This window comes from Clavelina lepadiformis, chromosome 8 (assembly GCF_947623445.1).
Source record: "Clavelina lepadiformis chromosome 8, kaClaLepa1.1, whole genome shotgun sequence".
In the NCBI taxonomy this organism is placed as follows: domain Eukaryota; kingdom Metazoa; phylum Chordata; class Ascidiacea; order Aplousobranchia; family Clavelinidae; genus Clavelina; species Clavelina lepadiformis.
The window spans coordinates 5,876,139-5,938,861 of record NC_135247.1 but is presented as its reverse complement, the minus strand read 5'-3'; the positions used below and the strand labels follow the sequence as shown (position 1 = coordinate 5,938,861).

The 62,723-nt window shown below is 36.3% G+C and overlaps 3 protein-coding genes across 4 annotated transcripts; all 3 read left to right on the top strand.

The window, feature by feature from the left end:
* The first annotated feature begins 8,232 nt into the window (after nucleotides 1–8,232).
* On the top strand, nucleotides 8,233–31,672 carry LOC143469169 (uncharacterized). 2 transcript variants are annotated; one of them, XM_076966759.1, is made up of 6 exons: nucleotides 8,233–9,071; nucleotides 9,225–9,733; nucleotides 11,342–11,536; nucleotides 11,691–11,761; nucleotides 30,556–30,719; nucleotides 31,144–31,672. In XM_076966759.1, the coding sequence occupies exons 1-6, from the start codon at nucleotides 8,964–8,966 to the stop codon at nucleotides 31,474–31,476; spliced, it is 1,380 nt and encodes a 459-aa protein (XP_076822874.1). In that variant the 5' UTR covers nucleotides 8,233–8,963; the 3' UTR covers nucleotides 31,477–31,672. The 2 variants fall into 2 exon arrangements, with proteins under 2 accessions (XP_076822874.1, XP_076822873.1); XM_076966758.1 differs by lacking the exons at nucleotides 30,556–30,719; nucleotides 31,144–31,672 and adding exons at nucleotides 12,006–12,169; nucleotides 12,660–13,200 and having other exon boundaries at nucleotides 8,832–9,071.
* LOC143468586 (uncharacterized) lies at nucleotides 27,533–28,372 on the top strand. The gene is made up of 2 exons (XM_076965901.1): nucleotides 27,533–27,652; nucleotides 27,806–28,372. Exons 1-2 carry the CDS (start codon nucleotides 27,545–27,547, stop codon nucleotides 28,370–28,372), a joined length of 675 nt encoding a protein of 224 aa, XP_076822016.1. The 5' UTR covers nucleotides 27,533–27,544.
* A 21,117-nt stretch (nucleotides 31,673–52,789) lies between the features above and the next one.
* On the top strand, nucleotides 52,790–54,744 carry LOC143469168 (regulator of G-protein signaling 21-like). Its single transcript, XM_076966756.1, has 4 exons — nucleotides 52,790–53,106; nucleotides 53,259–53,329; nucleotides 53,574–53,737; nucleotides 54,227–54,744. The coding sequence occupies exons 1-4, from the start codon at nucleotides 52,958–52,960 to the stop codon at nucleotides 54,557–54,559; spliced, it is 717 nt and encodes a 238-aa protein (XP_076822871.1). The 5' UTR covers nucleotides 52,790–52,957; the 3' UTR covers nucleotides 54,560–54,744.
* Nucleotides 54,745–62,723: the final 7,979 nt, after the last annotated feature.

Sequence of the window (62,723 nt, the reverse complement as noted above, 5' to 3'; positions counted from 1 at the left end):
GCGTCGACTTTGATAAATCTATCAACAATTTCTTGAGCGTTTTTCTTTTGTTTTTTTGCTTGTTTAAGATATTTTTTGCAAATTGTTTCCTAAAATTCTAAAATCCAGGTTAAATTATATTTAGAGTAGAACCAGACTTTGCACACATCATAACCGTGATAAAGAATCGTTAATTTGATTCTTCAAGAGTTCGCTTAGTTTTTTCTGTCCACCGACCCACGAATTCTTGAGAATATAACCACATCAAAACAGCGAAGTAAGTTATACTAAAAAAGCAATTTACGTAACAATTTATAACGAAGTTTAAAACAGTAAATTTTTGCTATACTTCAACACAACACCATTTCTAATCTTTGTGTGCGAAAGATTTCTTACGAGACAGTAAGATATTCGGTATGGGAAGTTTTAGCGTTGAACTGGCCGATAAAATTCTTTCCACAATTTATACTCGGCGATGTTTACGGTTTGAACCCCGATTTCCGAGCTGGTCTGCCGCGTGCAATATCTGTTGGATCTACCTTATAGTTCTTTTATCGGTTTTCCTGTAGTTTGGATAAAATTTTGAAATGTTCGTGAGAAAGATTGAAGAAAAATAGCATCTTCAATGCCTTGCCTAGTAGGTGCGTGTAACTGTAGCGTGGATCGTTGTGGTGTGCAAAATTACCAGACCGATGCTCCAGCTGTTTCACTAATTTGCTCATATTATCGACAATTTTGCTGACATAATAGGAAATTAAATTAGCTAAAATAAGCACTCCTCTTTGTTACGGCGCATTATTAATCATTTGTACCATGCAGATGATTCTATTACTTGGTGCTATATATAGACAGTCAAATCTCATCATCAACTTTGACCGATATATTTCCCTTTGTGTTCACCTCAAAGTCGAACTTGCCTTGTTGATCTTTTTGATAATTTCCTCGCATGAAATGTTATGTAAGAAATTGTGCTTCCGCGGTTGTACGGAGAACTTCGGCGCCGAGCACTCAAAGACATGCTGGAAGAGTCTTCCTCTTTGCCAACGATAAAATGAAATTATGGTTAACGATAAACTGATCAGTATAGTTGCGGCTTCCAGTACAGTACAGTACAAAGAGAAGAAAATAATGCGGCTAGTGCACATGGACAGGAATCAATCCTTCAACTGCTCGTTGTTTAAATTTAAGCTGTGAAGCCAACTCAGTAGCGCAATTTCATTCTCCTGTAATAAAGAGACTCCTATTTGCCTCCTTTCTAAATGCTGTGTACATTACAATAAGAGTGGTCGAAAAATCTCTGAAATGTTCTCGATTCTTTTATACTGTAATCGGGATTTCTTGCCAAACCTTGCAAAATCTGTAGGCGCAACCGGCAACCGGCCATCTAGCGAAGCATTTATATAGACCAAGTACATGACATTTTACGCTTCAGTAATAGAAAAATTTATCTCGAAACACATGTTATTTCGGGAGGTCTATTGCATTAACGTAAATACTTTGTTTTAATTGGAGTTCCATCAAGCCCGGCGCATTTGAATTATGAGGAAACCGATCGAATATTGACTGTACATGCACAATGTGTACTGCACATATACTTGCATGACCCAAGCACAATTCCTATATTAAATGTACTACACTGCAACATATGTTCAAGTATTCATTGTTTTATTTTAATTATATACAGTAGAAAGCAAGCAGCGGGAATTCAATGCGGCAAAAAACCCTTACAATCAAAGCCTTGAATCAGCATCAGTTTCATTGTAAAGCAGTAGAAGTCAGTTAAGAGTGCTAGTTTTAGTGATTGTCTTTGAAACGTTCGGAAATGATGTCATTTTGTTTTCACAAAAAATCTCAGTAAATCCTGATTATTGGAAACTCCATTTGCAGCCGCAGATATAAGAACTTGAACAAACAACGTACGTCACAATAAAATTACAACCCAACTAACTTTCATAGGCAGTTTTCTCTTGTAGCAACCTTTCAAAACGTTCCTCTACTTGGCAATTAGCTTAGCCACGTTGAAAACAATGCCCTTATGACGCAAATGTTTTCTATTTGCGTAACAGGTCTTTAATCTCAGATCATTTATGACACAGAGTATTAATCAAGTCCACATGGTGTAAGCTGACAGCCAACAAAATAAGTACGCTCCTCGTGCAAGGATAACTCCTTACTAAGGAATCTGATTGACTTCAAAATTGTATAAGATAATATTGTTTTAATTAATTAATAAAGTGGTGAAAAACATTCGAGTTATGTACGGATGTTTATAACGTTATCGTTATCTCTTCGTAAAAATTTGGCCTATACGTGTTCGAAGAAGAATTTTGTTAAGATATCTTCTAAAGCTATACTTAGAAAAAAATATAATCAGGTTTCTTAGAAATGGCGAAACAGAAAATATTTTTCAATCTAATAGTTTTAAAATGATTAATTCCACACATTAATTTCTTCATCATTCTCATCATCATTCATCAAAATTTCTCATAACTTTAACTTTTGATTTAATTTGCAGCCTTTATAAATTTCCATATAATTGAACTCATTTCAAATTGGTGGTTTTTAAAAAACAAAACATGTTTTGGTCACTTACTTTGATTCAATTGACGTAACGAAACGCAGTGTTATGCATTTTATTACTTACAGACGCTCCTATGCCAGCTGGATTGTAATAAGTCTTCTATTAAAAGATGTTATAATCTAATTAAATGTCATGTTTTCCTTATATGAAAACAAATAGCTTATACTGACGAATGTAAGATTCATGTGCTGACAATTTTTTTTTGCGGTGGAATGTTTTTATAAAGCAAGTTTAAGATAAGATCTCACACAGAAAAGTATAGGATAGAACTAGCTCCGATAAATATAATCGCAATCTATCAAACAAATGCTGATGTGTTTTGCCACTTTCGAGCGCTAGAACTCAACTTTTCGAAAAAATGGGATCATATTGTTCAGTGTTGTCGTCTGCAAACTATTCAGAGCAAAAATATTTAACAACAAAATCTTTAAACAGAAACGAACGTTTTTTTTGTCCGTGCGGAAATAGTTTTAAGGTGAATAGTTTCTAGCACGCTATTTCAGTTTTAACTAAGATACCATCTGCTGAAGTTTTCTTCGACAAGAAAAAGAATCAATTTGGTAACAAAAAAAATCTTGTAACTTTCCATTCAAATAAGCTCACCCTGTGTGCCTTAAACATGCTTCCATTTTAAAATAGCGGTTTCTTTTTTAATAAGAAATTATTTTTAATTTCTAAGAATACATTTCCTTTTAAAACTTACATAACACTTATATAGAACTGTCACTTCTGTATCTTATGTAACGTTAAAAAAATAGATAAATATCATTCTAAATATCCTTTCTCTAAAAGGGCTGCTCAAGGATTTCGAGTTTTTAAATCAACAACAAGTCATATAGGAGCTTTATTTTCAGGGGATGACGCGAAACATTAACTTTCAGTAATTTAGTGAAAGGTTGAAAAGGTTTTTAGAAAAGAAATCTTAAACGAAGAAATGCCGTTCGATGTAACTTGAGAAACGTGAAACAATTTTTATAAAACTTTGTCTCGCCAAATATGTCGTAAACGGCTGCTTTGTGCCCCAACATCACGCAAGTACGCACGCTGCGTTAAACGTAAAACAATTACTAATCTAGCTTATAAATGGCGTGATTGTTTGTAAGCAAATTATGTGAAGAATGAATTCTTTCTTAAAGTGGCCAAAACAAAATTCTTTCAATTAACATGCCTTCACACTATAGGAAGCAGATGCATCGTTAAAGAAAAATTTGCTTTCGTGCAATTAGTGCCGTGAGATGATTTTTGGAAGTGCATATATGGTTGTCGTTGTCCTTTAGCTGTTGCATGCTGGTTCAAATGCCTGAATTTGTTCGAGCGACTCAGAATTATCGTGATAGCACGTAAGCGCCACATTTTTACCGTGACTTTATTATTTCCTAAATCACGATTGACGCTTTTACTTCTGTTTGACAAAATTGTTCAAATGACAAACTGATTTTAACGTGACACTTGTCGTTACAAGTACGCTACAGGCCATAGGGAAAATTTATTTCACATACCGTTTTGCATTTTATGCATGCCATATGTGAAAATGTGATAAAATGTCATAAGTCGTAAAGATAATATCGCTCGCGTGGCTGCCAACCATGTATCTCATTTCGGGATGATACAAAATCATGATGTCGGCCGCATATCTCTACTTGAATGTTTTCGAATTGATCTCTGCCCAGATGACTGCTTTATTTCTTAAACATGCACAAGGTGCAGAAGAGATAAGATAAAATGTCTGGCAACCTGTGTAACTGAGGAAACATTAACCAGAATTTAAAGACTTGTGGAAGCTGTAGAAGGGAGATATTTGCTGAGATCGGAACCTTGAACTTGTATCGGATGCACAATTATTGCGATAACGGTCAACTTCAACGTCAGTCAGGAAAACGTGTGTGTGCATGAAGATGAACAGGTGATGAAGGGAAAGGCATTATCAAAACGTCAAGGAATTATATATAGACTCGACATGAATATGATAAAATACTCAACATAAGCATCGTCATTGTGGTCAAAATATCAAAGTTGCAGGTTGTCTAATGCAACGAGATAATCACCGTACAAATATTATAGCATCGGAATTTTCTTCATAAAGTAATAATCGTAACTTTTAAGTTTTAGTGGAATGTTTTAATTCTTGTAATTTTGTTTTTTTTAATTGGTATAATTAGGATGTATAGGGAGACGTTTTACTACACTGCTGGACTTTTTATTTTCAAGTTTTGTAACCAAGACTTTCTTGTCGAGTCAATTAGCCCCTTATGGTTTTCTAGCTTTTATTAGCATTCTTTCAATAAAAACAACCGTCTTCCTCCTATTAGATCAAAACGTAGAATGAATCAACTCCAGCCAAATACGTTGCAGTCGAGTGCAACACCAAAAAACACAGATTCCATCGTTGTCACGCACTGAGAAAATAAGTGCGGGACGCTAATTACCAATTAGGTCCAAGGGGTAGCGATGTAAGACCTCACAAGAGATATCCAAAAATATATGTACATATGAATAGGTAAAGAAATACGCCAGCACGTGAACAAACATAAGAAAACCTGACGAGCATGCACACAAATGAGACAATGCACAGTGTGAATAAAAACTGAAGTCGACACACACATTGGACTAAATTAACCTACAAGAGTGGTGCGAACAAACAGTGTACAATGTGAACAATTGACTCTCTAATTGGGTAATTTAAATGCAGTCTATCTATAGAACAGGTAATAACTCACACCTTAAACAAGTGACTAACAAATTTGGTTACGCAATATTAAAATGTGTTAGTTCTAAAACGGGTGCGTAAAAATATTCCCGTGACAATATAGCCTACATACTTTTACAAACGAACCTAAATATCTAATTGAATATGATAGAAATAGTGTAATAAATGGAGTAGCATGCATGCCTTAAGCGAAGATTCGGAAGTTTTATTTTAACATACCACAATTACGATGCGTCATATCTAAAAGATTACTAACTCGACAGCAAAATGTAAAACTTGTGCACGAGAGGCTCAGAAGAAAACGAAAAAATAGCTTACCAGAAAATGTGACCGTAAAGAGTGAAAAACCCCTCGTTTCCTAAACTATGCAAATCAAGTGATCGCGTGTGAGTAGTGGAAATGAGAAAATACAAGTCTTCAATACTCGGAGAGGTCAAAATAAACTGATGAAAACCGCCTGGTAAATGAATCTATTGTGAAGTAGAGGAAGTGAGGAAACAGGTATGACTGTCTTCCTATAAAAACCAAGATTGTGTCTTATGTTTACATAAATCGAAGTTTCTCATAACTGCATCCAGAAAACAACAGCTTTTTAGCCGGGCAGTTATAATACTCACCAGCTGCTATGCTTTTTTAAAGCAACAGATAGGGATTTTGAACATTCCTTTATACAACGTACAAGGACAAACTTAAGGCCCCGTTTTCACAAAATGATCTGCCGTCAAGATTGTTCGCAAAAAATAGATTTACATTTAAATAGATTACATTTTGATTAAGCACCCATATACGATGAACAGAACTCAAACAACCATTGAAATTGAGAAGAAGAAATAATCTATCAATTAAACTGATAAAAATCCAATCACGTTCGGTTTCCGAGCCTTTTGTGATGTAAACCAACACAACAATGAAATGGAATGTATAAAGGAGCATTTTCCCAAAAGAAGATGACAAATGCTATGATTTTATTTGCTATCTTTTTCGCTGCTGTCTTAGTCAGTTCTATAACGAGAACAGAAAAATGTTTTTAAGCAAAATTGACACCTCAACAAAAGTTTTCATCGCCTACAGCACATTAATGTAAAAAATAGATTTTAACAGGTGTTTAGTCAATTATATTAAACCCACTAAAAACCACAAAAGCACACAGCAGACTAGATAACTAATTTACTTGTGATGACAAATAAGGTGACATTCAATTGATGGAAAAAGAAATACAAAAAAGCGATTTTTACCCAAAGATGTTTATAATAACAGAAAATATTGCACAGGTTCTCGAGGCCTCCCCAATACAATGAATCATCGTTTTCTTTATTCATGATAATTGGTGATACGTGTGAGACAAAGCAGGTTAGAGCATGAGAAATTGTTTAGATCAACGGCTCGATACCGGGACTTTTTGCTTGCACGTTTGAACAACACTAGATGTAAACGTTAGAACTTCTGTCTACCTTTACCCTTTTTTGTACACAAATCTGACATTTGTGGTCTTGATGTTTGTTGTTTGTTCATTATCTTAACATAAGGTATCAGGTAACGGGTATGCCCTTGCGTGCGAGGCAAGTGGAAAAGTTGCGTGATAGCAGATTATTTGTTCTCACAAATTTCGTAAAAAACATTTCAATACTATATTGGGAAAAAAATAAGCTTAGTTATTATTGGCTATTTAAATAAAAGTTAAATTCTGTTTCCCCATTTTAAAACAGCAACGTCATTTAACAACCCAAGATAATATAGATGACACAAAGAACGATAAAACATAAAACCTAAAGCAAATACGATCTCACGTCCACATGACGACGAAAACATTGTGTAATTAGATGCTGTGATAGAATTATCTATGGCCTCACACTTATTGTTTTCTTCAGGTTTGTTTTTGTCTGAATTTTCCTTGTGTTGTAGCTTTATCACTATGCTCGTTTTTCTTATCTTACCAAGCCTTCTTACGCCTAACCTGTAGCCCGTTAACCTACACAAGCCTTGTTCATGTTAAATATTGAAGAGAATTTGTTGTTTACTGTAGGAATTAAAAGGTTTTGTCCAAAATTTTGTCTCTACCTAATATGTTCAGTGGGGCGATTCACCGTTAATAAAGAAACGGCCTGGTAAGAACGGGCGCATTCAAGATACTGCATGGGAGCAACACTGAAAAATCACTGAGATAATAGTGTACATTTCCCGGTACAATGCTAAAATAAATTATGTTTTCTGGGTTTTTCTTATTGTATGCAAATATAAAACGAATTTTTTTTTTTCAAAATTTGTTTAGCCTTTACTGTAGTTATATATAAAGATAAAGCTTAAATCTCAACATCAAATACTGAGTGTTTTGCGGTAATTAAAGAAATGCAATGCAATGCTATACCTGGTAATTTTAAGTGCTACACACATCAATGAGAACTAATGCAAGCACGAAACTATGATAATTTGTCAAAGAAATTTATTTTTGCAGCAGATTAACCGCAGCATTTCAAACAAATTTACGACTCGACCGCACGCAATGGTCATCGCCTTCTTTTCACACTCAGCTAACTGCAACGCAACAACATTGTTAGATGATCAACCGTAAGATACCAATGTTAGATAAATTAAGTGATAAATATCTGCAACAAACCATCCACGATATTATGATCGTTCACATACGTGAGCAACAGTAACAATACAATAACAGAATCTCAGTAACAATATTGTCTTGCTATTTCAAGAAATCAACTGTAAACTACTGACCAAAGATACATGTTGAACAAATGAAAATTTGCAAACTCTTATAACTGTACCAGTTCACAACCATGCCGTGTATTGGCGCCAAGTGGTCTGCTATAAACGAACTTATTATCATCAGTTGAAATGCAGGCTTATACAGCCAGCCTGCTGTCGGCATTTAAATGCACTGTGATCTATCCCTTTCTAAATATGCGGTTAGGGCTTGTTCATGACGTTTGTGTCTGAAATAAACTGTTAAACTGTTCTAAATTAGATTAATGTCGTGGCGTCGTATACAACCAAATACGGAAAGTATGGCGGTCAAACCTTCAGTTCAGAGTTCGCTAAGTTGTTTAGTTCATTCTAAGAAAATCGAAGGATTAAAAGACGAATATAAAGTATTTCAATGTGAACCAACTCATGGATACTAATCTACGACAAGTTATTGGCAGTTGGGAATGTGCAAGAGTTTTCTGTTGTCGCAAAATCCTTATTGTTTTGAAGACTATTTCCGGATAAAAAATATTTCGCAAATAATTAAATATGTATCTAGCAGTCGTGTACAGCATAAAGCGTAACACATATGGCTGCCTTTCAATTATTCTTAAAGAAACAGAAACTCTTTGATGGAATGAATCAAACGAGCAAATTTGTTTTCCACAAATGAGGATCAAGTTAAAACGTTTGTGTTTAAACGATAACAATACAGCTGCTGCATATCACCGATTTATTCCAGATAAGCTCATAGCATTCTAAATGGTGTTAAAATCAATGTTTACGGTGTAGTGTTGCGCAAATGAACGTGTGGTATCGTGATTTAGATAATTACTTAACCCGAACCCGGTGATAAGAAACAAATAAAAAAAGTTTTGCTTTCCTATAAATAAGCTTAGCATTCAAACCAAGGTACTTGGTATTCCATGCTGAGGTAACTGGTCAAATTTTTAAAGTTCATTCGAAAAGCTTTCCTGTGGTCAGCAACAGTGCAAACAGATGGATTCATTGTGGCAGAAACGCCAGAAAAATGACGGCCAGTGCAAGAGAAAACGCGGACTGTCGTTTGACCCTTTCTTTGCAAGAAACAAAAAGGACGACACCAAGGTATGAATCTTATCAAACATGTTAGTTTGTATTATGTAGGTTTGTGGTCAAACTATTTGTAAAATCTAAGATTATAGAGGTGCATGTGAGTTTTAATAATTATGATGATGTATTTCTCTAACTGATCTTTAACGTTATAGCTTAAATTTCCAGGTACCCAATGAAGACAATTCCCAACAAAGTGGGAACAATAAAAAAGCCCGCACGCGATCAACATCAATAACACTGGGTATGATGGTAATCGAAGCAAGCGATGTGGACAAAGGATCCGATATTTCCTTCACGTCTGGAATAGACAGTGACACAAGCATAGAATCTGTGCTTGATACTTCAGCCACTCCTCCAGCAACGTCGAAGAGGAGATTGTCCGGATTCAGCTTCCGAGGCCTAGCGAAAGCGGAGAAACGAGTCAAGAAAAGTGTGGTTACTCCGGTACGAAACGTGGCATTTAGAATTGTAAGCAGAGTGACACCATCCAACATCTTGAGGACGCCGACTGGAGCCTTTTCGTCGAATGAAAGATCAAACCGGGACACGGAGGGTAAAGCAGCAGCAAGATCCCGAGCTTCCCAATTGTCCGTGGATTACCAATCCGATTCCGATGTAACTCCAACAAAAGAGAACTTGGAAGGAAAGGAGGAGCAAGCAAATGCCGGATGCAGGTACACCGTTTGTTGTAAATGTTTGTGTAAATATGGAGACTATAATTCAATGAAATAATCTGGTAGAGGTTTGTGAATCAGAAACCAATTTAAACATCAGTCCAGAAAAGTGTAATAGATTAAGCGTAACACCACACAATCCTAGAAAAAATTAATCTAGCGCATATGTTAGTTGTTGCGCGTTCTGTGGCTTGAATTCTTGTTTGAGTAGCCAATTTCCGTTGTCTGATGCAGGACAAGCGAAAGGATTAAATAATCTCGAAGTTGGTTCCAGGTATTACAGCGGAAACATAAACAAACTACGTTTTTGCCTTTGGCCATCTGGCATCTCTTGGATGTCTTGAGCCACGCAAACGTAACCTTCTGTGCACGACAGGGTCTTTGGATAAAATCAAATAATTCTCAAAGCACCATCGAGACTAAGCATATTTTCTTAATGTATTACACATTATCCTAACTTACAGTTGTGGTTATAGACGTTTAAGAGCAGCTTATCGCGTTCGCATTCCTTTCTAAGAATAACAGCGTATAACCTACAACTCCCAGGATATCCACCAAGCCACACTGAACTTACTTCACGAGCTATTGTAACGCAATTTGATTGACGCCTGTATAAAACTGCGGCTTACTGTTCTTGTACGTAAGCCAACTGCAAAGGAAATGCGGTGTAGAGAAACTTACAGGTGCATTAAAACGAAATTAGGAGAATATTCGATCGTAACTTAGTAATCAATTATCTTTAGCTTTGACGTTAGGATAACAATGCGTAGTCATGCTCTTTTAGGGAGAATCAACCGGTCGCCGTTATAAGTACTTGTTGAAGAAATATGTGGACCGCTGGAAGCATGCATAAGTGCTGCTGTCTCAGTGTCGCCGCTGGTAAATCGCTAGACAGTTTACGGTATAAAACTCAAATAGCAAAGCTGATAAATGAATTGATAGCCTGCTATATTTAGTGCTGTAGTATATGGTAATAACATAGCGACCGTTAAACAGTATTGTAAAGCTTACAATGCATTAATTAACGTGGGCGAAAGTGAACTTTTAAATCTAAATATCCGAAAGCTATGTCTCTTCGTGTTATCAAATTCATGCCCAGGGTATACAAAGGCACCGCAGGAAGTCGCTTGGACCCTCAGTGTTGATTTCGTTACGAGATTGTTTATAATACAGTGAGCTTCAACATTTGATTGTTTTCTCGCAGAGGGGTGTGACGTTATAGCTTAGCGAATGGTTAGTTTATACTTTCAACTACTTATTTGCTTTCGCGTGCAAGCAAACTTATCGTTCGATCAGTAGAGGGGGATGAAAAAATGAGTAAATAAGAGAGAGTCACCAGTGGGGAGATTTCTCTCTTTATAATAAACTACACTTTGGCAGAAGACAATGTTGCTCTAGAAAGAAAAGCAAGGAAAGCTCGCTTGCTTTATAAAGAGCGCACAAGCTGGCAGACCTTCAGATTGTCTATTTAGTCGACAGTTAGGCATAAAGCAGTTGACAGACTAAGAGTTTAAGAAAACTCATAGGAAAGAATATTTTTTATGCAATAATGCAATGACTACAAGTCGAAGCGTTCGATAATAACAACTGTTATCTATTTTATTTCAGACCTACCTGTTCAGTGAAAAGATCTAAGCACACTAGAAATATCACAATGCCTGTAGCAATCGGCAACTCGGATTTATTTCATCTTCCATCGAAACGGCATCGCCGCCAAGATTCGGACATTTCGTTTGATCTCTCTGGCAGCTATAAGAACGAAACCAGCAACGGTCAAAAGAATCGCCGAAGTGACTTTCATCCGTAAGTTTAAATACGTTTTTATTAAATTATTTATTAGTTGATAACCCGTAATTTAACTTACTTAATAAAGGCAATTGTTTTATTTTTTATTTTATTATTACTTTTGTTAGCTTTCAAAAAACTTATATTAAAATATTTTATTTTGTAACCACAGGTTGAACGCTTTGAAAAGTACCAAAACGACCACTTCGGTCCAAACACTTCGGGAATTTCTTAAAAAGAAATGTAAGTATTTCTATTCCAACGTAGCATTTTCATTTAGTATTTGCGTATATGCAATAGAATTTAGTCTTGTATTCTTACGAGACCAGCAATGTTTGATAAACATGGTGTGAGTTGTCGGCTCATCTCGCTTTAGAATGCGATACATTGTTATCTGTCGCCACCATCGGTTTGCTCGCACATAAAGCCGCGAGGTGAATGTAGCTTCATGGCAACTTTTTTCACAGAGTTTATTTGCTATTTCTAGCTCGAGCGATGGCCTTCCGCGCTTTCCTGCAGAAAGAATTCAGCGAAGAAAACTTAGATTTTTGGATCGAGGTTGAAACATACAAAAAACAAAAAGCCAGCAAGCAAGCTAAACTTGCACCAGTCATCTACAAAACCTACATTGCCGTCAATGCCCCCAAAGAGGTGAATATCTTTTTTTTCAAAACATTGGTTCCTGCTACATCTACATACTCAGTCACACTTACATCGCTATCAGATTAAACCGGGACGGTTCAATAAGAACTAATCATTACTTCGCCAAACAAATTGAAATCTTGTTTAAATTACTTGTTTTTTTGTCATTCGTATCTGTAATTAGACGTTAAATTATATCCCAATGCTTTATCACAACATTTGAAGCGGCACTGATAGCTTGGAGACAAAATTGGTGCGACGCTTTTGTACACGCCTATGGGTTGTGCCTGAAATTAATATCATACAACGATGGGATTAGGCGTGTGCAGCGATCGTGTTGTATTTATTTTTCATAGGACATAATATCCGGGATAAAGATAGTCTTGGGCTTGCCCGAATGTTCACGACATACATACTTTGAACCGTCCCTGTTTTTTATAGTCTGGAGGAAATATTTATTTATAAAGGCACGTTTTTTAAAACTTATTTTCTCTTTTAGATTAACATCGACTCCTCCACGAGAAGAAGCACAACGCATAACCTTCAACATCCCGACAATACCACATTTGATCTCGCTCAGGAGCGCGTGTATCAATTGATGGAGCGCGACTCCTTCCGCCGTTTCTTAGTCAAAGAATGGAAGAATAAAAACGAAGTCAGAAAGTCTTCCGATAAACTCAAGCTTCCTGCTAAAGTTACAACAAAATCTTTGACCAGCAAGCAAGAGCATAAGAAATCGAAATCTGAAAGAATGTCCGCTCCAGAAGTTGACTTCAGTTTGATGACTGAAGCTAACAACACTGAAAGAAGAAAAAGAAAGTTTTCTTTCTAGGCCATAAAGGAACCTTTTGCTTTGACATTTATTTCAACGTGCATTGGTTGTCAACATTGTGAGATTTATTTTTTGCTTGCTGGTCGAGAGCTTTCAATCATTTTTTCTGTCTATTAACTGTGACTGTGGGAAGCATAACTGTGATTCCCTTCATTTTTCATTATTCCGTGTTTTCTTTTCTATTTTACAAGAATAAACATAAAAATATTCAAAACAGTTGTCTCCGGTATCTTTCATGAGGTGTGTAAGGAAACTCCATAAACAAAGTGCGGAAGATTTTTTGATGACAAAGTAATCCGCCGTAATTTGGGCTTTGCCAAATGTGTAAGACTTCTAAGAGTGTTAGTGTCAAGTGGTAGACGAAACCAATTATAAATACAGATATATCCACGTACATGCTTTAAATGTCAAAGCAGTATAATCCGCCTAGGCATTCGTTGCATCTCTAAACTATCCCTTATAAGGTAGGCAACATGGCTGGTAAATAATCAAGCGTCACGCAATTTTCGTGTAGAGAGAGTTTGCTCAAAACTAATGCTAAGGAATTTGTGCAACAAAAATTTAAATTACTTCCCACCCAATGACGATGAAGAATTTTCAATTTGCGTCAGAAAAAAACTGCTGTGAAAAAGCGTCATAATAAACCTATTATGCGCTGCCAAACTCCTTGAGCTTGTCATCCGAGTTTGAACACACAACTAATATTAAGCTAAGTTTGAAAAACTTTTTTAATCCAGTTCTTATTCTTACATAACAAAGACCACCCTTAGAGATAGGTTTTTCAATTATGTAAAATAAAAGCAAATGTGGAAGGACTTAAAATCCAAACACAATAAGGTTCTTATACGCAAGTTTTAATAAAAATTCACTTAAAGTTACAATCACATAGCAAAAGCGAGCTGCATCTCACAAAGTAAAAACTTAATCGCGTGACATCTATACCTACAGTATATAGTCTCATCATAATAAATAGTTCATCTAGCGATACGTATTAGATGGAAAAAATTCTTTGTTGTAGCAATGTAGCAAGTATTCCTTGCCCAACTCCGTCATTGTCAACAGCAAGCCCCATGAGTGGACATTACAGTCTCAGGATTTCGTCCGACAATTACAGCTGTTCGACTGCTTCCTATTAACATTTCCCCCGAGTTACGATAAAAGAAAGGGTGATTACCTTTCTAATTAAAGAATGCAGATGTCATATAATGCATCGGCTATTGACTGTATGGCAATATTAACCTTATAAGTTATAACTTGTTTGGATTTCTGTTTATCTGATTTTGAGTACATGTTGCAAACACTGTGCTTTAACCATAGCATTCACGTCTGCATATACGTAAACCCAATTGTTTCGTAAATGAAAAGCCGATTTGAGACGTGTTCGAGGCTATTTTAATTGCAACAGGATGTTTCGCACAGAAATAAATCTTGGAAATATACCAGAATTTGTAGCTTGCGTCATGATCCCGGGCCTCTACCAGACCAAGTAAAACTATCTTGCATATAAATCAAAGCAAGGAATGCAGCTGTGTATGTAGTTTAGGCGACTTCCTGGAACGTTTTATTCAGTCTAACTTGCACAACTAAGGAAGAATGTCCGGTTCAAGCTCTTCATGGCAACCATTACCAGTGAACTTTGTAACTCTCCTGGGTACAGGAACCAATCATGGTTGCACTCGGCGTAACATTAAAGTATGCAACAAGTATTTAGGAAATTAAGTCTCCAACTCTAGTGCATCGAAACGAGCTAAAGATAACGTTTCTCAGTACCGGTACTTGCAGTAAGCGAAGAATGATAGCAATGGATTGTTATTGATGCTGGATTTTAAATGCATGCGTCACTTTTAGTTTCATTGCGTGACGTTAAATTTGTTCAGGAAAGTTACTGCTATATTCTAGAAAACAATCGTTAAGTATAACTTATGCGAAAACCATAGGTTTAATTTACCACGTGCAAAAAATTTCAAAAAGTGAAAAATTTTAATCATCGCTTGTCTATAACGTCGCGTGTCTATAACGCAAAGAAAATCACTACACTTCAATCATTTAAGTGTACATTTTGTATAGAGGAATTTTTTCTCCTTAATGTCGTCAACGCAAAAAGGGAATTTTAAAATGAGAAATGGTGAATCCCGAAGGTAATTGTCTGAAGGTAATTGTCTGTCATAATCAATGAAACGAATGAAACATTGTCACAGTTAAATTGAACACATTGTAAACATGAATTTTTGCGCCCAATTTATTATTTGCGTTATTCCTAACGAGGAAATACCCAAGGAAATATCTGATTCTTTTCATTAACCCTTTGCGGTCTACCTACATCCCTGGGATGATAAACAAAATTATGTATTGCTGTCCACCTACATCCCTAGGATGACTTTTGTGTACAGCGGTTTTTACGGGTCTACCAACATGCTAAGAATGTTACAACATTTTTTATCGATTTTGGAACATAGTAGATGGTATTTATTAGGGTTTTTCCCTGACTTTTGTTAAGTTGAAGTTAAGTTGGAACTGGAAAACAGTTAGTAAAACTGGGGTAGGCATGAGCAATTCTTGCACTCAGCAATAATGAATTTTGCTTGTTATTGTATTTTATTACTACCTTACAGACGAGAGTTGTAGTAAATAGTATTGGATTGTTTATAGTAAAATGGCTGCTAGAAGGTTTAGTGCTAATGATGTACTTGAAATGCTTGATTCTGAAGATGAAAATCATTCAGACATGGAGGTTGATGAAGAGAGTGATTTTTCTGATTTAGATATGGAAATGAGTGATGATGGGAGCTCTGATCCAGATGAGCACTCAGACAGTGATGGATCTACCTCTAATGATGTTGTAGACCCTAATGGATGGAGAGTATGGCATGATAATGACAGTGATTTTCCTCATCACCCATTTACAGCTACTGATGTGGGACCAAACTTGGAAAAGATCCCAGAAACAGAATTGGAATATTTTCAAAACCTACCAAATGGGGGCTTCGGGTGTATGTCTTGTCTGACTCGGAATCTGGGTATATCTCAGCTTTTGAACCCTATTTTGGAAAAACTACTACAGAAAATTTGTCGCGTCAAGATCTGCCGTTTACATCGAGAATCGTGATGCATTTAGTTGGCAAGCTGCTGTCAAAAGTCAGAGCAAGTGGTTATCATGTATACACAGACCGGTTTTATACAAGCTGCACTCTAGCAAAAGAACTGCTTCAGAATGAAATCCACCTTACTGGAACTATCCAGAAAAATAGGGTTGGGCTACCCACTGAAGTGAAGCGTTTGCGATTGAAAAATTTACAGTTGAAAGCATACCGTCATCCACAAAATATTCTAGCACTTGGATGGCAAGATAAACGCTTGATACTGATGCTCAGCACCTGGCACAATGCGGACACTGCACCCCACAGTCGTTGGCGAAATGGGAGGCAGGAAGATGTAGAGAAACCTGATGTAATCCGTGATTACACAGCTAATATGGGCGCAGTTGATCTTTCTGATCATTACTGCGCATCATACTCCTTCACACGAAAAACGCTGCGGTGGTGGAGAAAGCTATTTTTCTGGTTGATTGAAGTATGCATGGTTAACTCATTCTTGGTTTACAAGGAGATGAAACAGCTTAAAGATACAAGACACCTACAATACAGAAACAAGGTGATTGTGCAACTTATAGGAGACGTCCGCAACAGGAACCCCAAACGAGGAAGGCCAAGTGAAAGCGATTCTGCTGAGCGCCTCAACAAATTACCACATTTCATCAAAAAAGGAGCAAGAGGTCACACAAAGAATTGTATGGTTTGCAACACCAAAGAACAAAGGAAAACCACTTTATACTTTTGTGAAACATGTCAAAGAAAACCTGGACTTCATCCGGGAGAATGTTTCAGAAAATATCACACCCAAGTCACCTACAAAGACTGACCAAAGTCCAGGCATCATACAGGAGTTCACCAGAAAATTTCAACAGTGTGATAAGAGTGTGATAATTTTACTTGTATACAAACGGAATTTGTGTTTGAATAAACGACAGAAGTGTTTGAATATTGTGATACCTTTTGTCTAGAAAATACATGATGCAAAAAATTGCGAAAAATTGCGAAAAGTAGCATTTTTAAAAACGCTAAAAAAAAAAAATTTAAAAAAAATTTCGACAAAAAAAATTCACAGCCGTACTCTACACATATAAAACTACCCAAAAATGCAATAAAAAAAAATTGGACCTAGACTGACCGAAACGGTAAAAATAAATTGGACCGCAAAGGGTTAAACGTTGTGTGGGATGCATTCATGTTGTCACGTGACTCTGTGAACAAGCGTATCTACATTAACTATAAAATTGTTGCTCTGGTTTCCATCTTGCTCCGGCCAAGAGCTACAAAAAAGTTATGCAAAAGGCAATTTGTTTCATGAACTATCTTCATCCTATCATTGAACATTCCAAGCGGTATGCTGTGAATGCGACTCGTAAAAACTGGGTTTTGATACAAATGAATTGCATTGGATCGTTACGAAACGTCACGAAACACCAATTTACCTAATACGAAAGAAAAGTTTGTAATCGGACGCAAAGACGTCGACTAAAGTCCGTTGTGTTGCAGATAACAGTCGGAGAATCAACTCGTAAACTTTGCAGGATTGCCAGGTGGCAAATGTGTTTACCAGGAAAGTTACTTAAAATTTTGAGAATGTTTACTTCGGTGGTTGATGCCATGCTATCAGTGACACGCTTCCATGTCTAAAGCCCTATTAATTTTGCAAACAAACTATTAAACTTGAAACGATTATCGCCTTCGAGCGTCTCCGTCTTCGTCTCAAACTTGTGTCATTGATGACCCAGTGACGTTAACTGCTGTGGCCTTAAGCACTAGCGCCCACCTGTAGGCCGTTGTTTTTAGCATTGTTTTGGCATGATGCCGTTATGTAAGCGTGCAGATGCAACATTATGTAATCTTAACCAAAAAGGTGATACTTTTAGCGCTATTCCAGAAATTTCACTTTGACCTTTGCTCAAGGAATAAGCCTTTAATCAGAAAAGTATAACAACCAAACAGTCGTGCTGATGAAAAGTACTGAGTGAAGTTGGGTATGTTTTGTCATTCACTACAGTAATCTTTGAGATAATAAAATATAAATATTGCCTGATAGGACAAGTTTATCACAATTTCTGACTTCGGCGTTGTTGCAATTAATCCAAACGATTGCTAGCATACAGTCCTCCAATAGAAATATTGTTAAGAACACAGGTTAAGAGTTTCACAGAGTTTTGTTTTAATCTTAAAATATTTTCAACGAACAAGAAAGTGTTGCTTATGTGTACGTAGGCTATGATGTGAGTTAGGCGTATCCAAGCATTATCATGACGTGACTGGGGTTCGAACGTGACAAAAATTAGTCCTCTTATTAAACACTGGAAACGGCAAAATAAAAAAATTAATCCTGATTCTATTCGGTCTAATATATATCTGACCAAAATTAATTAAAACAGGACTTTGATCACCGCCAAGAAGTGTACAGAGAACACAGCCTAGGGGCAAACGTGACAGTTTGTCATTCCGCCGATATCTATCTTGCAAAAAGACAATGAAATTTGTGAAGAACAAGATGGTCTGACCGGCATGCTTTGTGCTAAAAATGTGGGACATTTTTGGGCTAGGATCTCATGAGTTGCCACGATGAAGCCGCGTTTAGTTTTAAAGATGACTCCGATGGCTTCCACGATGACTCCGATGGGTTCCACGGGGATTCAAGTTGATGACCTCCTCGTGGTGAATCCTGGAAACTGACGTATGTCAGGCTAATATCAACAACCTGAGAAAAGCAAACAAGCAATCAAGCTATCTAGCAAAATGCGATCTCAGCCCAAGCAACCTAATACTGACCCGAAGCATGTGCCCTCATTAGGGCAGGCAGCTTGAACTGCCGTACGGGAAGGTGTCACGTTGCTACAGCTGAATGTTGAAGGTCTCACAAAAGCCAAAATCAACATCTTGGAACACCTTGTGAGCACCCACAAAGTCACCACCATCCTTCTACAAGAAACCCATGTAATGGATACATCCCGCCTCAATTTACCTCATACGAAAGAAGAAGAAGATGGGTTCCAGGACAATTAACCGTGGGAAATTGACCGCGAACAAACTCACCGGGGACAACTGACCGGGGGACAACTGACCGTGACGTAAATTTACCTAGAACCAACTGACCTTAAATCATATTATCACTTAAATCATATAATTTGAATAAACAACAATGCTAATTTGCGTAAAAAATAAAAATAAAATGCGTAGCGGTTGATTTGTGTCGCCGGCCAATTTGTTGCCGGTCAGTTGACCACGACCAATTGTCGCCGGTGAATTTGTTCACGGTAAATTGACGTGATCCCACTCCGATGGGAGAAGCATTCAACATAAGTTAAACATAGACGGGCTATTTTTATAGCATTAAGTAAGACTTTTACTTTTATAACTACGACCGGTCGTGATTAAAAATTCGATAAAATGTATACTTGCGTGCTAGTACGTGGACATTAAGGGTGCGTTTAGATTAAATTGTCAATAAACAAGAGATAATGAAAGATTAGGACTATATAGCTTGCAAAGTCACGATGTCATAAAAACAGACAATATCGCTGGCCTGTGGTCGTGACGAGGTGGAAACGACGTCAACAGCATCTCCCCCAATGGCCTTGAAAATGGAAAACATTCTCAACCGAGCGGAGTCGAAAACACGCCCATATGTGTGTGACTTATGTAACCCAAAGCCTTGTACGCAATGGATCACTTTCGTGACACAAACCGGGCAATATTTACACATCAATATCCCCTTGGAACGGAGAGCATGCCACAAGCGTCGCGAAGCACAGGAGTCAACACTAAGTGTTTTAAATTGATATCCACCTAACAACAGCATCTTGGTGAAGATAAGCGTGAAACACTTGGCGCCCGGTGTCGAGATAACCTTAGAGATAAAATTCAATTGGCTGGCAATTAAACCATTTCGATAGATTCACGTGCAAGTGACTTGATATGATTTTCCTTACTTCGATTGAGGTTAATTTTCAGTTAGATAAATTTGACAAAATACACGTTCGACGCTCAAGACAGAAAACAGGCAAAATCTATAACCATTTCAAACATGCGACGAAATCCAAAATCGTCTGCCATAAATTCATGTGCAAACCCTTAAGTTTTAGAAATATTAGTCTAATACATAAACTTCAAACGATTGGCCTCTATACATATTGAGAGCGTGTATAGTTGAGCGTGTTTCATGGACTGTCTGTGGCGTTAATTGTAACTACAAGCACCTTCTGTGCTCTGACCTGCGGACTGTTGTTTTTAACATGCCTTGGTCACGACGCAATTACGCAAGAATACAAATGTGAGTTTATGTAAGTTGTAACGTGATGGTTGTGGGTCTTTAAATGATGCAAATGAAAGCTTTAATTTTTTACATACTTTACTTCAAGCTAGGCTATGCAGCTCCAACAGGATGTTACAAGAACTATCGTAACGAGATCGTTTCAGCATTAAAACAATAAAAGTAAGCAGCAATAAATTTTAACGCTTTGCTGTCTGTTATTTTTGTATTTCAGTTTTGTTTTTGAGTTTACTTATTTTTAGTTTCAAGTATTCACTCTTTGTAGGTTTTGTTAAGTCTGTACCAATATAATGTTTTGTGCGTCACTTCCAAATATGACAAAAAGTAAAAATAAAGTGTTTGTGGTGAATGGTGAGCTTTTTATTTTCGACTTTGGTTACTACACGACATAATTCTGTTTGTTTTAAAGCAATAAAAGTCAGGAGTGTTTGTTTTAGTGATTGTCTCTGGATTGCCCGGAAATGATGTCATTTTGTTCTCACAAAAAATCTTTATAAAGCTTGGTATTGAAAACGCTATTTGCAGTCGCAGGTATAAGAACTTGAACAAACAACAACACAGTAAAATCACAACCGAACTAACTTTCATAGGACGTTTACTCTCATAGTAACCTTTGTAAACGTTTCTCTGTTTGGTACTTAGCTTAGCGACCTGGAAAACAATCCCTTTATGACGCATATGTTTTATATTTGTCTAACGCAGGGGTGACGAACCTATTCGATGACGCGGGCCACTTTGTCAGTTACGGCTGAGCAAGCAGGCCGCACAATTTTTTTAACATTTTGCATAATAATTAGCATTCAAGCACAACCGCTTCATTTGGCAGATTTTTAGCTGCTCCCGCGGCCGCAAAAAATACATCGATTGAGTGCGGCAATCTATTGAAGACATACTGCTGCGACTCAATTGTGCTATCAGCTTTTGATATCGCATTGCGCAAAGATTAGAAACAGGTGAAAGAAAGTTCAAGACTGCTGGTCTCACCGGACGCTTCGTTCAAGACTGCTGGTCTCCCGGACGCAAAATTTAACCGTAAATTCCGGACGGTATGGCAACCCTAATTCCTATAAGTCCTATATGCCTTGCATGTATGGGCGTTTGTCAAATCGTTTGGTGGGCCGCACAAAATTGTTTGGCGGGCCGCAGGTTCGTCACCTCTGGTCTAACGGGTCTCTAATCTCAGATCATTTATGACACAGAGTATTAATCAAGTCCACGTGGTGTAAGCTGACAGCCAACAAAATAAGTACGCTCCTCGGGCAAGGCTAACTCCTTATTAAGGAATCTGACTGACTTCAAAATTGTACAAGATAATATTGTTTTAATTAATTAATTAAGTGGTAAAAAACATGGTGTCATGCCAGTTATGTACGGATGTTTACAACGTTATCGACATTGAAATATCTCTTCGCAAAAACTTGGCCTATACGTGTTCGAAGAAGAATTTTGTTAAGATATCTTCTAAAGCTATGCTTAGAAAACAAAAATATAATCAGGTTTCTTAGAAATGGCGAAACAGAAAATATCTAATATCTAATCTAATATAGTTTTAAAATATTTAATTCAACACTTTAATTCTTCATCTTTCTTCATCATTCTCATCGTCATTCATCAAAATTTGTCATAACTTTAAATTTTAATTTAATTTCCAGCCTTTATAAATCTCCATATACTTGAACTCATTTTAAATTGGTAGTTTTTAATAAACAAGACATGTAATAAGTTTTCCATTGAAAGACGTTATAATCTAATTAAATGTAATGTTCTCCTTACATGACAGTCAACACATAGCTTATATTGACGCAAGTAATATTAATGTATTGACAAGGTTTTTTTTGCGGTGTAGTGTTTTTATAAAGCAAGTTTAAAATATGATCTCACACAGAAAAGTATAGGATAGAACTAGCTCCGATAAATATTATCGCAATCTATCAAACAAATGCTGATGGGTCACTTATGGGTCACCATTTGCTACTTTCGAACGCTAGAACTGATTGTTTCGAAGAAATGGGATCATATTGTTCAGCGTTGTCGTCTGAAAATTATTCAGAGCAAAAATATTTAACAAAAAATCTTTATAACAGAAACGAACGTTTTTTTTGTCCGTGCGGAAATAGTTTTAAGGTGAATAGTCTTTAGCACGCTATTTCAGTTTTAACTAAGATACCATCTGGTGAAGTTCTCTTCGACAAGAAAAAGAAATACTTCTGTAACAAAAAAGCTTGTACTTTTCCATTCCAATAAGCTCACCCTGTGTATCTTTTACTTTCTTTTTAAAATAGCGGGTTCTGTTTTTATAATAATAATTTGTTTTTAATTTCTAAGGTAAATTTTCCGTTTGAAACTTACATAACAATATAGAACTGTCACTTCTGTATCTTATATAACGCAAAAAAAATACACAAATATCTTGCTAAATATCCTTTCTCTGAAAAGGCTGCTTAAGGATTTGGAGTTTTTAAATCAACAATAAGTCATATAGGAGCTTTATTTTTAGGGAATGACGAATAAATTATGTGAGAAATGAATTCTTCCTTAAAGTGACCGAAACATTTTTTATTTCGATTAACATGCTTCCCTGCCTACAAACTATATGAAGCAGACGCATCATTAAACACAAGTTTGCTTGCGTGCATTTAGTGCCGTGAGATGATTTCTGGAAGTCCATAAATGGTTGTTGTTGTCCTTTAAATGTTGCATGCTGGTTCAAATGCCTGAATTTGTTCGCGCGACTCAGAATTATCATGATAGCAGGTAAGCGCCACATTTTTACCGTGACTTTATTATTTCGTAAATTACGATTGACGCCTTTACTTCTACTAAATTCGTACAAATGCAAAACTGAATTGAATGCAATTATACTAAAAATTTACAGAACACATCTAACAATGTTTCAAAACAATATTTAATTCATATTTTTGTTCAATTCAATTATCCAAGCACAATTTTTCAACCCCGTCCAGTTTCATCCTGAGATCTTCTGCCGGGGCCATTTTTATCAAAAACCACCTTATTCTAACATGACCCTTGTTGTTACAACTATAGACTAGAGGCCATAGGGACATTTATTTCACTTATCGCTTTGTATATTAAGCATGCCATATGTGAAAATTGGATAAAATGTCATAAGTCGTAAAGATAATGTCGCACACGTGTCAAACCAACCTTCTTCCTCGGATGGTAGATGAAAAGATACAAAATTGCAAGACCAGTCGCAGATCTTTGTTTAAAGATTTTCGGCTTGATCTCTGCCCAGATGAGTGCTTTATTTCATAAACATGCACAAGGTGCAGAAGAGATAAGACAAAATGTCTAGCAAGCTGTGTAACTGAGGAAACATTAATCAGAATTTAAAGACTTGTGGAAGCTATAGAAGAGAGATAATTTCCGAGATCGGAACCTTGAACTTGTATCGGATGCACAATTATTGCGATAACGGTCAACTACGAAGTCAGTCAGGAAAACGTGTGTGTGTAGATGAATAGATGGTAAAGCGGAAGGCATCATCAAAAGGATAAGGGACGATATAGACTCGACATGAATATGATAAAAATACTCAACATAAGCATCGTCATTGTCGTCAAAGTCATTGTGATCATTGCATCGTCATTGTGGTTAAAATATCAAAGTTGTAGTGTAACCAAACTTTTTCTGACCAGGTAAGCTCCCCGCTTTAACGGCTAGTCAATTAGCCAGACTCTATTATTTTTACGAGTCTTCCTTAGATAAAAACAAACGTCTTCTCTATATTAAAACCAAACGTAGACTAACTCAACTCCACCAAGCACTTGCCAGCCAAGCAACCGACCTAACACAGAATTAATCTTGGCCACATAGCAAGAAAATAAGCGTGGGGCGTTAATTACCAAATAGGTCTACAGGGGTAGTGCGGTGACGCGGAACAAGAAACAAGCTAAGAAAAACCCTGCACGTGTAAATGGTAAAGAAGTGCGACAGTGCGAGAGAAGTCATGAAAACCGACAAGCATACGCAAGCACACACAAATGAAGCAACGAAATTACTGTATAACATAATGCAGCAGAAAAACAGTGCACGCACACACCAAGGTAAAAACTCCCTAACAGTTTACGGGGTAGTAAATATAAAGCAAACACTAAGTAGTCATAAACAGCTTACACCGTAAACTAGTGCTTTACAAATCGGGTGTTCCAACATTAAAATGCAGTGCTTATAAAACAGGTGTAAAAAGATATTCTCGTGACAGTAGGTCGTATAATGCAACAAGATAATCATTGTACAAACAGTATAGCATCAGAATTTTTTTCATTCATTAATAATTAATCGCTACTTTTTTATTTGTAGTGGAATGTTTTAATTATTGCAATTTTGATTTTCATTTAATTGTTATATATAGGACGACTTTTCACTACACTGCTGGACTTTTTATTTTTCAAGTAGATAGCCAATAAACTTTTATAAACGAACGAAGGAGATATAATTAAATATAATATATGATGCCAAATTGTTTAGAGTAGACCAACCGCTCGATACCGGAACTTTTTGCTTGCGCCTTTGAACAACACTAGATGTAAACGAAAATCTTTAGTACTTCTGTCTACCCCTAGCCTGTTATTTGCACACAAATCTGACATCTGTGGTTTTAATGTTTGTTTTCTGATCATTACCTTAAGGTGAATTATCAGGTAACGGGTATGCCCTTGCGTGCGAGACACGAATTCGGAAAAGTTGCGTGATAGCAGATTATTTTTTTCCACAAATTGCGTAAAAAACATTTCAATACTATATTGGGAAAACGATAAGCTTGTCGTTTAAATAAAACTTAAATTCTGCTTCCCCGTTTTAAAACAGCAACTTCATTTAACAACCCAGGTTATATAAAGGACATAAAGAAAGTTTAAATGAAAGCACTTAAGACTTCACAAGGAAGAAAAGATTTGTTTAATTACATTTTCAAACATCTTCTGTTTCCTGAAATGTTCACAATACTTGCAAACATAGAACGAAACATGTCTTTCAAAAGTTGTTGAGTCTTTATGATAATTATATATAAGAATAACGTTTATAATCAAATTTGTAAATTCTGAAATTTAAACTACTTTGTTAGAGCATTGCGCGTGTTTATAGGTTTGACATGTTCCATTTCGCTTTGAAATTGATCATTGAAAGATTGCAAAATTGCAAAGTATACTATTTGGGCATAATCTGAGTTCAGCAATTAAGCATTACAAAACCAAAGCAACAAATTTCCTTGTGTCTCCAGAATATGTCTTTCTGCTGTTACTAACTTCATCATCATTTATTATGAATTTTGTTCCTATTGACAACTTTTTGTTAGTCATATAGTGGTTTCCTTTAACTAAATAAACCCAACACATAAACATAACTGTGCTTATGTGTGTAATAAAAGTTCCAAATAAATCATTTTATAAAATGTTAAAATGCTTTAAAGCGAAATTTGACGTAATGATCAAAAGGAAACGTCTTAAAGCCGATGCATTGCTTGACACTTCCAAAATTTAATTTCAACAGTAATTTAGAAAAATTTTTTTATTAACTGTATAAAATTAAACACGAGCACGGAATAAAATTAGTAATTTTCTTCAAAATAATTTTAGTTGAGATTATTTTGTGTGAAAAGCATCGTTTCTATTAAATACATGGATACATTTTAGATATTTAAGTCTCAACATCAAAAACTGAATGTTTTGCGGTGATTACAGAAATGCAATGCAATGCTATACTTGGTAATTTTAAGTGCAACAAACATCAATGAGAACTAATGCAAATACAAAACTACGACCATTTATCAAAGAAATTTATTTTGACGGCAGATTAACCGCAGCATATCAAACAAATTTACGTGTCGACCGCACGCAATGGTCATCGCCTTTTTTTCACACTCAGCTAACTTGTCTGAAGAAAACAAAATGCATTATCACTGTTTGGTTTGCTGATTTCACTTATCTTGATATAAGAAATGTGTTTTGTTCCATTTCTCGTGCACAAGGTTGAACTGGTCTTTGATTGAACCAACTGCAACGTAACTCTCACGATTAGATAATCAACCATCTATTAAGGGAGACTCGCTTTGTGTTGTTTTAGTTGATAAATATCAGCAACAATCAGTCCACGATATCATGATCGTTCACATACTTGAGCAAGAGCAACAATACTATAAAAGAATTGCAGTAAAAATGTTGTCTTGCTATTTCAAAGAATCAACTGTAAGCTACTGACCGAAAATGTATGATGAACAAACGATACTTTACAAACTCTTATTATTATAACAGTTCACAACTATGTCGTGTATTGACGCCGAGTGGTCTCACTGCTATAAACGAACTTATAATCATCAATTGAAATGCAGGCTTATACGGCCAGCCTACTGTCGGCATTTAAAAACACTGTGATCTATCCCTTCAGAAATATGCGGTTAAGGCTTGTTCATGACGTTTGCGTCTGAAATAAACTTCAACCATGATCTAAAGTAGATTAATGTCGTGGTGTCGTATACAACCAAGTACGGTAAGTATGGCGGTCAAACCTTCAGTTCAGAGTTCGCTAAGTTGTTTAGTTCATTCTAAGGAAAATTGAAGGATTAAAGGTGACCTTAGAGTATTTCAATGTGAAATAAATCATTAATGTCAATACATAACCAGCTAATGGCAGTTGGGAATCTACAAGAGTTTTCTGTTGTCGCAAAATCCTCATTGTGGTGAAGAATATTTCCGGATTAAAATATTTTGCAAATGATTAAATAATAATAGAAGTCGTGTACAGCATTAAGCATTATACTAGGCCTGCCTTTGAATTATTATTAAAGAAACACAAACTGTTTGATGGAATGATTTAAAGGATAAAAGTTTATTTTACTCATGAGGATCAAGTTGAAACGATTGACTTCAAACGATAACAATACAGCTGCTTTACCGCTTGGTGTTTCCAGCGAAAAACGATAACAACGCTTTAGCTTTTACCGTGTATTGTTGCGCAAATGAACGTGTGGTATCGTGAATTAAATAGCCACTTAACACAAACTGATGATAAGAAACACATCAAAAGGTTTTGCTTTCCTATAAATAAGCTTAGCATTCAAACCAAGGTATTTACTTGGTATTCCATGCTGAGGTAACTGGTCAAATTTTCAAAGTTCATTCAAAAATTTTTGCTATATTTTGCAACAGTGCGAAAAGATGGATTCATTGTGGCAAAAACGCCAGAAAAGTGACGGCCAATGCAAGAGAAAACGCGGAATGTCGTTCGAGCCTTTCTTTGCAAGAAACAAAAAGGACGTCACCAAGGTATGAATTTTATCAAACATGTCAGTTTGTATTTTGTAAGTTTGTGGTCAAACTATTTGTAAAATCTAGGATTATAGAGGTGCATGTAAGTTTTGATAATTATGCTTATGTATTTCTCTAACTGATGTTTAACGTTATAGCTTAAATTTCCAGGTACCCAATGAAGACAATTCCCAACAAAGTGGGAACTTTAAACAAACCCGCACGCGATCAACATCAATAACACTGGGTATGATGGTAAGCGAAGCAAGCGATGTGGACGAAGAATCCGATTTTTCCTTCACGTCATGCATAGACAGTGACACAAGCATAGAATCTGTGCTTGATACTTCAGTCACTCCTCCAGCAACATCGAAGAGGAGATTGTCCGGATTTAGCTTCCGAGGCCTAGCGAAAGCGGAGAAACGAGTCAAGAAAAGTGTGGTTACTCCGGTACGAAACGTGGCATTAAGAATTGTAAGTAGAGTGACACCATCCAACATCTTGAGGACGCCGAATGGAGCCTTTTCATCAAATGAAAAGACAAGCCGGAAGAGGGAGGGTAAAGATGCCGCAAGATCCCAACCTCCCCAATTGTCCGTGGATTACCAATCCGATTCCGATGCAACTCCAACAAAAGAGAACTTGGCAAGCAAGGAGGAGCAAGCAAATGCCGGATGCAGGTACACCGTTTGTTGTAAATGTTTGTGTATATATAGAAACTATGATTTATTGAAATAATCCAGTAAGCTTGTAGAGGTTTGTGAATCTCAAACCGTTTTAAACATCAGTCCCGAAAACTGTAATAGATTAAGCGTAACACCACACAATCCCAGAAAAAATTAATCAAGCGCATATGTTAGTTGTTGCGTGTTCTGTGGCTTGAATTCTTGTTTGAGTAGCCAATTTCGAGGTTGGTACCAGGTATTACAGCGGAAACATAAACAAACTACGTTTTTGCCTTTGGCCATCTGACATCTGTTAAATGTCTTTAGTCACGCAAACGTAACCTTCTGTGCACGACATGGTCATTGATAAAATCTCAAACTATTTTCAAAGCGCCATCGAGACTAAGTACATTCTTTTAATGTATTACACATTATCCTAACTTACAGTTGCGGTGATAGACGTTTAAGAGCAGCTTATCGTTGTCGCATTCCTTTTTAAGGATAACAGGCAATAACCTACAAAACGTCATCACGTCAGTCTATTCACCAAACCACATTGAACTTAATTCACGAGCTACAGTAACGCAATTTGGTTGACGTCTGTATAAAACTTTGGTTTACTTGTACGTAAGGAAACCCGTTATAGAGAAACTTACAGGTGCATTAATACGAAATTAGGAGAATATTCACTCGTAAATGGGTAATCAATTTTCATTAGCGTTGACGTTAGGATAACAATGCGTAGTCATGCTGTTTTAGGGAGAATCAACCGGTCGCCGCTGTAAGTACTTGTTGAAGAAATATGTGGACCGCTGGAAGCATGCATAAGTGCTGCTGTCTCAGTGTCGCCGCTGGTAAATCGCTAGATAGTTTACGGCATATAAATCAAATAGCAAAGTTGATAAATGAATTAATAGTCCGCTATATTTAGCGCTCTGCTATACGGTGACAACATGGTGACCGATAAGCAGTATTGTACAGCTTACAATGCATTAATTAACGTGGGCGAAGATGAACTTGTAAATTCCAATATAGACCTGCTATATCTGTTAGTATTACCGAATTCATGCACGGGGCATACAAAGATATTGCTTGAAACGTATACGATCAAGCCATGTGGAAACATTTCTAATGATCATTGGAGACCAGAGAGAGTTTGTTTCGCTTTCACCTCTCTGTTGATATCTCTGCGAGATCGTTTACAGTAAAATGAGCTTCAGTATTTCCATATTTTTTCGCATTCGGATGTGACGTCACAGCTTAGCGAGTGGTTAGTTTATACTTTCAAGTAGTTATTTACTTTCGCGTGCAAGCAAACTTATCCTTTAATCTGTGAAATAGAGAGAGAGTAAAAGTGAGCCTCATCAGTGTGGAGATTGTTTTCTCTTTATAATAAACCACGCTTTGGCAGAAGACAATGTTGCTCTAGAAAGAAAAGCAAGGAAAGCTCGCTTGGTTTATAAGGAGCGCACAAGCTGGCAGACCTTCAGATTGTCTATTGAGTCGACAGTTAAGCATAAAGCAGTTGACAGACTAAGAGATTATGGAAACTCATCCGAAAGAATATTTTCTATGCATTAATGAAATGATTACAAGTTGAAGCGTTCGATAATAACAAATGTTATATCTTTTATTTCAGACGTACCTGTTCAGTGAAAAGATCTAAACACACTAGAAATATCACAATGCCTGTATCAATCGGCAGCTCGGATTTATTTCATCTTCCATCGAAACGGCATCGCCGCCAAGATTCGGACAATTCGTTTGATCTCTCTGGCAGCTACAAGAACGACACCAGTCTCGTTCAAAAGAAGCGCCGAAGTGACTTTCATCCGTAAGTTTAAATACGGTTTTATTATGTTATTTGTTAGTTGATAACCCGTAATTTAACTAACTTAGTAAAAGTAATTGCTATTATTGTTATTTTATTATTACTTTTGTTAGATTTCAAAAAACCTATATTAAAATATTTTATTTTGTAATCACAGGTTGCACGCATTGAAAAGTACCAACACGACCACTTCGGTTCAAACACTTCGTGAATTTCTTAAAAAGAAATGTAAGTATTTCTATTCCAACGTAGCATTTGTATTAGCATTTGTGTATATGCAATACAATTTAGCCTTGTAATCTTCCTTGCCCTAGAATGCGATGTATTGCTGTCTATCACCACCATCGGTTTGCTCGCACGCAAGGCCGCGAGGTGAATGTAGCTACATGGCAACGTTTTTCACAGAGTTTATTTTCTATTTCTAGCTCAAGCGATGGCCTTTCGCGCTTTCCTGCAGAAAGAATTCAGCGAAGAAAACTTAGATTTTTGGACCGAGGTTGAAACATACAAGAAACAAAAAGCCAGCAAGCAAGCTAAACTTGCACCAGTCATCTACAAAACTTATATTGCCGTCAATGCCCCCAAAGAGGTGAATATCTTTTTATTACAAAACATTGGTTCCTGCTACATCTACATACTCAGTCATACTTACATCGTTATCAGATTAAACCAGGTTCAATAAGAACTAATCATTACTTCGCTAAACGAATTGAAATCTTGTTTAAATTACGTGTGGTTTTGTCATTCCTATGTTTAATTAGACTTCAAATTATATCCCAATGCTTTATTGAAACATTTCAAGCTGTACCGATAGCTTGCAACGGTGGGATTAGGCGTTTGCAGCGAACGTGTTGTGTTTATTTGTTATAGGACATAATATCTGGGGTAAAGATAGTCTTAGGCTTGACCGCATGTGCACGACATGCAAGCTTTGAACCGTCCCTGTTATTTATAGTCTAGAAACAATGTTGATGTTTAAAGACACAATTTAAAAAAAAATTTCTCTCTTTTAGATTAACATCGACTCCTCCACGAGAAGAAGCACAACGCATAACCTTCAACATCCCGACAATACCGCATTTGATCTCGCTCAGGAGCGCGTGTATCAATTGATGGAGCGTGACTCCTTCCGCCGTTTCTTAGTCAAAGAATGGAAGAATAAAAACGAAGTCAGAAAGTCTTCCGATAAACTCAAGCTTCCTGCTAAAGTTACAACAAAATCTTTGACCAGCAAGCAAGAGCATAAGAAATCGAAATCTGAAAGAATGTCCGCTCCAGAAGTTGACTTCAGTTTGATGACTGAAGCTAACAACACTGAAAGAAGAAAAAGAAAGTTTTCTTTCTAAGCCGTGAAGTATTCTTTTGTTTTGACATTTATTTTAACGTGCATTGGTTTTCAACATTTTGACATTGTGAGATTTATCTTTGCTTGCTGGTCGAGAGCGTTCAATGATTTTTTCTGTCTACTAACTGTGATTCCTTTTTGTTCATTAATTATGTTTTCTACTCTATTTTGCAAGAATAAACATTAAATCATTCAAACATATTGTCTCCAGTATTTTTCATGAGATTAAGAGAGTGTATAAGAAAACTCGGTATACAAAGTAGGGAAGCGTTTTGTGATGAAAAATAATTAGGGTTCAGTCAAGTGCGTAAGACTTCCTTTAGCAGTGGTTCTCTACCTTTCATAGATCTTGGCCTTCTCACAGCGACCATAAATATCTATGGCCCCTTGGTCATCAATAAAAATATGTAGATTGGCTATTGCAAAACATTTTTAACTTCACTGCAGGGTATGAAGTAGACTATGCGCTGCAAGTTTTTCACAGCAAAATTTGAAAACTGGAGAAACATGTGTCCCGCTTTGCCGTATTCCCATACTACTACACTATATAGTTCAATAGTGAGGCACATGCTCGTGGCCTTCGGAAAACGAAACCCATGCCCCCGGGTGAAAAACCCTGTCCTATAAAGTTGGTGTCAAGTGGTAGACGAAACCATTTACATATATATAGATATATCAACGTAAATACTTTAAATGCCAAACCTATGCATTCTGCCTATGGTCTAGGCATTCGTTGCATCTCTAATCTATTCCTTATAAAGTAGACAACATGGGTAGAAAATAAACAGTCAAGGGTCACGCAAATGTCGTGTAGAGACAGTTTGCTCAAATCTAGTTGTAAGGGATTTGTGCAAAAAACTTAAATTACCACTCAGCCCGTGGCGATGAGTCGTTATCAACCTGCGTCAAAAAAACTGCCACGAAAAAGCGCCATAGCAAACCTATTGAGCGTTTGAAATCCCCAAGAGCTTGTCATCCGTGTTTGAACACACAACTAATACCATGACATCGTTAAGTTTGCAAAACTTTTTTAATCCGTTTTCTATTATTACATAACAAAGACCACCCTCAGGAAGATATTTGCCAATTATAAAACGCACAAAGTTAAAGCCAATGTCGAAAGGCTTGAATCCAAACACAATAACGTTCTTATTCACAAGTTTTAATAGAGTCTCAAATCCACTTAACGTTACAATAGCATAGCAAGAGCGACCCAAGCAAGTTAAAAAATAATCGCGTGACATGTATACGATTTACAGGAACAAAAGATATAGAGTCTAATCATAATAAATTGGTTATCTATCGACATTAGGTGAGAAAAAATCTTTGTTGGAATATTTATTTCTTGCCCCAACTCTGTCATTGTCAACAGCAGTCCTATGGGTGGACATTCCAGTCTACGTGTCGGCAACCTTTAGCATTGGAAGAGCCATTTGGTCTCGTTTGTATCAAACTAAAGCTACTCTGAGCCACTACACCCAATTGACTACTTAAAACAAAAAATTTAACGCTGCGTATATAATTTAAACTGGTGCTTTAGAGTTACATGTAAAAAGTTTAGTACGTTTCTTTTATTATATCAATAAAAAACTAGAACTGATTTGTATTTTCCATTTTAACAGCAGTCAACCGTCAACCTGACTGGAAAACACAACTATCGGTACATGGTCTGATATAAACACACACACCCGATATACTCGTACATTTTCAACATAGTATTCTTTTAATGATTAATTTCACCCGGTTAATGTGATTTCTGCTCCTGAACTTCACTGCACAGCGTATCCGCGTCAGGTATGGAAGACGACACTTTTATTTGTATGCAGGACTGCAAACTCTCATCTGTGTGGCGGGACGATCCGCATAGTTACCAAACAAAGTCCAATATACAAGACATGCGACCTCAAACAAAAACAAACTTAGAATCACGTGAGTGGCGAGCAGTCATGCGTATTATGCCCACAAAAATCACTGGGTAGTAATTATAAAAGATTTTCATCGTCGGATAAAACCATTCTGAACAATAATAATCTGACAAACGCATTAAGTTATTACATTGTGACACTAATAAACACCATTCTTTATTCACATTAAGTTTTCCTAAATGAGCTCGTTGGCTCTGAGTCACGGGAGCCAGAACACAGAGATGGAAGAGCCGCGGGTTGCCGACCTATGTTCTAGGCCTAAGATTTCGTCCAACAATGCCAGCTGTACGACTGCTTACATAATCTGAGTTCAGCAATTAAGCATTACAAAACCAATGCAACAACTTCCTTGTGTCTCCATAATATGTCTTTCTGCTGTTACTAACTTCACCATCATTTATTATGAATTTTGTTTCTATTAACAAGTTTTTGTTGGTTTTATAGTGGTTTCGTTTAACTAAATAAACACAACACATAAACATAACTGTGCTTATTTGTGTAATAAAAGTTCCAAATAAACTATTTTATAAAATGTTAAAATGCTTTAAAGCGAAATTTGACGTAATGATCAAAAGGAAACGTCTTTAAAGCAGATGCATTGCTTGACACTTCCAAATTTAATGTCTACAGTAATTTAGAAAATATTTTTTTAACTGTATAAAAATAAACACGAGCACGGGAAAAAATTAGTAATTTTCTTCAAAATAATTTTAGTTGAGATTACTTTGTGTGAAAAGCATCGTTACTATTATATACTTGGATAAATTTTAGATATTTAAGTCTCAACATCAAATACTGAATGTTCTGCGTTGATTACAGAAGTGCAATGCAATGCTATACCTGGTAATTTTAAGTGCAACAAACATCAATGAGAACTAATGCAAATACAAAACTACAACCAATCATCAAAGAAATTTATTTTTACAGCCGAGTAACCACAGCATTTCAAACAAATCTACGAGTCGACCGCACGCAATGATCATCGCCTTCTTTTCAAACTCAGCTAACTTGTCTGAAGAAAACAAAATGCAATATCACTGTTTGGTTTGTTAATTTCATTTATGTTGATACAAGAATTGTGTTTTTATGCCAGTTCTCGTGCACAAGGTTGAACTGGTCGTTGATTCAACCAACTGCAACGCAAATCTCACGATTAGATGATCAACTATCTATAAAGGGAGACTCGCTTTGTGTTGTGTTAATTGAAAAACATCAGCAACAATCAGTATAATATAACAAAATTGCAATAACATAAAATAATTGAAATAATATAACAGAATTGTAGTAACAATATTGTCTTGTTATTTCAAGAAATCAACTGTAAGCTACTGACCGAAAATGTATGATGAACAAATCATAATTTGCAAACACTTTTAACTATAACAGTTCACAACCATGTCGTGTATTGGTCTCACTGCTATAAACGAACTCATTATTATCATCAATTGAAATGCAGGCTTATACAGCCAGCCTGCTGTCGGAATTTAAATACACTGTGATCTGTCCCTTTCTAAAAATGCGGTTAACACTTCTTCATGACGTTTGCGTCTGAAATGAACTGCAGCCATGTTCTAGAGTAGATTAATGTTGTGCTGTCGTACACAACCAAATACGGAAAGTATGGCGGTCAAACCTCCAGTTCAGAGTTCGTTAAGTTGTTCACTTTACTCCAAGAAAATTGAAGGATTAAAGGTGACCTTCAAGTATTTCAATGTGAAGTGAATCATTTATGTCAATACACAACAAGCTAATGGTTGTAGAGAATCTACAAGAGGTTTCTGTTGTCACAAAATCCTCATTGTTTTAAAGACTATCTCCGGATAAAAAATATTTTGCAAAAGATTAAATAATAGAGGTTGTGTACAGCATAAAGCATTATACATAGGCCTGCCTTTGAATTATTCTTAAAGAAACACAAACTCTTTGATGGGATGAATCAAACGAGAAAAGTTATTTTCCATAAATGAGGATCAAGTTAAAACGTTTGACTTTAAACGATAAAAAATGCAACTGCTTCATAATACTGATTAATTCCAGCATTTCAAATGATGTTATCTTCAATGTTTACCGTGTAGTGTTGCGCAAATGAACGTGTGGTATCGTGAATTAAATAGCCACTTAACCCAAACTGATAATAAGAAACAAATCAAAAGGTTTTGCTTTCCTATAAATAAGCTTAGCATTCAAACCGAGGTATTTACTTAGTATTGCATGCTGAGGTAACTGGTCAAATTTTTAAAGTTCATTCGAAAAGCTTTCCTATATTCAGCAACAGTACAAATAGATGGATTCATTGTGGCAGAAACGCCAGAAAAATGACGGCCAGTGCAAGAGAAAACGCGGACTGTCGTTTGACCCTTTTTTTGCAAGGAACAAAAAGGACATCACCAAGGTATGAATCTTATCAAACATGTCAGTTTGTAGTATGTAGGTTTATGGTCAAACTATTTGTAAAAACTAGGATTACAAAGGTGTATGTAAATTTTGATTATTATAATGATGCATTTCTCTAACTGATGTTTAACGTTATAGCTTATATATCCAGGTACCCAATGAAGACAATTCCCAACAAAGTTGGAACTTTAAACAAACCCGTACGCGATCAACATCAATAACACTGGGTATGATGGTAAGCGAAGCAAGCGATGTGGACGAAGAGATCGATTTTTCCTTCACGTCTTGCATAGACAGTGACACAAGCATAGAATCTGTGCTTGATACTTCAGTCATTCCTCCAGCAACATCGAAGAGGAGATTGTCCGGATTCAGCTTCCGAGGTCTAGCAAAAGCGGAGAAACGAGTCAAGAAAAGTGTGGTTACTCCGGTACGAAACGTGGCATTAAGAATTGTAGGCAAAGTGACACCATCCAACATCTTGAGGACGCCGACTGGAGCCTTTTCATCGAATAAAAATTCAAACCGGAAGAGGAAAGGTAAAGATGCCGTAATGTCGTCGAGCCTGCCCAAATTGTCCGTGGATTACCAATCCGATTCGGACGTTACTCCAACAAAAGAGAACTTGGCAAGAAAGGAAGAACAAGCAAATGCCGGATGCAGGTACACCGTTTGTTGTAAATGTTTGTGTATATATAGAAACTATGATTCATTGAAATAATTCGGTAAGCCGTTAGACGTTTTTGAATCACAAACCGTTTTTAAATGTTTGGGGAAATGTTAAATGAATTGATACTCCGCTATATTTAGCGGTCTAGTATGTGATGACAACATGGCGACAACGGTAAATTAACTAACTTAGTAAAAGTAATTGCTATTATTTTTATTTTATTATTACTTTTGTTAGCTTTCTAAAAAGCTTATATTAAATTGCTTTTTGTTGTAATCACAGGTTGCACGCATTGAAAAGTACCAACACGACCACTTCGGTTCAAACACTTCGGGAATTTCTTAAAAAGAAATGTAAGTATTTCTATTCCAACGTAGCATTTGCATTAGCATTTGCGTATATGCAATACAATTTAGTCTTGTAATCTTACTCGTCATACAATGCGACGTATAGCTGTCTATCACCACCATCGGTTTGCTCGCACGCAAGGCCGCGAGGTGAATGTAGCTTCAAGGCAACTTTTTTCACAGAGTTTATTTTCTATTTCTAGTTCAAGCGATGGCCTTCCGCGCTTTCCTGCAGAAAGAATTCAGCGAAGAAAACTTAGATTTTTGGACCGAGGTTGAAACATACAAAAAACAAAAGTCCAGCAAGCAAGCTAAACTTGCACCAGTCATCTACAAAACTTATATTGCCGTCAATGCCCCCAAAGAGGTGGATATCTTCTTTTTTAAACATTGGTTTCTGCTACATCTACATACTCAGCCATACTTACATCGTTATCAGATTAAACCAGGTTCAATAAGAACTAATCATTACTTTGTCAAACGAATTGAAATCTTGTTTAAATTACTTGTTGTTTTGTCATTCCTATCTGTAATTAGACTCCATATTATATCCCAATGCTTTATTGGAACATTTGAAACGGTACCGATAGCTTGCAACGATGGGATAGGGAATTTGTAGCAATCGTGTTGTGTTTATTTGTTATAGGACATAACATCCGTGGTAAAGATAGTCTTACGCTTGACCGCATGTTCACGACATGCATACTTTGAACCATCCCTGCTATTTATAGTCTGGAGGAAATATTTACTTATAAAGACACGTTTTTTAAAACTTGTTTTCTCTTTTAGATTAACATCAACTCCTCCACAAGAAGGAGCACAACGCACAACCTTCAACATCCCGACAATACCACATTTGATCTTGCTCAGGAGCGCGTGTATCAGTTGATGGAGCGCGACTCCTTCCGCCGTTTCATAGTCAAAGAATGGAAGAATAAAAACGAACTCAGAAAGTCTTCCGATAAACTCAAGATTCCTGCTAAAATTACCACAAAATCTTTGACCAGCAAGCAAGAGCATAAGAAATCGAAATCTGAAAGAATGTCCGCTCCAGAAGTTGACTTCAGTTTGATGACTGAAGCTAACAACACTGAGAGAAGAAAAAGAAAGTTTTCTTCCTAATCCGTTAAAGATTCTTTTGCTTTGACTTTTATTTCAACGTTCATTGGTTGTCAACATTGTGAGATTTATCTTTGCTTGCTGGTCGAGAGCTTTCAATCATCATTTTTTTGTCTATAAACTGTGATTATGGGAAGCATAACTGTGATTCCTTTTTTGTTCTTTTTTCCGAGTTTTCTTTTATATTTTACAAAAATAAACAAACAAAATGTTCAAAACAGTTGTCTCCGGTATCTTTCATGAGATTAAGAAGTGCATAAGTAAACTCGATGAACAAAGTGCGGAAGAGATTTTGATGACAAAGTAATGCGCCGTAATTAGGGCTTTGCCAAGTGCGTAAGACTTCTTACAGGGTCAAGTAACAGACGAAACCAATTATAAATTCAGACATATCCACGTACAAGTTTTAAATGTCAAAGCAGTGTAATCCGCCTAGGCATTCGTTGCATATCTAATCTATCCCTTATAAGGTAGACAACATGGATGTAAAACACAACACAGTCAAAGCGTCACGCAAATGTCTTGTGGAGAGAGTTTGCCCAAAGCTAGTTGTAAAGGATTTGAGCAAAAAAATTTAAATTACTTCCCACCCAGTGACGATGAAGAGTATTCAATTTGCGTCAAAAACTGCTGCAAAAAAGTGTTGCAGCAAAACCCCAAGAGCTTGTCATCCGTGTTTGAACACACAACTAATGTTAAGCCATGTTTTAGTTTGCAAAGGTTTTTTAATTCGTTACGTACTCTTACAAAACAAAGACCACTCAAAGATTGAGAACTGATAATTAAAAAACGCACAAAGTTAAAGCTAATCGCGTGTTACGTACCCGCTTTAGATTAGAGGTTTAAAAATTATATATATAGTCTAGTCATAATAAATAACTAATTTATGATATTAGGTGGGAAAAATTCTTTGTTGTAGCAATGTAGCAAGTATTCCTTGTCCCAACTCAGTCATTGTCAACAGCAAGCCCCATGAGTGGACATTACAGTGTCAGGATTTCGTCCAACAATACCAGCTGTTCGACTGCTTCCTATTAACATTTCCCCCGAGTTACGATAAAAGAAAGGGTAATTGCTTTTCTAGTTGAAGTTTGCAGATGTCATATAATGCATTGGCTGCATAAGTGTATGGCAACATTAACCTTCTAACTTGTTTGGATTTCTGTTTATCTGATTTTGAGTACATGTTGCAAACATTGCCATAACTGTAGTATTCACGACTGCATATACGTAAATCCAATTGCTTCGTGAACGAAAAGCCGATTTGAGACGTGTTTGAGGTTATTTTAATTGCAACAGGGTGTTTCGCTCAGAAATTAATCTTGGAGATATACCAGAGTTTATAACTTGGGTCATGATCCCGGGCCTTTACCAGACCAAGTAAAACGATCTTGCATATAAATCAAAGCAAGGGATGCAGTTGTGTATGTAGTTTAGGCGACTTCCTGGAATGTTTTATTCAGTCTAACTTGCACAACTTACAAAGAATGTCCGATTCAAGCTCTTCATGGCAACCATTACCAGTGAACTTTGTAACTCTTGTGGGTACAGGAACCAATCATGGTGGCAATAGGCGTGAAATTAAAGTATGTCACAAACATTTAGGAAATAGTGTCTCCGACTTAAGTGTATCGAAACAAGCTAAAGATGACCTCTCTCAGTACCGGTACTTGCAGTAAGCGAAGACTGATAGCAATGGATTGTTATTGATGCTGGATTTTAAATGCATGCGTCACTTTTATTTTGATTGCATGACGTTAAAGTTTTTCAGGGTTACTGCTATTTTCCAAATATTATTTGTTGTTTAAATTTTGCGAAAACCATAGCTTGAATTTTCGACGTGTCAATATTTCATAGAGTTAGTAATCTGATTGGTCGCATGGAAGGGCGTTGTCAGCAGCGCAAGGAGACATTGTCTTTACTTTTTTACCGTTGTTGCTTTGTTGTTTCATTGTCTTAGATTGGTTATTCAGCGATAGAAAATACAGGATAAAGTCCAGAATCTGATTAAAACGACATTAAACCCAAGACATAAATCTGTTTATAAAAGTATTTGAAAACTAACTTTTAATTTATGTTTAAGCTTAAGAAAAATGTCGGCCAATAGACCGCCAACAAGTTCAACCGCAGAAAACAAACATACAAAGATCAGGAATTTTTCGGATCCTTACGATGTGATTAAACATCCATCGGCATCAAAGGTTCCTCTGTGTGTAAAAAACGTTGACGTCATTGTTTCGTAATCATAAGAGGCGCGGCCTACATTCTGTTGCTTTTACAACCCGCTGTTACATGTCGTACTTGTGCACCTCATAGGCGTGTTTCATCACAAATATAAAGTGATATTAAGTATACTCTTAAAAATTAAAGATCGACAACATACAACGATCTTACGGTCTTATTTCTCTTTAAAGCACAAAATATTATACTTCAACAATTTTAGTATACATTTTGTATTGAAGACGTTTTGCTCGTTAACCAATATCGTCAAAACAAAAATGAATTCTAAAATGAGAAAGGGTAAACCCCAAATGTAATTTCCGAAACGAATGAAACACTGTCACGCTTGAAGTGGACACATTGTATACATGCCTTTTTGCGTTCAATTTTTTATTTGCGTTATTCTTATAGTGGAAATAACCTACCCCATCTAAACCCGGTGAGCGACATTGCTATTTTAACTATGTGTGGCCGACACTGCACACAAATTTTCAATCGTTGGTTAGTCGAAAACTATACGTCGTAAACTGATCGGATTTTTAGAGGTTAGTAGCAAAACCATCTGACTTCATGTATACAGTGTAATTGTAAAACTAAAGAAAGTGTATTTAGTGTAAATTAAGTAATTGTACAAGTGATACATTTCTATAAGTGCTTCTTTGTTACGTGTCGTTCCCGCTGTGCTTAATTGCCTAGAAAACCAGCTGACTGCGAGAATAAAAAACAATAGAACAGTTAGTCGAGTTGGTTGTGGGTGAATGAGTAAACGATACGCTTCAATGCGCTCAGGGTAGCAACAGAGTGCTCAATTATAAAAGTATGACAATATCTCAAAAATTACAAAATCAAACTTTATAAACCAAACATGGACAGATAGCTGAACATTTTTTAGGAAAAGTCACCAAATTTCAAGTTTCTACAGCAAACAGCGCAACTGTACGCCACGTTTTACTGTGACTGTATCACAGCCACTATGTGTGGTCAGCTGCACATAATGTAGATAAGGTTAAATTATCTGTTTTTCTGTATTGTACGTTTTGAGATACTCCCATGTTGTCACGTGACTTTATAAACAAGCGTATCTACATTAACTATTAATTGCTGCTCTGGTTTCCATCTTGCTGCGGTCAAGAGCTACAAAAAGCAATGCAAATGGCAGCTTGTTGCTTAAACTATTTTTATGGTTTCGTCGTAAATTCCAAGCGGCATGCGGTGAATGCAACTCGTAAAAACTGGGTTTTGATACAAACTTGCATTGCATCGTTACGAAACGTCACGAAAAACCAGTTTACCTAATACGAAAGAAAAGCTTGTAATCGGACTCAAAAATGTCGATTAAAGTCCATTGTGTTGCAGATTAAAGACAGTGAATCAACCCGTAAACTATGCAGGATTGCCAGGAGGCAAATGTGTTTACCAGGAAAGTTACTTAAAATTTTGAGAATGTTTACTTCGGTGGTTGATGCCATGCTATCAGTGACACGCTTCCATGTCTAAAGCTTTATTAGTTTTGCAAACAAAATATTAAACTAAACGATTATCGCCTTCGAGTGTCTCCGTCTTCGTCTCAAACTTGTGTCATTGATGACCCAGTGACGTTAACTGCTGTGGCCCAAAGCACTAGCGCCCACCTGTAGGCCGTTGTTTTTAGCATTGTTTTGGCATGATGCCGTTATGTTACAATTAAATGCGGATACGGGGTAATGTAACCTTAAAAAAAGGTGATGTTTTTAACGCTATTCCAGAAATTTCATTTCGACCTTTGCTCATGGAAGACGCCTTTAATCCGAAAAGTATAACAACCAAACCGTCGTGCTGGTGAAAAGTATTCAGTGAAGTTGGGAATGTTTTGTCATCCACTACAGTAATCTTAGAGATAATAAAATATAAATATTCTACACACACTAAAGGATTTTTAGAATAATTAGCTGAAAATATGCCTAATAGGACAAATTTATCACAATTTCTGATTTCGGTGTTGTTGCACTCAAAACGAGCAACTCAACTGATTACGAGCATATAGTCCTCCAACAGAACAATTACTTTCAACAGAGGTTAGGAGTTTCATAAAACCATGTTTTACTTTTAAACTATTTTCTATGAACAGTGCATGTTGCGTATATGTTTCGATATAACATATAAAATAAGCCAAGCGTGCCTGAGCATAATCATGACGTGAGGCGCAACATGCTCCAAAAAGAAACCACTTTTTATCAACAAAGGCGGACTTTAGACGAGTGGCTTTCGGATTTGGAGTTCGAACGTGACAAAAGTTATTCATCTATTAAGCACTCAAAATTGCAAAATAACAAAGTTACTCCCGATTCCGCTCAGTCTAATGTATATCTGACCAAAATTAATTAAAACGGGACTTTGACCATACCCAAGAAGTGTACAGAGAACACAGCCTAGGGGTAAACGTGACAGTTTTTCATTCCACCGATTTCCATCTTGTGAAAATACTATGAAATCTGTGAAGAATAAGATGGGCTGATCGGCATGCTTTGTGCTAAAAATGTGGAATATTTTTGGGCTACAATCTCATGATTTACCACGGCAAAGCCTCGTTTAGAATTAAAGTTAATTGTCCGATAAGAAAAGCATTCAACATAAGTTAAACATAGACGGGCTATTTTTATAGCATTAAGTAAGACTTTACTTTTATAATTACATCCGGTCGTGATTAAAAATTCGATAAAATATATCCTTGCGTGCTATAGTTTGTACGTTAACGGAGCGTTTAGATTAGAACGTCAATAAACTAGTGGTAATGAAAGATAAGGACTACATAGTTTTCAAAGTCACGATGTCACAAAAACAGACAATATCGCTGGCCTGTGTTCGTGACTTGGTCGAAACGACGTCAACAGCATCTCTCCCAATGGCCTTGAAAATGGAAAACATTCGCAACCAAGCAAGGCCGAAAACACACCCATATGTGTGTGACTTACGTAACCCATAACCTTGTACGCAGTGGACCTCTTTCGTGACACAAACCGGGCAATATTTACACATCAATATCCCCTTAGAACGGAGAGCATGATACAAGCGTCGCGAAGTACAGGAGTCAACACTAAGTGGTTTAAATTGATATCCACCTAACAACAACATCTTGGTGAAGATAAGCGTGAAACACTTGGCGCCCGGTGTGGAGATAACCTTAGAGATAAAATTCAATCTACCAGCAATTAAACCATTTCGATAGATTCACGTGCAAGTGACTTGATATGATTTCCCTTTCTTCGATTGAGGTGAGCTTTCAGTTAGATAAATTTGACAAAATACACGTTCGACGCACAAGACAGAAAACAGGCGAAATCTATAATCATTTCAAACGTGCGACGAAATCCAAAATCGTCTGCCATAAATTCATATGCAAACCCTTAAGTTTTAGAAATATTAGTCTAACACATAAAACTTCAAACGATTGGCCTCTATACATATTGAGAGCGTGTATACTTGAACGTTTTTCATGGACTGTCCGTGACGTTAATTGTAACTACAAGCACCTTCTGCGCTCTGACCAGTTGACAGTTGTTTTTAACATGGCTTGGTCACGACACACTAATGGAAGAATACAAATGTGAGTTTATGTAAGATTTAATGCGAAGGTTATGGGTCTTTAAATGAGGCAAATGAAAGCTTTAGTTTTTTACATATTTTACTATATGCTATAGTTATAGGCTATACGGCTCCAACAGGATATTACAAAAAATATCGTAACGAGATCGTTTCAGCATTAAAACAATAAAAATCAGCAGCAATAAACTTTATTGCGTTACTGTGTGTTACTTTTTGTTCTATTTTTAAGTATTCACACATTTGTTGGTCTTATTACGTCTGTGCCTATGTAATGTTATATGCGCCTCTTCAAAATACGACGAAAAGTACAAATAAAGTGTTTGTGGTGAATGGTGAGCTCTTTAATTTCGACTTTGGTTACGACACAACATTTTCTGTTTGTTTTAAAGCAATAAAAGTCAGTTAAAAGTGTTTGTTTAGTGATTGTCTTTGGACTGTCCGGAAATGATATCATTTTGTTCTCACAAAAAATCTTTATAAAGCTTGGTATTGAAAACGCTATTTGCAGTCGCAGGTATAAGAACTTGAACAAACACTTACGCAGTAAAATCACAACCGAACTAACTTTCACCGGCTGTTTTCTCTCATAGTAACCTTTGTAAACGTTCCTCTGTTTGGCGATTAGGTTAGTGACGTTGAAAACAATGCCTCTATGAAGCAAATGTTTTCTATTTGTTTAACGGGTTTCTAATCTCTCATCATTTATGACGCAGAATATTAATCAAGTCCACATGGTGTTAACTGACAGCGAACAAATTAAGTACGCTCCTCGGGCTAGGTAACTCCTTATTAAAAAATCTGATTGACTTCAAAATTATACAAGATAATATTGTTTTAATTAATTAATTAAGTGGTGAAAAACATGGTGTCATGCCAGTTATGTACGGATGTTTACAACGTTATCGACATTGAAATATCTCTTCGTAAAAAATTGGCCTTTACGTGTTCGAAGAAATAGTAAAGAATCGATCTAAAAATATTTTCTAAAGCTGTACTAGGAAAACAAAAATAAAATCAGGTTTCTTAGAAATGGTGAAACAGAAAATATTTTTCAATCTAAAAATCTTAAAATAATTCAATCAATCTTTTTATTTTTCCCCAAAATCGCGGTGAGGACGAAAAGTCAAGCCAGTTGCTACTAGCACGCGCCAATGAACAAGAAAAAGTGACAAAGCTGAAAAGTCTTAAAACGTGCTCAAGAGAAATAACTTTGATATTTGCTGATAACAACTAGCACGGCCACTAAACCTATAATAAGTTAAACCCATAAAAATAAGTTGAAAAAGCGAAAATTAAGCAGACGAGCAGGTGGTATGTTCAAGCAACTGATGAATGAAAATTGCTTCAACGCTGTACATCAAAGGATGGAAAAAGAAAAAAAAAACCCCATCCTGGGCAAGATTCAACATTTTCACTCTTTCAACTCAACTTTCAATTCAATACTTCGAAAATTTCTTATAACCTTAACTTTTGATTTAATTTCCAGCCTTTATAAATTTCCATATAATTGAACTCATTTCAATTCGGTGCTTTTTAATAAACAAAACATGTTTTCGTCACTTACTTTGATTCAATTGACGTAACGAAACGCAGTGTTTTGCATTATATTAGTTATAGACGCTCCAACACGGATTGTAAAATGTTTTCCATTAAAAGATAATGTTATCTAATCAATTGTCATGTTATCCTTACATGAAAGTCAACACATAACTCATACTGACGCATTTAAGATTCATATGTTGACAAGGGATTTTTGCGGTGGAGTGTTTGTTTTAAACAAAAAAGTTTAAAATTGATCTCACACAGAAAAGTATTACGATACATTTTGCCGGGATTAAGATAACTCCGATAAATATAATCGCAATCTATCAAACAAATGCTGACGTGTTTTGCCACTTTCAAACGCTAGAACTGATTTTTTCGAAGAAAATGATTGTTCAGCGTTGTTCTGTAAATTATTCAGAGCAAAGATATTTAACAACAAAATCTTTATAACAGAAACGAACGTTTTTTTTGTCCGTGCGGAAATAGTTTTAAGGTGAACTGTTTCTAGCACGCTATTGCAGTTTTAACTGAGATACCATCTGCTGAAGTTCTCTTCGACAAGAAAAAGATTCAAATTCGTAAGAAAAAAAAGTAAACTTCCATTCAAATAAGCTCACTCTGTGTGTCTTATACTTCCATTTTAAAAGAGCGAGTTCTGTTTGAATAATGTTTATTTTTAATTTAAAACTTACATAACACTTGTTTGGAACTGTCACTTAGGTATCTTACGTAAGCCAAAATCCGGCAAAGATCCGTTTTCTGAAAAGGATGGCTGATGGCTGCTTAAGGAGTTTGGGTTTTTAAATCAACAACAAGTCATATAGGAGCTTTATTTTCAGGGGATGACGCAAAACATTAACTTCCAGTAATTTAGTAAAAAGTTGAAAAGATTTTTGGAAAAGAAATTTTAAACGAAGAAATACCGTTCGATGTAACCTGAGAAATTTGAAACAATGTTTATCGAAATTTTCCTCGCCAAATATGTCATGAACATCTGCTTTGAGCCCCAACGTCACGCAAGTACGCACGCTGCGTTAAACGTAAAACAATTACTGATTAGGGCTATAAATGGCGCAATTGTTTACACGAAAGCTATGTGAAGAATAAATTCTTTCCTAAAATTTTTTCAATTAACATGCCGCCCTGCCTTCACATTACAGGAAGCAGATTAATCACTAAAGAGAAGTTTGCTTTCGTGCACTTAGTGCCGTGAGGTGAGTTTAGAAATCCATATATGGTTGTCGTTGTCCTTTAAATGTTGCATGCTGGTTCAAATGCATGAATTTGTTCGCGCGACTCAGAATTATCGTGATAGCAGATTAGTGACACATTTTTACGTTGACTTTATTATTTAGTAAATCATGATTACACTGCTGGACTTTTTATTTGCAAGTATACAGCCTATATACTTTTACAAAGGATCGTAAATGTCTAATTGAATATGATAGAAATAGTGTAATAAATGGAGTAGCATGCATAACTTAAGCGAAGATTCAGAAGTTTTATTGCAACTTCCCACAATTACGATGCATCATATCTAAAAGATTACTAACTCGACAGAAAAATGCAAAGTTTGTGCGCGAGACGCTCAAAGAAAACGAAAAAATAGCTTACGAGAAAATGTGACCACAAAGAGTGAAAAAAACTCATTTCCTAACTATGCAAATCAAGTGATCGCGTGTGAGTAGTGGAAATGGGAAAATACAAGTCTTCAATACTCGGAGAGGTCAAAATAAACTGATGAAAACCACCTGGTAAATGAATCTATTGTGAAGTAGAGGAAGTGAGGAAACAGGTATGACTGTCTTCCAATAACAACCAACATTGTGTCTTTTGTTTAGCCAAAACTAAGTTTCTCATAACTGCATCTAGAAAACAACAACATTCCATGCGGGCAGTTATAATATCCACCAGCTGCTATTGGCTTTTTTAAGTATTGAATGGGGATGTTGCACAGTCCTTTATACAACATAAAAGGCAATTATACTTAAGGCCACAAAAAATTTGTTTCACAAAATGGTCTGTGGCCAAGATTGTCTGAAAAAAAAATAAAGAATATGATGAACAACCACGTATACATACGATATAAATATTATAAATACTCATACGCTGACCACAGCTCAAACATCCATTGAAATTAACAAGAACAAAATCCACCTAAACAGATGAAAATCTGGTTTCTTTGGAAAATCTTTTCTCGAAAAATCCGCGTTCGGTTTTCGAGACCTCTATGATGTAAACCAATACGACAATGAAATGGAATGTAGAAAGGGACAAGACTTACTTTTTTGTGGGTCATGGTTAAAAGTGATGATGCATTTACCAGATACAAATGACAAATGCCATGATTTCATTTGCTATCTTTATCGCTGTTGTCTTGGTCAGCTCTATAACGAGAACGGAAAAATGATTTCAAGCGAAATTGACACCTCAACAAAAGTTTTCATCGACGACAGCACATTAATGTACAAAAAATAGATTTTTGCTCGCGTTTAGTCATTTATATATAACAACGCTGAATCCATTAAAGCACATAATTAACTAAATCACTAACTTACTTGAGATGACAAATAATGTGACATTAATTGGCGGAAAAAGACTAGAAGTAGCTGTTTTTACCCAAAGACGAACAATGTGTATAATAACAGAAAATGTTGTACAGGTTCTCGAGGCTGCCCCAATACAATGAGTCATCGTTTGCTTTGTTTGTGATAATTGATGCGTGCGAGGCAAAGCAGAATAGAGCATGCGAAATTGTTTAGATCAACAGCTTGATAATGTAACATTTGCTTTGGCGTTTGAACAAACAACACTAGATGTAATCGAAAAACGTTAGAACTTCTGTCTAACACTAGCCTTTTATTTGTACACAAATCGAACATTTGTGGTTCAGATGTTTATTTTTTGATCATTACCTTAAGGTAAATTATCAGGTAAGGGGTATGCCCTTGCGTGCGAGATATGAAAGTGGAAAAGTTGCGTGATAGCAGATTATTTTTTTCCCACAAATTGCATAAAAAACATTTAGATACTATATTGGGAAAAAGTATAAGCTTGTCGTTAACATAAAACTTAAATTCTGCTTCCTCATGTTAAAACAGCAATGTCATTTAACCACCCAGATTGTATATATAACATAAAGGAAGATTAAATAAAAGCACATAAGACCACACAAGGAAGAAAAAGGTTTGTTTAATTACATTTTCCAACATCTTCTGTTTCCTGAAATGTTCAAAATATTTGCAAATATAGAACGAAACAAGTCTTTCAAAATTCGTTTGGTCTTCATGATAATTATGAATAAGAACAACACTTATAATCAAACTTTTAAATTCTGAAAATACAATCACTTTATTAGAGCGGTGCGTTCTTACAGGTTTCACATGTCCCATTTAGATCTGAAATAGATCAATAAAAAAAATGTAAAATCGCAAAGTGTATTTTTCAGATTTAATCTGAGTTCAGCAATTAAGCATTACAAAAATATTGCAACAAACTGCCTTGTGGCACCGTCTATGTCGTTTTGCTGTTACTAACTTCATCATCATCTATTATGAATTATGTCCCTATTGACAAGTTTTCGTTGGTTTATTATGGTTTCTTTTAACTAAATAAACCCGATACATAAACAGAATTGTGTTTACGCGTGTAACGAAAGTTCCCAAAAAGCCATTTTACAAAATATTAGAATGCCTTACAGCTTAATTTGACCTAATTTTCTAAAGGAAACGTCTACTCTAGCCGATGCATTGATTGTCTTTGTCAAACTTTAATGTCTAAAGTAAATTAGAACCAATTTTTATTAACTGTAAAAAACTGGAACACGAATACTCGGGGATATAATTAGTAATTTTCTTCAACGTATTTTTGATTAAGATTACTTTGTGTGAAAAGCATCGTTACTATTGTATACTTGCCTATTTTTTGATATTTAAATCTCAAAATCAAACTCAAAATATTTTGCGGTAATTTATTTTTACAGCAGATCAAACAAATTTAAAAGTTTTACGCACGCCATCGCCATCGGTCATCGCCTTCTTTTAACAGTCAACTGAAAGTTGAAAACAATTATAAATTGATTTCATTGGTCGGTGAAATTTTCATTTCAAATTTTAAAACTAAAAAGATGCAGGTTTTCAACCTCGGTCAGGTCAGGTCAGGTTCGTCACGTTTGCAACCTAATCGACAGTACATGCCGTACGACCAGGTCAATCAAGTAGGCATCTTGATCATAGCAGCACATGTTGATTGCCAAACTGGGATATACAGGCTGACCGAACAGGACGAAGGGACAAGGCGTTAAAACTGAGAGTTTCCGGTAAAAACGTGACATATTGCCTTTTCATAACAATAATAGTTCACAACCAGCATGTCGTGTATTGGCGCCGAGTGGTCTCACTGCTATAAACGAACTCATTATTATCATCAATTGAAATGCAGGCTTATACAGCCAGCCTGCTGTCGGCATTTAAAAGCACTGTGATCTATCCCTTCCTAAATATGCGGTTAAGGCTTGTTCATGACGTTTGTGTTTAAAATAAACTGCAGCCATGTTCTAGAGTAGATTATTGTTGTGCTGTCGTATACAACCAAATACGGAAAGCATGGCGGTCAAACCTTCAGTTCAGAGTTCGCTAAGTTTTTCACTTTATTGTAAGAATAATTAAGGATCAAAAGGTGACCTTGAAGTATTTCAGATTGAAGTAAATCATTAATGTCAATCCACAGGCAGCTAATGGCAGTTGGGAATCTTCAACAGTTTTCTGTTGTCGCAAATGCTTAGATGTATATAGCAGTCATGCATAACATAGAGCATTATACATAGGCTTGCCTTTGAATTATTATTATTAAAGAAACACAAACTCTTTGATGGAATAAATCAAACGAGAAAAGTTATTTTCCACAAATGAGGATCAAGTTAAACGTTTGATTTCAAACGATAAAAATGCAACTGCTTCATATCACTGATTGATTCCAGGATTTCAAATGATGTTATCTTCAATGTTTACCGTGTAGTGTTGCGCAAATGAACGTGTGGTATCGTGAATTAAATAGCCACTTAACCCGAAATGATGATAAGAAACACATCAAAAGGTTTTATTTTTCTATAAATAAGCTTAGCATTTAAACCGAGGTATTTACTTGGTATTCCATGCTGAGGTAACTGGTCAAATTTTTAAAGTTCATTCAAAAAGCTTTCCTATATTCAGCAACAGTGCAAACAGATGGATTCATTGTGGCAGAAACGCCAGAAAAATGACGGCCAGTGCAAGAGAAAACGCGGACTGTCGTTCGACCCTTTTTTTGCAAGAAACAAAAAGGACCTCACCAAGGTATGAATCTTATCAAACATGTTAGTTTGTATTATGTAAGTTATTGGTCAAACTATTTGTAAAATCTAAGCTTATAGAGGTGCAAGTGAGTTTTGATAATTATGTTTATGTACTGATGTTTAACGTTATAGCTTAAATTTCCAGGTACCCGATGAAGACAATTCCCAACAAACTGGGATCAGTAAACAAACCCGCACGCGATCAACATCAATAACACTGGGTATGATGGTAAGCGAAGCAAGCGATGTGGACGAAGAATCTGATTTTTCCTTCATGTCTTGCATAGACAGTGACACAAGCATAGAATCTGTGCTTGATACTTCAGTCACTCCTTCAACAACGTCGAAGAGGAGATTGTCCGGATTCAGCTTCCGAGGTCTAGCGAAAGCGGAAAAACGAGTCAAGAAAAGTGTGGTTACTCCGGTACGAAACGTGGCATTAAGAATTGTAAGTAGAGTGACACCAGCCAACATCTTGAGGACGCCGACTGGAGACTTTTCATCGAACAAAAATTTAAACCGGAATGAAATGTCGAGTCCGTCGAATGAAAGGTCAAGCCGGAAGAGGGAGGGTAAAGCAGCAGCAAGATCCCTACCTCCCCAATTGTCCGTGGATTACCAATCTGATTCCGACGTAACTCCAACAAAAGAGAACTTGGCAAGAAAGGAGGAGCAAGCAAATGCTGGATGCAGGTATACACTATTTGTTGTAAATGTTTGTGTCTATATAGAATCTATGATTTGTTGACAAAATTCGGTACGCCGGTAGAGGTTTGTGAATCACAAACCGTTTTAAACACCAGTCCCGAAAAGTGAATTAGATTAAGCGTAACACCTCCCAATGCAAAAAGAAATTAATCAAGCACAAATGTTAGTTGTTGCGTGTACTGTGGCCTGAATTCTTGTTTGAGTTGCCAATTTCCGTTGTCTGATGCAGGACAAGCGAAAGGATTAAATAATGTCGAGGTTGGTTCCAGGTATTACAGCGGAAGTATAAACGAACTACGTTTTTGCCTTTGGCCATTTATCATCTCTTGGATGTCTTGAGTCACGCAAACGTAACCTTCTGTGCACGACAGGGTCGTTGGATAAAATCAAACTATTGTCAAAGCGCCATCGAAACTAAGTACATTCTTTTAATGTATTACACATTATCCTAACTTACAGTTACGGTTATAGACGTTTAAGAGCAGCTTATATGGTTCGCATTCCTTTCTAAGAGTTACAGCTTATAACCTAAAACTCCCAGGATATCCACCAAGCCACACTGAACTTACTTCACGAGCTACGGTAACGCAATTTGATTGACGTCTGTATAAAAACTGCGGCTTGCTTGTACGCAATGATACACGGTGTAGAAAAACTTACAGGTGCATTAAAACGAAATTAGGAGAAATTTCGATCGTAACTTAGTAATCAATTATCATTATCTTTGACGTTAGGATAACAATGCCTAGTCATGCTGTTTTAGGGATAATCGACCGGTCGCCGCTTTAAGTACTTTTTGAAGAAATATGTGGACCGCTGGAAGCATGCATAAGTGCTGCTGTCTCAGTGTCGCTGCTGGTAAATCGCTAGATAGTTTACGGCATATAAATCAAATAGCAAAGCTGATAAATGAATTGATAGCCCGCTATATTTAGCTCTCTAGTATATTGTGACAACATGGCGACCGATAATTAAGCAGTATTGTAAAGCTTGCAATGCATTAATTAACGTGGGCGAATGTGAACTTTTACATCTAAATATCCGAAAGCTATGTGTCTGTTTGTGTTATCAAATTCATGCCCAGGGTATACAACGGCAACGCGGGAAATCGCTTGGACCCTCAGTGATGACTTCGTTACGAGATTGTTTATAATACAGTGAGCTTCAACATTTGCTTGTTTTCTCGCAGAGGGGTGTGACGTTATAGCTTACAACGAGTGGTTAGTTTATACTTTCAAGTAGTTATTTGCTTTCGCGTGCAAGCAAACTTATCGTTCGATCAGTAGAAGGGGATGAAAAAATGAGTTAAGGAGAGAGAGTCACCAGTGGGGAGATTTTTCTCTCTATAATAAACCACGCTTTGGCAGAAGACAATGTTGCCCTGGAGATATTAAAGGAAAGCTCGCTTGCTTTATAAATGAGCGCACAAGCTGACAGACCTTCAGATTGTCTATTAAGACGACAGTTAAGCATAAAGCAGTTGGCAGACTAAGAGTTTAAGAAAACTCATTGGAAAGAATATCTTTTATGCATTAATGCAATGACTACAAGTTGAAGCGTTCGATAATAACAAATGTTATCTATTTTATTTCAGACCTACCTGTTCAGTGAAAACATCTAAGCACACTAGAAATATCACAATGCCTGTAGCAATCGGCAGCTCGGATTTATTTCATCTTCCATTGAAACGGCATCGCCGCCAAGAGTCGGAAAATTCGTTTGATCTCTCTGGCAGCTATAAGAACGAAACCAGCATCGTTCAAAAGAAGCGCCGAAGTGACTTTCATCCGTAAGTTTAAATACGTTTTTATTAACTATTTATTTGTTGAAAACCGTAATTTCACTAACTTGATAAAGGTAATTGTTTTATTTTATATTTTATTATTACTTTAGTTAGCTTTCAAAAAACTTATATTAAAATATTTTATTTTGTAATCACAGGTTGAACGCTTTGAAAAGTGCCAAAACGACCACTTCGGTCCAAACACTTCGGGAATTTCTTAAAAAGAAATGTAAGTATTTCTATTCCTACGTAGCATTTGCATTTAGTATTTGCGTATATGCAATAGAATTTAGTCTTGTATTCTTTCGAGACCAGCAATGTTTGATAAACATGGTGTGACATATCGGATCATCTCGTATTAGAATGCGATACATTGTTTACCGTCACCACCATTGGTTTGCTCGCACGCAAGGCCGCGAAGTAAACTTAGCTTCAAGGCAACTTTTTTCACGAAGTTTATTTTTCGTTTGTAGCTCGGGCGATGGCCTTTCGCGCTTTCCTGCAGAAAGAATTCAGCGAAGAAAACTTAGATTTTTGGACCGAGGTTGAAACATACAAAAAACAAAAAGCGAGCAAGCAAGCTAAACTTGCACCAGTCATCTACAAAACCTACATTGCCGTCAATGCCCCCAAAGAGGTGAATATCTTTTTATTACAAAACATTGGTTCCTGCTACATCTATACATACTCAGTCATACTTACATCGCTATCTTATTAAACCAGGTTCAATAAGAACTAATCATTACTTCGCCAAACGAATTGAAATCTTGTTTAAATTACGTGTTGTTTTGTCATTCCTATCTGTAATTAGACGTTAAATTATATCCCAATGCTTTCTCACAACATTTGAATTGGTACTGATAGCTTAGAGACAAGATTGGTGCGACGCTTTTGTTCACGCCTATGGGCTGTGACTGAAATTAATATCATACAACGGTGGGATTAGGCGTGTGCAGCGATCGTGTTTTGTTTATTTGTCGTAGCACATAATATCCGGGATAAAGATAGTCTTAGGCTTGCCCGAATGTTCACGACATGCAAGCTTTGAACCGTCCCTGTTATTTATAGTTTAGAAAAAGCGTTTATGTTTAAAGACACGTTTTTTAATGTTTGTTTTCTCTTTTAGATTAACATCGACTCCTCCACGAGAAGAAGCACAACGCATAACCTTCAACATCCCGACAATACCACCTTTGATCTCGCTCAGGAGCGCGTGTATCAGTTGATGGAGCGCGACTCCTTCCGCCGTTTCTTAGTCAAAGAATGGAAGAATGAAAACGAAGTCAGAAAGTCTTCCGATAAACTCAAGCTTCCTGCTAAAATTACAACAAAATCTTTGACCTCCAAGCAAGAGCATAAGAAATCGAAATCTGAAAGAATGTCCGCTCCAGAAGTTGACTTCAGTTTCATGACTGAAGCTAACAACATTGAAAGAAGAAAAAGAAAGTTTTCTTTTTAAGCCGTAAACTATTCTTTTGCTTTGACATTTATTTCAACGTTCATTGGTTGTCAACATTGTGAGATTTATTTTTGCTTGCTAGTCGAGAGCTTTCAATCATTTTTTCTGTCTATTAACTGTGATTGTGGGAAGCATAACTGTGATTCCCTTCATTTTTCATTATTCCGTGTTTTCTTTTCTCTTTTACAAGAATAAACAAGAAAATATTCAAAACAGTTGTCTCCGGTATCTTTCATGAGGTGTGTAAGGAAACTCCATAAACAAAGTGCGGAAGATTTTTTTGATGACAAAGTAATCCGCCGTAATTTGGGCTTTGCCAAGTGTGTAAGACTTCTTATAATGTTAATGTCAAGTGGTAGACGAAACCAATTATAACTACAGATATATTCACGTATATGCTTTAAATGTCAAAAGCAGTGAAATCCGCCTAGGCATTTGTTGCATCTCAAATCTATCCGTTATAAGGTAGACAACATGGCTGGAAAATAATCAAGCGTCACGCAAATGTTGTGTTTGCTCAAAACTAATGCTAAGGAATTTGTGCAAAAAAATTTAAATTACTTCCCACTCAGTGACGATGAAGATTTTTCAATTTGCGTCAGAAAAAACTGCTGCGAAAAAGCGTCATAGTATACCTATTGAGCGCAGCAAAACTCCCTGAGCTTGTCATCCGAGTTTGAACACACAACTAAGATTATGACATCTTTAAGTTTGCAAAACATTTTTAATCCGTTTCCTATTCTTACATAACAAAGACCACCCTCGGATAGAGATTTGCCAATTATGTAACGATAAAAGCAAATGTAGAAGAACTTAAAATCCAAACACAATAAGGTTCTTATACACAAGTTTTAATAAAAATCCATTTAAAGTTACAATCACATAGCAAGAGTGAACTGCATCTCACAAAGTAAAAACTTAATCGCGTGACATCTACACCTAAATGGTCTAATCATAATAAATAGCTTATCTAGCGATACGTATTAGATGGAAAAAAGTCTTTGTTGTAGCAATGTAGCAAGTATTCTTTGCCCCAACTCAGTCATTGTCAACAGCAAGCCCCATGGGTGGACATTACAGTGTCAGGATTTCGTCCAACAACGCCAGCTGTTTGACTGCTTCCTATTAACATATCCCCCGAGTTACGATAAAAGAAAGGTAATTGCCTTTCTAGCTGAAGATTACAGATGTCATATAACGTATTAGCTGCATGACCTCATAGCAATATTAACCTTCTAACTTGTTTGGATTTCTGTTTATCTGATGTTGAGTACATGTTGCAAACAATGTGCTATAACGGTAGCATTCACGTTTGCATATACGTAAACCCAATTGCTTCGTGAACGAAAAGCCGGTTTGAGGCGTATTTGAGGTTATTTTAATTGCAACTGGATGTTTTGCTCAGAAATTATTCTTGGAAATATACCAGAATTTGTAGCTTGCGTCATGATCCCGGGCCTTTACCAGAACAAGTAAAACGATCTTGCATATAAATCAAAGCAAGGGATGCAGCTGTGTATGTAGTTGAGGCGACTTCCTGGAACGTTTCATTCAGTCTAACTTGCACAACTAAGGAAGAATGTCCGGTTCAAGCTCTTCATGGCAACCATTACCAGTGAACTTTGTAACTCTCCTGGGTACAGGAACCAATCATGGTGGCACTCGGCGTGACATTAAAGTATGCAACAAGAATTAAGGAAATTGAGTCTTCGACTCAAGTGTATCGAAACGAGCTAAAGATGACCTCTCTCAGTACCGGTACTTGCAGTAAGCGAAGAGTGATAGCAATGGATTGTTATTGATGCTGGATTTTAAATGCATGCGTCACTTTTATTTTTATTGCATGACGTTAAATTTGTTCAGGAAAGTTACTGCTATTTTCCAAATATTAATCGTTGTATAATACTGCGAAAACCATAGCTTGAATTTACCACATGCCTAAATGTCAAAACATGAAAAATTTTATTCGTCGCTTGAAAGCGCTAGAGACATTGTCTTTACTTTTTTACCGTCTTTACTTTGTTGTTTCAATGTCTTGGTTTGGTTATTGCAGCGAAAAAAAAAATGCAGAAAAAATCCAGAATCTGATTAAAACGACGTTAAACCCAAGACATAAATCTGTTTATAAAAGCTAACCTTTTTTATCCTTACGTTTAAGAAAAATGTCGGCCAACAAGTTCAACTGCAGTAAAAAAAACTTAGAAGATCAGGAATTCTTCAGATCTACAAGATGGCATTTAAAATCCATCGGCATCAAAAGGTTACTCTGTGCTTAAAAAACGTTGAAGTCATTGTTACATAATCACAAAATCTACATTCTGTTGCTCTTGCAACGTGCTGCCGCTTATCGTGCTTCTATCGCTAGTGCACCTTATAGATGTGAGTCTTGACAAGCATAAACAGGCTTTGGTATTGTAACTTCTCCTTTCAGCATTAGCAGTATAATTTGGTTCGTCTTGTATAACTAAGTATAACTTGGTTCGTTGAAAAATATCTTGGTCGTAATATGCGAAAAGTGATATCTAAGTATACCCTAGCTTAAAATCAACTTTTAGTTTGAATTAAAAGAATATACTGCACTATATGGTAATGCGTGTCTAAACGCAAAGAAAATTATACTTCAATCATTTAAGTGTACATTTTGTGTTGCGAAATTTTTTCTCGTTAACCAATGTCATCAACGCAAAAAAGAATTCTAAAATGAGAAATGGTGAATCCCGAAGGTAATTGCTGAAACGAATGAAACATTGTCACGGTTAAATTGAACATATTGTAAACATGAATTTGTGCGCCCAATTTTTTATTTGCGTTAAACCCATCGCTGAAATAACCAATGAAATTTCTGTTTCTTTTTATTATATGTTGTTTGGGATGCATTCATTTTGTCACGTGACTCTGTGAACAAGCGTATCTACATTAACTATAAAATTGTTGCTCTGGTTTCCATCTTGCTGCGGCCAAGAGCTACAAAAAAAGTTATGCAAAAGGTAGTTTGTTTCATGAACTATCTTCATCGTATCATCGAAAATTCCAAGCGGCATGCAGTGAATGCGACTCGTAAAAACTGGGTTTTGATACAAACTTGCATTGGATCGTTACAAAACGTCAAGAAAAACCAGTTTACCTAATACGCAAGAAAGCTTGTAATCGAACTCAAAAATGTCGATTAAAGTCCATTGTGTTGCAGATTAAAAACGGAAAATCAACTCGTAAACTTTGCAGGATTGCCAGGTGGCAAATGTGTTTACCAGGAAAGTTACTTAAAATTTTGAGAATGTTTACTTCGGTGGTTGATGCCATGCTATCAGTGACACGCTTCCATGTCTAAAGCCCTATTAATTTTGCAAACAAACTATTAAACTTGAAACGATTATCGCCTTCAAGCGTTTCCGTCTTCGTCTCCGTCTCAAACTTGTGTCGCGGACGGCCCGTGACGTGAACTGCTGTGGCCTTAAGCACCAACCCTGACCTGTTGGCCGTTGTTCTTAGCATTGTTTTGGCATGATGCCGTTATGTAAGCGTGCAGATGCGACATTATGTTAGTTTAACAAAAAAGGTGATGTTTTTAATGCTATTCCAGAAATTTTATTTCGACCTTTGGACAAGGAATACGCCTTTAATCCAAAAGTATAACAACCAAACAGTCGTGCTGGTTAAAATACTGAGTGATGTTGGGTATTTTTGTCATCCACTACGGTAATCTTAGAGATAATAAAATATAAATATTGCCTGATAAAACAAGTTTATCACAATTTCTGCTTTCGGCGTTGTTGCAATCAAAACGACTACGAGCATACAGTCCTCCAACGGAACAATTGTTTTCAAAACAGGATAAAAGTTTCACAGAGTCATGTTTTAATCTTAAAATATTTTCTACGAACATGAAAGTGTTGCTTATATGTACGTAGGCTATAAAATGAGTTATTCGTATCTGAGCATTATCATGACGTGACTGGGGTTCGAACGTGACAAAAATTAGTCCTCTTATTAAACACTGGGAACGGCAAAATAACAAATCTAATCCTGATTCCACTCAGTCTAATGTACATCTGACCAAAATTAATTAAAACGGGACTTTGATCACCACCAAGAAGTGTACAGAGAACACAGCCTAAGGACAAACGTGACATTTTGTCATTCCGCCGAGATCCATCTTGCAAAAAGACAATGAAATCTGTAAAGAATAAGATGGGCTGACCGGCATGCTTTGTGCTAAAAATGTGGAATATTTTTGGGCTATAATCTCACGATTTGCTACGACAATGCCGCGTTTAGTTTTAAAGTTGACTCCAATGGGCGAAGAATTCAACATAAGTTAAACATAGACGGGCTATTTTTATAGCATTAAGTAAGACTTCTACTTTTATAACTACGTCCGGTCGTGATTAAAAATTCGATAAAATATATCCTTGCGTGCTAGTGTGGACATTAAGGGAGCGTTTAGATTAGAACGTCAATAAACAAGAGGTAATGAAAGATAATTAATGAGTATAAAGTTTGCAAAGTCACGATCTCACAAAAACAGACAACATCGTTGGCCTGTGGTCGTGACTTGGTCGAAACGACGTCAACAGCATTTCCTCCAATGGCCTTGAAAATGGAAAACATTCCCAACCGAGCAAGGACAAAAACAAGCCCATATGTGTGTGATTTACGTAACCCACAGTCTTGTAGGTAATAGATCTCTTTCGTGACACAAACCGGGCAATATTTACACATTAAAAGTAAAACCAGTTATTAATTATCATTAACTAAATTAATTTAAAATTAGTGAATGAAAACTCACCTCACAGCAATATCTGGGTTAAGATAAATGTTAAACACTCGGCACCCGGTGTGGAGATATCTAAGGTTAACCTTAGAGATAACATTTAATCTACCGGCAATTAAACCATTTCAATAGATTCACGTGCAAGTGACTTGATATGATTTCCCTTACTTTGATTGAGTTAAGTTTTTGGATTGATAAACTTGACAAACTATAGACAGAAAACAGGTAAAATTAACAACGACTGAAACATGCGATAAAATCCAAAATTGTCTGCATCAATGCAAGTGCAATCCCTTCAGTTTAAGAAATATTAATCCAATACATAAACTTCAAAGGATTGGCCTTTATACACATTGAGAGCGTGTATAGTTGAGCGTGTTTCATGGGCAGTCCGTGACGTTGATTGTAACCACAAGCACCTGCTCTCTGGCCTGTTGACTGTTGTTTTTTACATGCGTTGGTCACGACGCAGTTCCGCAAGAATAAAAATGTGAGCTTATGTAAGTTGTAACGCGATGGCTATGGGTCTATAAATGATGCAAATCAAAGCTTTAATTTTTACATATTCTACTTTAAGCTACGTTTACAGCTCTAACAGGAAATAACAAAAATTATCATAACGAGATTGTTTCAGCATTAAAACAATAAATGTCAGCAGCAATAAACTTTAACGCTTTGCTGTGTGTTACTTTGTATTTCAGTTTTGTTTTTGAGTTAATTTATTTTTATTTTTAAGTATTCACTCATATTTAGTTTTTATTACGTCTGTGCCAATAAAATGTTTTTGTGCGCCACTAATAGACAAAAAGTACAAATAAAGTGTTTGTGATGAATTGTGAGATTTTTATTTTCGTCTTTGGTTGACATAGCCTACTTCTGTTTGTTTTAATGTCATTTGAGTATCTTTTATCCTCTTCGGTACATGTGCTGCAACTCTTGACAATCATTAAAATTTCATAACATTCTGAATTTCAACGGACTCAATTTCCGCCTCTTGTGGAATAATGTAATTTGTACCGACTGAAACTAGAAACGTATATGGATGTAGCTGAAACCAAGCCTGGTAAATCAAATAAAAAATTATTTTAACAGAGGAGGATGCCTATTGGTCAGGTTTATCCAAACGATACTTTTTTGTCCATTTTTATTCCGATTCCCGCATCCCATGGGATTCCCTACTTTATTACCACTATCGATGCAAATTGTATTATATCTTATGTCCAGCCTTATGGGTTCAACTCCAGCCTTCGTGCACATAATGTGCAATGATAACAAATTCCCATTTTCTGAAGTTCAAGTTACGTGTCTTTTTGTTGTGATACAATAATATTAAATATTTCTACATGTAGAGAAAGAAAACAGAAATAAAATCTTACAAATATTTTTAGTTTAAACATTTATTATATTCCAGAACATATCAAACAGACGGTCATGCGATATGATACAAGTCTATATGTTCATTGTCCACCGTGCGATTCCATCCCACTGGAATCAATTTCTCATCAACAACCCTGCTATAAGTTTCATTTCATTACGGTGAAATATGCAAAGCAATTCTGTCGGGTACCATTTCCCTAACAAAAAGGGCAAGTGACTTAAACATGTTTGAGGTGATGAATTCTATGTGATGGTCGCCTAAAACCGGAACGAAGCGAATATATCTCAACCACAGTTATTTATAATTCTCCTGATGATCTCTCACGATTCCAGGTAAACCGAGTTCTATTAACAGATCAAACGCATCCACATATTCTCAATCACCCTGGGGAGAGAGATTTGCTTTACACTGCGCTGTGGTTACTGATGAAGTCGTTGTCACTTTTCCTGGTGATGTTTATCACGTCACGCAACTACACGTATAGCTGATCGAAGCGTCGTCTTGCTTTCACATGAAGATCGTCAAGCCAAGTATAAATTGTTATAGTTATATAGGACTTGCAATAATGTTTTCATGTTGATGTGTTCGATACCCAGTGGCGCTACCATTGTAATATCTTTGGACAGGGCCCTAACAACGCTTGCTCCTGTTCAGTTGATCCGTTGAACAGTTATGAATTTGCAAAATACAAAATAAAAAATTACCAAAAAGAATCAGATAAAAATAGCGTGTATCAATCGGAAAATGCACAACGGCTAACTCGGTAACCAAGGCTCGAGCGATGATTCCTCATCGCCGAGTTTAAGTCGTACAAAGTCTTCCCTCTGTCCGAGGACAAATATTATGATGTCGTTCTCTTTACTGAAGAGTAAGTATTAGGAACTTTTTCGTATCATGACGCCTGATGTCATAAGCGAACTCATCAGAAATCACGTCCGTCCTTTAATTTTTGCTTTACAATGGATCAAAAACAAGAATAAGTTAAACGTTTATAAATAATTTTTTATAATCACTACTGAAAAAAACGATTTATTTTTGGATCAATGTTTGGTCTGGTATCAACGATACAACATTAAACTACATTGCAGAAACACTTAAGTACTGCCTCAAGTCTATTTTAGTAGAATTGTTTGTCTTCCGGCTTTGTTGTGGAAAACAATTCTTAGCGAACTAGTTTTTTCCAAATTTAATTTTCTCAAAATTTCAGTGAAAAGCAATGCTTGTTGATGAGGTTTTGACAAACAAATAGCTTAGTTTCTTTTGAAAGCATCAAGGCGTTTTTTGTGGTGAATAATAACGAAATGGCGTTGACATTTGTGTGAATTTAATACTTTAGCATGTAATCTTTGATGACAGTTAGCATGTAATTAAATGCGGCACATCGAAGATTAGTAGAAAGATTAAGTACCGTAGTGACAAAGTTAGCCTGTACTAACCTTTTGCTTTGTTTTCACAGAACAGCCTGAAAATAATCTGACAAAATTGAACACAGTTTCTGCAATAACAACATTTCTTTTGTGGATAACGGTTCAGCACGGGGTTATTGCTATTAACATAACGTCATTTAAAGTTGTTGTTGTTATTGTAAGGGGACCCCCATCAGCGAATTCATCGCGTATTTACAACAATGTCAAAAAAGCATCAAATCAAAATAAATCGGTATGAATTGATATTGACTTTACTCCCCGCAGTGAAGTATTTTTGAAAGATTTAGCCACTTAGAAACACTCTCATATAAATGGTTACATAAGTAAATACCTAAATACTTGTGGCATGCTTTAATATCACGGAAAGTGCCACCATGATTGGTTCTATTACCCACGAGAGTTACAAAGTTCACTGGTAATGGTTGCCATGAAGAGCTTGAACCGGACATTCTTCGTAAGTTGTGCAAGTTAGACTGAATGGAAAATTCCGGTGAGTCACCTCAACTACATACACAGCTGCAACCCTTGCTTTAATTTATATGCAAGATCGTTTTACTTGGTCTGGTAAAGGCCTGGGATCATGACGCA

Coding starts and splice junctions, on each gene's coding strand:
- LOC143469169 (XM_076966759.1), top strand. CDS start 8,964: ATGGATTCATTGTGGCAGAAACGCCAGAAAAATGACGGCCAGTGCAAG. Junction 11,537..11,690: donor CGCCGAAGTGACTTTCATCC/GTAAGTTTAAAT, acceptor TTGTAACCACAG/GTTGAACGCTTTGAAAAGTA. Junction 11,762..30,555: donor GGAATTTCTTAAAAAGAAAT/GTAAGTATTTCT, acceptor TTCTATTTCTAG/CTCAAGCGATGGCCTTTCGC.
- LOC143468586 (XM_076965901.1), top strand. CDS start 27,545: ATGGATTCATTGTGGCAAAAACGCCAGAAAAGTGACGGCCAATGCAAG. Junction 27,653..27,805: donor ACAAAAAGGACGTCACCAAG/GTATGAATTTTA, acceptor TTAAATTTCCAG/GTACCCAATGAAGACAATTC.
- LOC143469168 (XM_076966756.1), top strand. CDS start 52,958: ATGCCTGTAGCAATCGGCAGCTCGGATTTATTTCATCTTCCATTGAAA. Junction 53,107..53,258: donor CGCCGAAGTGACTTTCATCC/GTAAGTTTAAAT, acceptor TTGTAATCACAG/GTTGAACGCTTTGAAAAGTG. Junction 53,330..53,573: donor GGAATTTCTTAAAAAGAAAT/GTAAGTATTTCT, acceptor TTTCGTTTGTAG/CTCGGGCGATGGCCTTTCGC.